This window comes from Sorex fumeus, unplaced genomic scaffold, assembly GCF_029834395.1.
Source record: "Sorex fumeus unplaced genomic scaffold, SorFum_2.1 ptg000128l, whole genome shotgun sequence".
NCBI classification, from domain to species: Eukaryota; Metazoa; Chordata; class Mammalia; order Eulipotyphla; family Soricidae; genus Sorex; species Sorex fumeus.
The window spans coordinates 34493208-34549501 of NW_026606185.1; the positions used below are offsets into that span (position 1 = coordinate 34493208).

General features: G+C 36.0%; 1 protein-coding gene across 1 annotated transcript; it reads left to right on the plus strand.

Annotated features, from left to right (window-relative positions):
• Positions 1 to 17004: 17004 nt before the first annotated feature.
• On the plus strand, positions 17005 to 48365 carry DSG4 (desmoglein 4). The gene is given in 15 exon segments (XM_056138447.1): positions 17005 to 17079; positions 17720 to 17851; positions 19164 to 19319; positions 19654 to 19798; positions 21060 to 21226; positions 21493 to 21627; positions 22890 to 23075; positions 30140 to 30411; positions 32077 to 32216; positions 35749 to 35967; positions 38299 to 38586; positions 41756 to 41895; positions 42042 to 42105; positions 43606 to 43817; positions 47622 to 48365. Coding segments are annotated over 15 exon segments (3075 nt in total).
• The last annotated feature ends 7929 nt before the right edge of the window (positions 48366 to 56294 follow it).

Below are 56294 nucleotides of genomic sequence, written 5' to 3' on the forward strand. Positions count from 1 at the left end.
CTTTAATCTCCATGATTTCTAACACCCACTAAATTACTGGGTTGCCGGCACCCTGGTTAGCATACATAAATAGGCTTTAATGAGGAGATGGGTTGTTTGTCTTCAGTACCATTATCTCAAGGTGAACACTCAGACATGTACTCACACAACTGCTCTAGGTCAGAACTAAGACAAGCTTTGTTTACCTTTTGTCTTGCCCCTCTCCGCAGACCCATGTTATGAAACACTTCTGTTTGAGTCAACTCATAATTACTTACCTATAGAATTTGACAAACTTAGGAGCATAAACATTTTTCAAATATTCTTACCTCTCACATCTCCTTTCAAGAAATACAACTGTCCATGAATATCTCTGATATATCTATGGATTCAATGTATCCATACTATCCAAGAGCAACACCAAATAAGAATAATTCGAGAGAAAATTTTGCCATAAGATTTCATCTGCCTATATCTTTGCCTGTTTACCTTTTCATTAGATCATGTCTCTGTTTTTATTACATTTCTTTTTTCTCAAAAACAATTTGTATTGGAATATGTAGAATTAGCTGTCCTCTGACATTAAAAATGTGGACTTAAAAATTTTTTTGTAAAGTAGAATTCTTGCTAAGGCACTTGCCTTTGTGTGCAGTGAATGCGGATTTGATCCCAACTGCCACATATGGTCTCTCCAAGCACCACAGGAGTCATATCTGCCCACAGAACCAGCAGTAACCCCTGAGAAGCACCAGGTAAAACCCCAAACCCTTTCAGAAAAGAGAAAAATATACTATGTTAGATGGGTATAAAATGAAGATGCTCCCCTAATTTGAAAGCAGGATAGAAGTATAAGAACAAGAAAACTTCAAGAACAACTCTGATATTCAATGTTGACTATCATGTGATTAAATTAAAAGAATGTGAATGGATTAATATCCAATATAAATAATAAAATAAAATTACATGAAAAAAATTTGTGTATAAAACGAGTCATTAAAGCCTATAGTTTCGAAGTAGATGTGAAATGTCTCAATTTTGTAGCACCAAGTGGACATCAATCATTTTCTGTGAAAATGATTTCACCCCGTTATTGTGGAAGGATTTGGAAACCTTTACCAGCTGAGAGAAGTTTCTTTCTTAGTCATGTTATATTGTAAAGATGAAATATTAGTTATAAGACAGCTAGTTCTCTTAGTCCAGTTACCCATTTTTGTATGTTATTTAAACTACTCTTAGAAAGAAAGTGCCTATAAACACCTTTTTTCAAAAGAATATGTTTGATTAGTACTTACCAATTTCCATGTCCCCCACCACTTCATGTGGTACTGTTTCTTAAAGTAGAAGCTACCATCATATCATGAAATTGTTTTTTCTTTGGTTGGTTGGCTTGTTTGCTTGTTTGGGTGCCAGCTGTGCTCAGGGCTTACTCCTGACTCTGTGCCCAGAGATTACTCCTGACAAATGATGGAGAGCTATATGGAATGCTGGAGATCACACCAGGTCAATCAGATGCAAGGCCTTACCTTCTGTATTATCTCTCTGCCATATATCATGGTATTAATAAAGTCTTGTTATGACCAATTTGCCACATTCAACATAGACCACACTCAATTGTAATTTCTATCTGTGAGTGTACTGAGGGGCTGAAGAGATACTACAGAAGGTAAGATGCTTGTCTTCTGCGCTGCTAAGCCAGGTTCAATCACTGGAATCCTATATGGTCCCCCAAGCCCACCAGGAATGATTCCTGGGTATCACTGGATATAGCCCCAAAACAAAACAAAAAAGTAGAGTCAGCAAATGTTCTTATAAATTTTGCTTTCTTTACTCTAATTACTCTAACAACCTTCTCTAATAAGTTAAAAATCTTTCTTTTGGTAGTTGCTAGATGATTGGGATCAACAAAAATCTCTCAGAACAACAACAACGACAAAAAGTAACTGATTTAACTTGAATAAGTTTTTTTAAGCTATAATAGTTTTCCATGAATCCTTTCTACTTTTCCTTCATATACTAGAGAATATTTAGAATATATTGTACATTGTACAAATTTACTACAAATCAGGAGGTGAAATTCTTTTCCTATCTATAATATTAATAAAATGTACAACTACTATATGTGCTTAGCCGACATCATAGATAGGAAAGAAGAAAGGAAAGGGAGAATGGATTAGATCATCTTTGTGGCATCTTTTAACATGCTCTCTCTGTATGATTGTTGCTGCCCTACAAATTAGAGAAACAAAAATAGTATCTATTTATCTCTCAACCTCAAAAAACCATTTTTTGCTTTGCAAATGTTTTCACAGATTGAAATTCTTTAGGTATTCTATCTTAAGATTATCCCTGTAAATCTGAGTAGTAAGAACAAATAAGTGGACCCTTCTCAGTTATTGCAGAATCTGCTTCATCTTGCACCTGCTTCATTAATTCTCTTGAAAAAATTACATTATCCTAAATTAACATTGACCAAGATACAGCAAAATAAATGTCTATGGTTAGTTTAAGAATGATTAGCCTTCTATATTGTGCAGGCTACTATACAATAATAGTCTTACAGATTGTCTCGAAGTCTGGTTACTGGTTAATGAAATAAAATCATCAGGATAGTTACTGACTTCTCCCTTCATTTCCTTCTTGAACTCTGATTGGCCCATCGTTTACACATAAATCCACTTTAAAAATCCCATCTGGCTTCTCTCATTTTCTTCTGCTGCACAGTGATTTACTGTTGCAACTAAGATCACCCACCATTACTTCTGGACAAGTCCCAGTGCATAGCACTAGAAGCCAAGAAGCTTCTATTTATTTTCTCATCTCCTCTCACATTCCTCTTTTATATTCAGACATCAAAAACAACTTATACCTGTACTATTATAAATTGGTAGGCAAAGATAAGGGATTATTGATATTTTTCAAGCCTAAAATTCCATATTTTTGAGACTCCTAATATATTCTTCTATATTTATGTATTTTAAAAACTAAATAGTATTAAACTTCCAAATACATAAACCATTTCCACAGTTGCTTATGGAGTGTCTATAGAGAAATATACAGTTATCCAAGGACTATCCCCACTCACTGATACAGTGGCAAATTCTTGTCATTTTTATTTCTTAAAAGACAAGTCAGGAACCAGAGAAATAGCTCAAAAAATTGGGTAATTTTTTTTAATACATGCAAAAGACATGGTTAGATCCCCAGCACTGTATGGTCCCCAGAGCACCTGGTCAAAAGTAGCCCTTGAAGCTGGATGTGGCCCAAAAGTCACTCCCCCCCTCACTATAAAAGTCAACACTTCTATACAAAAACGTAAATAAAACTGAAAATTACAGTGGAAAAGGTATACAGCAGCACCATTTGTACTATGCACATATTGAAAAATCATGGGAAATGCTATTGTGTTCCGAACACCCCAAATTCACTAGTACTATAAATAGAGAAATCATCAAATGAGAAAAAAATATTTAATTGTGTATAAACCTACTAGCAGAAAAAAATTGTCACATTTCAAACCTTTAACCCTTAACATAAAATGATTAAATTCTAAGTGATTAAAGCCATGTTCTGCTGGGCTTTATATATTAACTGCTATATAATAATTTTAAATTCTCATTTACCAAGCATAGTTTTCCACAGCTCTTGGCTTAAGTATATACCTAGTCTTCAGTGAAATAATGGGTTAATAAACCACTTGGTGGGAGTGAAGATAACAGATAATGGTTTTTGCCTTGCAAATAGCTAACCCAGGTTCAATCCCCAGCACCACCAGGAATAATCCCTGGGTCAGCAGGTGTGGCCCAAGAACCAAATACAGACCAAAAACACAATAAACAACTCAGTAAATGGATGTGTGTCATCATTTCAGGCAATCTGTTGACTTACCTAAGGATGAATTTTAAAACTTGATCATATAGATGCATACTTTATCCAATTGGTTTTTTTTAATTAAGTAGATATACCCAGTTATACCTCTTGGTTTAGGCAAATATTCACAAATACTGCCTCTCTATAAAAATTTATTTTTTCATTGCTTTTATATGATGTATAGCTTCAACACATAATTCCTATCTCTTCATTTTGGTATACTATGTTAGACCTCTAATTGCCTAGACTATTTTCAATGAGTTCATTAATGCTTAAGTAAGGCTCTCCACAGATCAAGCACTATTTAGACTATATTGCAGTCCTAGAGATAGGGCATTTCTTATTTCTGAGTTGCAGTGATGGAGTAGTGAAGACAAGATTCAGTCTCTGTTTAAAGTTGCCAACCAGCAAGTATTAGCAATTATAAAACACTTAACTATATTTTATCTTTTTGTTTTCTGCTGTTTCAACCAGTCTGAAATTTCTTTATTAGGAAAATAACCCATTTCTAAATATATTTGCAAGATATTTTTTTAAAAAAGAAACACATTTTCAGAAATATCTAGATGCTGCACAGTTCATTTCCCTTAAATTTTCACATTTTCAATTTCAGCATCTTTTTAATACATTTTATGATGGTTTAAAATGTTTCTCACCCATATTAAATGTTTCTTAAATCAATATATGCCAACAAAAATGAGCAAACTGAATTGCGTTTGACTTAAAGCAATGCAATGCCTATTATCTAAGTTTAACTGTACTTTCAGAAAAGTAGCTGCTAAAATGTGGGAATATGTGCATTACTTAAAATCAGTTTCTTTATCTTACTCTCATTTTTAGAACACCTTTACAACCGAGAAATGCAGTTCAAACACAGACTTCTTAAGGAAGGAGGCAGGAATTGTCTGGATTAAAAGATGAGAGTTTCATTATTCTTCTTTTCCCCCATACCGAGCTTAAGATCTGTAACCTTTTCACAATGTCCTCTGCTCAGTCATTATTTAAAGTTCGTTCTGTAGTGGACATGTGTGTGTGTGCTCCCAGTATATGTAATTTTGCTTTTACAATGCTGGCAGTAAGAAGAAGGCTACTAATTTTATTCAGCATGATGATAGGTCCTAGCGTTTTAATTATTTTTCATGTTGTGAGTAATTTATTATTCATTGGGTATCTTCCCTGTAAATCTTGTCCTCACTCTGTAAGATTTTTTCTTTGGTGTCCAACAAAGGGTTTCATTGCAATAAGAATCAAGGTGTGTCTATGTTCTTACCCAGAGCCCAAACAATGCCAGCCTTCCAGACCAGCCCAGGGGTTTGGGGTGGGGAAACAGAGTCATTATAGAACATCTTCATTCCTCTGCCCAGAGAGCACTAGAGTTATCACCCATGCCAACCTAAAGGGCATCTCGAAGCACATCTTACTGCAGAGCTGAATCCAGGACCCAAAGGACTAAGACTAAAATCAAACGTCCCTGGAGTTTGTGTGCAAGAGAAACAAGAAGAAATGGATTGGCTCCCTTTCAGGAACATTTGTCTTCTGATCATTTTAATGGTAAGTAGAATTCAAAGACCTAGAGGGGGAATCTGTTCTTGAGACCTTATCTCTTTTTTCAGCTGTTGGAATTTATAAATGATCTGTTCCATTTTTAAACCCCTTCCCCTACAAAGAGAATTCTGTGTTCAGCCTCTGTTGACTTCACAAAATACTCTATGCCTAAAAAATCAAAAGAAATAAATTAGCAGGGTGAGAATCTAACTCTATTATACTTAAATAGCATCAAGAAATAGTTCAATTTATACTAATTACCAGAAAAATGTATCAAGAAATAGTTTGATTTATACTAAGTACTAAAATTATTTTACTACTTTATTTTATTTAACACTTAAATTATTGCTGTTTTCCAGTGAAAATTGACTTTAAATTTCTTATAAAGTAAAATTGATCACCTCTAATTCTTAAGAACAGTTATTTCCTTGAGTTTGTTTTACAGTGGGATATAGTATTAGCCATGTCAAAATTACATTGCAACTAACAGGTAATTCATATGATCATTTTTCTGACCAGAAATGTCTACAGAGAAATTAAGAAAACTTATTGAATATAAATAATGGAGATCAAGTAAAAGAGATTAGGCAGCCTGAATGTCAGGTCCTTAGAGGTAGAAGGATCAAGTTCAACTCACTCACTGCTGCCAATACAATCAGAAAGTCTATTCAAAGAATCAAGTAAATTGTGTTAGATTAGATTAAATCTGTTGATGGGCAAATGGCAGAACAATTAAAGTGAACATTTTTTTTTAATTTTATTAGTGAAACACCATGAGTACAGTTGTAGACTTACAAATTTTTGTGCTTGGGTTTCAATTGTACAATGATCGAGTAGCCATCCCTCCACCAGTGCCCATTTTCCACCACCACTGATCCCAGTATTCCTCCTACCCCCCACCCCCCTCCCATCCCACCCTGCCTCTGTGGCAGGGCATTCCCCTCTGTTTTCTCTCTCCTTTTGGTTGTTGTGGTTTGCAAAAGAGGCATTGAGTGGCGATCATGTTTGGTCTATAGTCTACCAGTATGCATCTCCCATCCTGGGAGGATCCTCCCAACACCCTTTATTTGGTGCTCCCTTCTCTTTCTGAGCTGCCTTTTCCCCTAGCATGTGCGGCTGACCTCGAAGCCATGGAGTGAACCTCCAGGTACTTATCTCGGCTATTCTTGGGTGTTAGTCTCCTATTTTGTTATAAAGTGAGCATATTTAAGAAGAAAAAGTAACAAGACTAGAGGAGGGAACTCCTGGAAAATTTCCTAGGAAAAGATCATAGAGTTGCTTGCCCCGCAGACTCCCAGGAATATCTGCAATGTGGCTAAGGCCACACTTAGAAATCATTTCTACTCTCAACCCTGATCTTAAATAAGAGGCATTTAAGGGGACTCATCTGAGGAAGTAGAATTTAAATGGATTCATCTGAACATAATTTCTGAGAAGCAGAAGCAACTAACACTGGGAAAGATGGAAGCACAGCTTACCAGTTGGCCTAGCAGGTGCTTTTCGTTTGAAATTCACCTGTCTATGACCTTCAAAAGTGTGCAGGAGCCTGATACTGCCAAAGGCAAAATAGCCCAAGCTTGTGAACAATGGTAGAATAACTATTCTCCAAGATTATAAGAATCATAATTAAACAAAACTATTTAAAAACAAGTTTTTTAAACTGGAAAAACTCCCATGAGAAGTGCCAATTCCCTCTTATAATGATTATTACTTATATATATTACTAAATAAAGAGAAAAGAAACCTATGACACTTTTACAGAAATCAAAAATTATCAACACAGACCACTTGCAACTTCCCCTTTAGGGTATCTCCATGTTTTGACTCAGATAAACTTTATTTTCCAAAGGATGAGTTAGAAAACAACTTCTGGGAACTCAAATTTGCCTCTTATTCCTTCCTGCTCGGGCATGTTTTATGGCAATATTATTTAATTGACAATTTAATTTTTCTTCTCCTTGATCTTGAAAGAGATTCTCAGGGTCTTTTGGGTAGCATTATGATCCTTGGTAACTTTAGTGTTTGGATCCTTAGTATCTCCCCACTCCCTACCAATATCAAAGTAATTTTGTTCTACAATTCATGGTAACTGGGATAGAATTTAGACTTAAGGTGGCTTTTTTGGGGGATTGGAAGGTTTTTTTTCTTTTTTTGATTTCTACTAGTTTCCTTAAAATGACAAATTTGAAATTTAAGTAGTCACAACTGCTTCATTATTGTAACAAAAGCAATAAATGTTGAAGGGAAATTAATATATTATTTTTATATGTTGAAGAAAATAGATGTACCTGTTTTTCTTTCATTTCCTGAGCATGAGCTCTAAAATCAAAGGTTCTCTGTGGCATCATTTCAGTTTACAGTCAAGAGGGTGTGGCAGTTTCTCAGAGACTTATGGGTACTTTGTATCATACACATCCCAACCACAAACAGTACTTTAAACAAGGTTTTGACTTAACCTATAAAAGATACTCAAAACTCTAGGCTACAATGGGTTGTTTCATTCTATCATGTAAATTCTTTGACATTTTCTTCCTAAGAATGTTCATTATGTTCTTATGTAAAATGGATTGGGTTGATGAGGTACAATCAACTCTGAAGTGAGATTCAGAAACTCCTAAGTTCAGTCAAAGCTCCCCACTCAAGGGGGTTGCGTCATGTTCTCCAAGGGACTAAATCTCTCAGGGCCGCATTGTGCCACACGTGAGAAAGTGGGTTAGACATGATGTCACTAGGTTGCTTCCAATGCTGTGATTCTCTAATTATCTCTACTGAAAGTAGTAGTTCATACCTGACTTCAAAATATAATTTTTATAAGTTTTGTTGGAGCATCTAAATATTTGGGTAATGCAATGGATCATACAAGTTTTGCCAGAAAAGAATCACATAAGGCAGAACAATTATTAACCACTAGAAGACTGTATTTTATTCAGTAGATAGATCATTAAAAAATGAACATTTATGAGATCATAAGTTTAATACATATATGGTGATCTTCCATGCTACATAGGAGATGTAAACTCTTCAATTAAATATTCTGATTCTTGGAAAGTAAAGGAGGTTGGAGACCAAACACATAGATAGTACTTCACCATAAGTTAATGACTGACACAAAAATTTAAATTAATAACTAGCAGTCACGTATCAACTTAATTCTCATATAGAACAAAATTGTTTTGACATATGAAACAAAAAAGTGCTTTTTTAATTTCATTTTCAGGCAAATTTCTTGAGGTACTAACTGATGAGTACAAAATAGCTTACGTGATTTGTGTCTTAATTTGTACTAAATAAATTTGTATTCTTAGACAGTATTAAATGATGGGGTTCAGTGCTTCTTGTTACAGAAACCATTAATGTTTTCAGAGAACCAAAGGTAACATAGAAGTTAATCACAAAATATATTCAAAGTGGAAATGCTAATATTTTGCTTTTAAATTCCTGAAATATTCATGGTGAACTGAAAATAATTTATGTCCAAAGAGATATATCAATATCATAGCAACATGTATACATCTAATGGACCTCTCAACAATAAGATAAAAACACTCAAAAATATCTCATGACTTTTAAAGTTCTAAAATGTTTTCCCTTTCTAAAAAATCTAAAAAGATATTCCTCACTTAGAGAACTTTTTGCTCCTGTGTATATACTCTTACAACTCCTATCTAGTTTTTAAATGCCCAGGGAGGAGTATCTTATAAAGCAATGAAACAGTTGTTTGATGTTTCCTTCTCTTTCCCAAATGGTAACCCAGTTGGAAATCTTCCCTCACAAGCAGCAGCTCTGATGACAGGGTTTGGGAAAGGCATGGCTGTAGTGAAACCTTCAGGAATTGCCTGCATGAGAAATGTTTGACCTTCCTTTCTACACAGAAAATTACATGGCTTACAAACGCAAATGCCACTACTTGATATCCCTGCAATTATAAAAAAAAAAGTGGTATAATTAGGTTTGGACTTGGCATCACTAAATATTCCTAAGAAGATGGCAATGGCTCTACTTAATTATTTTTATAAGTATTATTCAGGACAGAACTGCTTATTAATAATTGGTCCTAGGTGTGCAAAGGACTTCGAAGACTGACTTCAAAAAGGTAATTCACGGAGATGAAATATAGACTTGTTCAGTAGCCACTACTCTAAATATAATACATGTCCATGAGAATATTATATATTCTAATACTGCAATAAATCCAGATATCTAATGACTTAATTTCTACAGATCTTATATAAAATCATACTTTTCTAAGAGAAAATATTAATAAGTAAAGAAAATCTGGAACTGGAGTGATAGTACGGTCGTAGGGCATTTGCCTTGCACGTGGCCGACCTCAGTTCAATTCCCAGCATCCTATATGATCCCCAAAGCCCCGCCAGGAGTAATTCCTGAGTGCAGAGCCAGGAATAACCCCTGAGCCTTGCTGGGTGTGACCCAAAAGCAAAAAAAAAAAAATGAAAAGAAAATCTTCAGCACTTCTCCAAAAGGTAAATGGCTATTCTCCCAAGAAAATAGACATTATAGCAGGTCAGAACTTGTCTTACATAATGAGATAATATGCATCTGTCACATGATTTTTTTAGTGGTGTCTCAAATAAAATCCAGAACGTCACACATACAAAACAAATACTCAACCACTGGGCTGTATTTCTGGCCTTGTGCCTGTCACATAATATTTTATCAATGAAAGAGTTTGAATGAATGAATGAATGAATAGATGAATGGTTTGTTTTAATTTATCTTTCTTACCAAATCACTTTCCCATATTTTCCATCTAACTGCTAATAGCTAACTTTAATGTGGTTAGTGAGCATCAAAGTGAGATGATAGAGGGCGGGAGGTATAAAATCAAAAGGAGCTGGTTCTCTGGGATTTATTCTGTCAATGCATTCCCAGTTTATCCACCTTGCTCCAGCAGAACATTTTATAGTTAATTAAGCTATTCATACATTTAAAAAACCTGAAGGGCAAATATTAGTATCTTCATTTCACAGATAAAAACATCTTCAGATAATAAATAGTTCATAAATATATCATAAATAGTACAAGTATTTGAAACCAGTACTACAATTTAACTCTGTTCAGAATTGACTTTTTTCCCCTTTCAGCCTATTTCTGTATTATATGCCTATTTCTTTTATAATGTCTATAGAATTCCAATTTTTTTCTCACTTCTACCTATTTTTCTCTTTCATATTTGAGCCATTTCTGAATACTATTTCATCATATTCTTGGATATTTTGTACAAATACACACTTTAGTTTCTTATATGTGACTAGTAATTATAAAATGAATTTAGTCTATAATACGTCATCTCAAGTTCATTGAAATTATGGAAATTCCAATTAAATATGAATTTTGTTCATATATATGTATTTTAAAGTATGATAAATGCTCAGTACAATCTTAAGAAATATGTAAAACTTAAACATATATTTCACAGGAAAAACCATATAGTTTACTATCTAGAAACAGAGTATAGGAATTCAAAGAGAAAGAGAAATAAAATTTCCAAAGACAAAAATATTCCTGTTTTTTTAGTGCCTGAAATTGGACACTCAAGATTATATTTAGATTCTATATTTATATTCTATATTCTATATTGAATATTAGGTTTGGACTTGGCATCACTAAATATTCCTAAGAAGATGGCAATGGCTCTACTTAATTATTTTTATAAGTATTATTCAGGACAGAACTGCTTATTAATAATTGGTCCTAGGTGTGCATTTAAAAATTGGTCCTAGTGCATTTAAAAATAACAATAAAGGTTTTACTTTTAAAATGTCAACAGTTGAGTATTCTTAAAGTTCATCCTTTATAACTATTTATGCTTACGAAGAATACATTTGAAAGTCAGAAATTTTAAAAGAAGCTGTTAAGCCACATAGTAAAACTACTTAAAGACCTCTATAAAGACAAGAATGAAATCAACATCGATACATTTCCCAGAGACAGGGGTCACAATTTTGTGGTAGCAAAGCTTAAGCAAAATCTAAGAGATTTTGTAAAATAATATCAAGTGATTCAAGCAAAACTATAGGTGTTATTAAATATAAAATGAGCCATATTAAAACTTTAATAATTTATTTGAACAAAAATCTATTTCCATCAGGGTAGTGTCAAGTCAAAGGTGGTTAGAAATGTTCCACCAATGGAAACTGAAGGTAAACTTTTATAGATAAGACAGGAACCAAATTTAGAAATTATTTTTTGGCTACAAATAAAAATTGTCTGTGACTGTTTCTGCAAAGGTTTCAATTTAATGACTTTAAACTATTTATAGGCTTAGGTTTTAGTTTATTTCCCAAATGCTTGGGCATTAGGTTAACTCACTCTAATGTTGAACTAATTCAGCAAAAACAATCAGGGAAATGATGATTTTTGTCCATTCTTGAGTAGGTGATTTAACACTGGAGATATACATTAACCTTGCAGACTTATAAGCAGAAAGAAGCCAGTGAAAATTACTTGCCATGACCCTGATTGAAGCATGAACTCCAGTGAGTTCATGATTGAAGTTCAGTGAGGACTCACTGTCATTACTTTGCAGTTAAAATTAGGTGATAGGGCTTATTACAGTCCTGAGAGTAAGGAGCATCGTGAGGTTACTTTAATTTGTTGTCAGGCCTAGGCCTCAGAAAGGGAAATGAGAACAATTGAAAGAGAATATGAAAGTGGAGGAAAAGTGAGGGAAGAGGGAGAGGAAGAAAGGAGAGACAACTGGAAAGCAAATGGCAAGTGAAAAAAGCTCCTTCTTAACAATGGGCCCACCACTTTCCTCTGCACCCACCAAGGCACTACAAATCAGTGCCAGAGATCACACATCAGAAATTATTGTGTTGTACTAAGCTACAGCAATAGCACAGCGGTAGGGCGTTTGCCTCGCATGCAGCCAACATGACCGACCCGAGTTCGATTCCTCAGCCCCTCTCGGAAAGCCCGGCAAGCTACCGAGAGTATCTCGCCCGCACAGCAGGGCCTGGCAAGCTCCCCGTGACGTATTCGATATGCCAGACACAGCAACAACAAAGTCTCCAATGGAGACATTACTGGGTCCACTTGAGAAAATCGATGATCAACGGGAGGGCCTTTACTTTTACTTTACTAAGCTACAGAACTTATAAACTATTAGTTGTACTATTTTCTCAATGACCTGAGCAGAAGATAGTAATTAAAATTGTACATAAAGCACCATCAAAATGTTTGTTTCCTATATGTTTTCACTGACATGGAAATTTACCATTGAGTACAACAAGAAAATCAATAAAATTAAATGTGAGGGAGACAGTGAGTAAAGAGGCAATATTACATTCTACTGCCAGATTTCTCACTGCATTTTTCCCCTTTCAGGCTTCTCTAAGAGTCAGAATCTTCCCCGCTCCTTGACTCTCTCTCTCTCTCTCTCTCTCTCTCTCTCTCTCTCTCTCTCTCTCTCTTTCTCTCTCCCTCCCTCCCTCCCTCACTCTCCCTCTCTCCCACACAGACACATACACACACACACACACACACACACAAACACACACACACACATCTGAAAACTTAGCTCCACACCCATTCTACCCATCTCATTCTCTCTCTGGTCTCAGTTCCCCAGTTTTTCTCTGCTCACTGGCTCACAAGTGTATCTTATCACCTTCCAAGTTTCCACTCTTCCTTGTTAACAACTTCAAATTCTGGAACAGCCTTTGTAACTTTCCCACTCCGGGTTGCTATATTCCACTAGAGAAAATATTTTTTAAAAATGGTGGCACATCAAATTCTTGATTCCTAATCTATTGGAATCAAACTCTTAATCATCTACAGAATAATGACTTTTTTCTGTTGATTACTTGTTATGTTCAAGTTGCTCTAGGTTAAGATTGCTGGGTAAGTGAATAATTCTTCCTCTGCTACTAGTGTTCAGTTGGCTTCCTGGCTCCTCCCCTTTCCAGAGTCTTCAAGATTCTCGCATTCTCCACTAGCCCCTTTCTATTCATATTCACTCCAGCTTCACAAAGCTATGCAATAGATATGTGCATGGTTTTCCTCCAATTACACTCAACATTATTTTATCTCTTTATTATAATATTTTGATCTCTTGTTGCACGGGGAAAATAGTTTTTCTTATTCTCGGGTCTTTTATTCCTTTAATTTAGGCATTTCTATTTCCTATAAATCATAATTGTGAGTACTTTTTTATTCTTCCACATCCCTTTTATTCTTCTTAGCTTTTTATCACTCTCCTTGACAACCCATTTTCCTCTTATTGTAGACTGTACATTTTGTGAGGGCCTCCAAATCTAAAATATTTGTTTAGATCTAATTTGCTCCTCAAATGGCATCATATTTTTCACATTATATTTATACCCTAATTTGTTGACAACATAATCCACAAACTCCATTTCTACTCTTTCAATCATCCATTTAACGACTGAAATTTGACTTGTGAAACTTACAGACGTTAATATCAACTATCTGCTTTAAGACCCCATGATCTTCTCAGGTTCCATTCCCCTGATTTAGTTAGACACATAAACCATTAAATAGTCCCTTTTGCCTAACTTCTGATTATTGAAATACTCCGTGCACTCTCCTTTTTTGCTGCTTCTACTCTTTGTAAAATCACCCCCTTCTCTTGAACTCATTTTTCTTACAAATCTTCTGTCATAAGCACAAAAGAATCACCATGTCTACCTAACTTGTCTACCTAACTCAGGTCAACAGGTCCGAGTCCCTCCATTGCTGTTCTTTTAGTCTCTGGGAGCCATTTGATTATACATTTCTTCGTTTTCCCCTTTGCATGACTACAAACATTTTCCTTAAGATTATAGTCTCTTCTAGTTTCAGTTATTAAGCAATTTCATAAAATATTCTCATTTCTTTCAAATTTCAGCAGCACTAGTATTGGGGTACCGTACTGTACCATCCTCCCGTTGTTCATAGATTTGCTTGAGCGGGACCAGTAACGTCTTCACTGTGAGACTTATTGTTACTGTGTTTGGCATATTGACTACGTCATGGGTAGCTTTTCAGGCTTTGCCGTGTGAGCGAATACTCTCGGTAGCTTGCCGGGCTCTCCAAGAGGTAAGAAGAATCAAACCTGGGTTGGCCCAGTCGGCAGCGTGTAAGGCAAACGTCCTACTTGCTATGCTATCGCTCCAGCCTGGTATTGGGGTAAATTTTGCTAATTTTTTTTCAAGGTAATGTTGATTTGAAACAATATCATTTAGGCTATAGTTTCACATCTCTTTAAATGCTTGTTACAATACTATTCCCACCACCAATAGCACTCACCACCATCCACTAGTAGACGTACTCTTCTCTTGATCTCCCTTTCCCCTATTCTCTCTAATAACTTTAATTAATGTAGTCAGAATCCAGGGGTTTATTTTGGTTTCACTGTATCTTTATCCATTACTTCTTTGGGTTATATATCTATTCTAAATTCTACAAATATATAAAGTATAAAATTTTTAAAAGCTTAAGTCATCATCTCCCGCAATTATATTCTGTAAGTTTTCTGTTTTCTGTTTAGTACTTCTACTTTGAAAGAAAGCCAAGCTTATACCACCAGAATCATACAATCCTCCTTTCCAGGGAGCTACGGAGTCTATAAACCCTTTAAGTTCTTTGGTAATATCTCATTATCTTTCCAGTGCTGTTTGAGTACCCATGTACAAGTACTAATAGTGTCTCACCTAAGTAATTGCTAATTCCTACATGTTCCAAATTCAAGTGGTCTTCCCAAGTAATCTTCACTCAATACAGAGAGATGTTATTAAAACGTTTCTGTCACTCCCAATCTCTACCAAAAAAATGCCAAATTCCTTAATCTACTATATAAAGCACTTTATAGTTCACCTCAAAACTCAAATTCCAAACTATTCTCCCATATTTTCTCACTACTTGCTCTACCTTCCTGATAATATTAAGGCCATCTCTGCAGCATCCTTGGAAACACAGTGCCTTTTCACCTATATTCATTCCTTTCTCTGGATAAAATTTTCTTCCCCATCATTCCCTCTATAAAAACAGTTTTTTCCTAGGGTCTGGAGTAATAGTACAGTAAATAGGGCATTTGCCTTGCACAAGCCACCCTGGTTCAATACCTAGCATCACGTAAATTTCCCCAGGAGTAAGCTCTGAGCGTGGGTCTGTATGGCCCCAAATTAAAAACAAACACAGCTCCATTCTACAGAAACTCTTCAATTCTCTACCATCCTGTGAGGTTAGGCCTTCCCAAAAGAAACTCGCCATGAGAACTTTATTGAGTTCACTGGTACCTTTTGTTGTAGCACATATCCCAAATTGACTTATGAAGAATTATGTTTGCCTTTTATAAAAGTTTAAAAACCTAGGGAGGATTTTCCCCAGCAATACCACTCCTGGAAATATATCCCAGAGAGGCAAAAAAAGTATAGTCGAAATGACATCTGCACTTCTATGTTCATTGCTGCACTGTTCACAATAGCCAAAATCTGGAAAAAACCCAAGTGCCCGAGAACAGATGACTGGTTAAAGAAACTTTGGTACATCTACACAATGGAGTACTATGAAGTTGTCAGGAGAGATGAAGTCATGAAATTTGCATACAAGTGATTCTACATGGAAAGTATCATGCTAAGTGAAATGAGTCAGAAAGAGAGGGACAGACATAGAAAGATTGCATTCATCTGGGGAATATAGGTAAAGGTAAAGGTAAAGGCCCTCCCGTTGATCGTCGATTTGCTCGAGCGGGCCCAGTAACGTCTCCATTGGAGACTTTGTTGTTACTGTGTCTGGCATATCGAATACTCTCGGTAGCTTGCCAGGCTCTCCGAGAGGGGCGGAGGAATCGAACTCGGGTCCGCCATCTTGGCCGCTTGTAAGGCGAACGCCCTACCGCTGTGCTATCGCTCTAGCCCTGGGGAATATAAAGTAAAAAATAGGAGGCTAACACCCAGGAATAGCCAAGATAAGTACCAGGAGATTCACTCCATGGCTTGAAGGCCAGACACACATGCTGTGGGGAAATGGTAGCTCAGATAGAGAAGGAAGCACCAAGTAAAGGGGGCTGGGGGGATCCACCCAGGATGGGAGATGCATGCTGAAAGTAGACTATAGACCAAACATGATTTCCACTCAATAGCACCACGTAAGTTCCCCCAGATGGCATGCGCAAGGCAAATGCCCTACTTACTGTACTATTGCCACTGTTTTTTGCAAACCACAACACCCAAAAGGAGAGAGAGAAGAAAAGGGAATGCCCTGCCACAGAGGCGGGGTGGGATGGGGGGTGGGAGGGACACTAGGGGTGGTAGTGGGAGAGATACTGGGATCATTAGTGGTGGAAAATGGGCACTGTTGGAGGGATGGGTACTCGATCATTGTATAACTGAAACCCAAGCACAAAAATTTGTAAGTTTTCAACTGTACCTCATGGTGTTTCACTAATTAAAAAAAAGGGGGAAAAAAGAAGTAAAAATAAATAAATAAAAATAAAAAAATAAAAACCCAGGGAGGAGAAAATATCCAGCACTGTTTATTTTCTATTACCCATGTTTATTTTTTATTAACAAAATATATAATGTACACTTAAGAAATGAACTGATATGAGAACACTTGGTATTTTTATAACACTGTTTTCTTTAAATTATGCATAAATATGTGTTAATGCTTTTCTTTTTATAACAGGTGGTGCTGGAAGTAAACAGTGAATTTATTGTTGAGGTAAAGTATAGTAAAACTGTTTTGTCACTTTTAATTGAAAGAAACATTGAATTTTGAAATACACTATGTATCAATTAGAACATATGAAACCAAGATCATCCAAATAAAATGTAGGAAAAGGTGATCTGCTTAAAAGGTGTTTAACCACAACCTAAACCTTGACCCTAACCCAAAACCCTAATCCTAACATTAACCCAAAACTTATCCCTAAACCTACCCTAATGCCAACCCTAAACTTAACCCCAACCGTTACTAAGCCTCAGTCCAAACCTAACTCCAACCCTTATCTTAAACTTCACCTCATACCCTAAAAAAAGAAAAACTCCTCTGCTGAAATGAAACAGCAATATTAAAACCCATAACCCAAACTTCTAAGCTTTTTGGAAAGGATTGTGACAGTTCAGTATCACAGTAACTGTACTCGTAACTTATTCATAAGTCTCTCAAATTGAAGCAAAGCAAAAACATCAAAGTAACACTTTGAAAATAAGAATATTTTCCAATAGTTAATCAGCAATAAGAGTTGTGAACTCATCTGAACATTCTTTGTTTTTAAATTCAGTGTTATTTCTTTTGTGTTTATCTTATTCAAAGAAAATTATTCTAACACAGTTTGTAATATGAACTACTTCTGCTTCAGGTTAAGGAATTAGACATTACAAATGGCACTACAAAATGGCAAACTGTCAGAAGACAAAAGCGGGAGTGGATCAAGTTCGCTGCAGCCTGTAGAGAAGGAGAGGACAACTCCAAGAGGAATCCAATTGCCAGAGTAAGTGATGAAATCAACAGGAGTGACTTGTGGTGATAAGAAATGCTTTCTCAGATTCAAACACCTCAAGGATTTTTAGTCTTCACTCTAGTACACAGTGATTTTGGAAGATAAGTGACAAGAAGTCCTTTGCTCCTGTCGCTTAATGCACTTTTTGAATATCACAGTCTGGGAACTGATACAGAACAGAGAGTGAGTGCTCAAGTGGAGGAAGAGGCTTAGATTTCCAAAACAATGGATTTATCCAAACATGTGTATTATGCTTATCATCATATGGATATTCAACAGAAAATGCAGAATATATGAAGTAATATAAGAAAAATGCTGAATATATGAAGTAACAACAGAAAATGCAGGATATATGAAGTATTCATAAGAATATATGAAGCATTTGACTATGTTTTCCCCCAAAAATCAAAGGTTTACAGCAATAATTTTCTCCAAGAATGTAAAAATTCTGTCAAAAGTCCTCACTAAATTTCTACATCCAGAAATTAAGAATCATATAGTGAATTATAGTTTTAATAATAATAGTTTTAAATAGTAGTTTTAAATCAGGAAGGACAATTATAGGAGAAATTCTTTTAATTAGAATCATGAAGGATAAGGTCCATAAAAGAGCATCTTTGTTAGTATCTTTACAATGGGCCACTATTAAAATCAAGAGTAGTGATCTACCAAAGTACCTCCATAAATTTTTACATTAAAAATATAGTATCACCATTTCTTAGCATCTGTTCCAAAACACAAAAACATTAATTCCAGAGAATATATGCAAACCTATGTTCACTGCAGTACTTAGTAAAATAGCCAAGATAGATACGGAAACAACACAAGTCCCCAGCTACGGATGAATGGACCAAGAAGTTGTGGTACATATATACATAGTGGGATCTATGCTACTCTTAAAAAAGAACAAAACTATGCAACCTTCTTTGAGATGTATGGGACTAGAGGAGATCATGTTGAGTGAAGTCAGCCAAGAGAAAAGGGGTAGATACAGAATAGTCTTGCTTATCTAGGACTTGATAATACATATCAAAATAACAACAAAGAGTCAAAGGCAACACAATTGGAAAACTGATCCACACAACTGAGTTATGGCAGGAACAATGGGGTCTTTGGGAAATAGGATAATAAACCTTCCCAAGTGTAGGTAATAGTCTAAGTTATATAATTATCTACATCATAATGTGGGACTTCAATTCCAGCTCAATTAGATAAAAATCCAATTTCTTCTCTTCTCATCCACTACACTCTGAAGTTCCTACTCTGCTCAAATTAGATCACAATCCTAATTCTTCTCCCACAGATCCGGTCAGACTGTGAAGTGAACCAGAAGATTACATACCGCATCTCAGGAGTAGGAATTGATCGACCACCTTATGGAGTGTTCACCATTAATCCTCGGACAGGCGAGATTAATATTACTTCAGTTGTAGACAGAGAAATAACACCGCTTTTCTTAGTAAGTCACAATACAAAAAAAGTTTTGTATTCATATATACAATTTTTCTACCCTATTATTCTTCCCTCAAACTTATTCCAGGAATAATATTCAGTTTTGATAAACACAATAGACTAAAACCAAATAAGAGCTTGAAGAGATTGGAAATGGTATGAAAATACAGGTTGGTAGTTCATGTAAATTGCATATGCATGTGTTCCAATGTCTTGATAATATTTAAACTACCAGAGTGCAACATACTTTAAATTCACTGAAAGTTGTTTCTCGTCTAATTTCAAGCATGTTACTTAATTTCCTCTTTAAGAAAATGAGAATTTTTCCCAACTTTTCACAGATATATTGTCGAGCTCTGAATTCACGGGGTGAAGATTTAGAAAGGCCACTTGAACTCAGAGTCAAAGTTATGGACATAAATGACAACCCGCCAGTCTTTACACAAAATGTGTATACAGCTACTATTGAAGAAAACAGTGAAGCAAGTAAGTTTAACAGCACTCCTCTCCTGAATTCTACCAATTCTCTTGGTCAAAAGCCTTAGAAGATTGAAAGACGGGTCACTTAAGAATTAGAAAATTTCAAGCTTGTATTTTAAATAACCCCCAAAAAGGCATACTTTGTCTAAAATGCTAAATATCCTGTTGGTTTGGAAGCTAACTAAGAGAATTTTTATACATGTAATTTATCAGGAGTTTAGACCCTCCCTCAGAGGTTATTACTAGATTCATGAGTCACCCCATCCAAATGAGTAAACTGAGAAAGTAACTACAAGTGTGGAAAAGAGCACTATTCTGGACAGTTCCTCAAATTCTTGGACAAACCACATCCCATAGAGAGTAGTGCAATTGTGCTCATCAAATCCTTAATGAAGGATAATTACTGGTCCTCACAACTTACCCAGAAAGTTATATCATGTTCACTTATTTCTTCCTTTTTCAATCCTGCTTAATTCCACTTCTAGCTCTAATACACTTTCCTCTTCCTACCAGTTCCCTATTCCTATCTTTATTTCCCTCTTTCTATTTCCTACTTCACTCTTTCAATCTGTTCTGAATTCTTCCCATTCTATACTTACATTTTCCCTCTTGTCCTCTTCTCTCTCTCTCTCTCTTCGTTTTCTTCCCCATTCCTTGCACAATCTTCTAGTATTCCTCTCACCTTTCACATCAGTCTTTGTCTGTTCTTGTACCTATAAATAAAATTTAGGGAAGGGTAGTATGGGGGAATAGGAAAAAATAAATAAATTTGGGAAGAAAGACAGATTAAAAAGGCAAGATAGAGGTAGTACTAATGGAAAGTGAAAGGAAGAACTGCAGTTCAGGCTAAAAAAAGAAGCTATACAAGAAGTGTTGAAAGAAGAAAGTACATAACAAAGACATACAATTAAGAGACAACATGAGGTTTTGACTAAAGGAACAAAACTGAATCAGAATTTCAACTCCTTGCATTATGGAGATATAGCCATGAAAAAACTAGAACTGTCTGTACAATGGGAAAGGTCTTGCATGCAGTAAATCTAGGTTTGATCACTAGCATTACATATGGCTCCCGGAGCACTGCAGAAGTAATCCCTGAGACGATAGCCAGTAGGTAACCATGAGCACCACCAGGCATGGCCCAAAAACAAACAAGGTGGAAAAAAGGTAGAACGACAGAATTCAACAAAAGACCAACTTCTATATTTGCCTGATGATTTGCTGAATTGAAGTTTCAAACATTTTCCACTTCTATCTTTATTTCTAGACACACTGGTAGTAAAGTTAAGTGCCACGGATGCAGATGAAGACAATCATTTGAATTCTAAAATTGCCTACAAGATCATCTCTCAGGAACCAGCAGGTGCACCAATGTTCATTTTGAATAGGTACACTGGAGAAGTTCGCACGATGTCCAGTTTCCTTGACAGAGAGGTAAAGTCTTCTATGAATGGATAATAAAAAATGAAGCATTCAATTCTGGAAGTTTAGAATAAAATCATTCATATGTTTTCTTCCTCCAAAGTGAAAGGAAGGAAGAAAAATAATTTCTGTCATTAATTTTTAATAAAAGCTATGTGCAGAAAAGTACATTAAAAGATTCTATAAAGTCATAAAGAAAAGTAAAAGTGAAATAATATCAGAATGTGTTGAATTTTATTCACAAAATCAAAATTTTGTTATTTGTCATTTGAATTAAGCAACACAGTATGTATAACCTCCTCGTGAGAGGTTCAGATCGGGATGGAGCTACGGATGGACTGTCTTCTGAATGTGACTGTAGAATCAAGGTTTTAGATGTCAATGATAATTTCCCTACCTTAGAGAAAACTTCAGTAAGTTGTTACTTTTATTATTCTTTTTCCATAAATATCAAAAATTGATGGACTTCCCTGCTAGATTATAAAACAGTTCTGTTAGTGCATGTTTTGGAGATCTTCAGGCATAGTGATATAGTTTACTATTTGGAGATCTTCAGGCATAATGATATAGTTTACTATTAAATTATAGTAATATAGAGGCCAAAGCAACAGTACATCAGGTAAAACACTTGCCTTGGTATGTGGCCAATCCAGGTTCAAACTCAGCATCCATAAAGTTTCCCAATCCCTGCCAGGAGTAATTCCGAGTGCAAACCAGGAGCAAGTCCTGAGCAGCACTGGGTGTGACCCCAAAACCAATATAAGTAATAAATTATATTTAAGGCTATTTTCCCTTGAATCAATATTATGTACAAACTCTTCAGTGAAAATAATAGACAACCTCCCCATAAAGTCTACTCAGAAATAAAATTTATTACAACTCTGGGAAGTAGGAATCAATATTGGTCATATGCCGAGTAATTTCCTGAATTAGTACTAAAGTTCCCAAATTTTTCACATCTATTTTTACTTTTAGGCAAAAACAAGCATAAATTGGAGATATTGAAAATATTCTGATTTTTCTTTTAATTTTGGTTAAGGCTTCCATGAACCACTGTCATACTCCCTCCTTTAACTGTTGTCTATGGCTGCCTTGAGATGAACCTACCAATGACGAGTAGTTTCCACAAAAATTCTATCTTTCATGGTGTCCCCAGTGCTGCTCATGGGCCTGGGGGTAACTCCCAGGATTATCTGGCCCAGTGTTGTTCAAGTCAAGCAATGCTAGTGCCACCAAGACCACCCACGGGCTGTTCAGATCATGTGACACTAGGCTTGAATCCAGGATCTCTGTATTTTATGACGGTTCCAGCCCCTGGAGCTATCTTCCAAGCCTATGGCAGAAACTCAAAAAAGTCTGAAAAATGTCCCATCTAGCCCTCTACAGTAAAAAGCAGGGACTAAATAAAGGAAATTTTAAAAAAAGAAAGAAAAAATTAACCAAATATACACTTTGACCTTCATTTTAGATATGGCATAATAAAATATGGCATAATAAAATAGTTCCCTTCTCATGTAATCATTTTATTCTTATATTTTAATTGCCTATGTTACACTTAATATGGCATAGAATCCTTAACATAGTTTTGTCCGTGTTTTAAATGACAATTACTTATTAGCAAATACCTATTGTCTTGAAAATGTCTTGTTTATAACACTGATTTTAATCATTTCAGTATTCAGCCAGTATTGAAGAGAATTGTTTAAGTTCAGAACTGTTACGATTACAAGCAATTGACCTTGATGAAGAAGGAACCGATAATTGGTTGGCAAATTATTTCATTCTCTCTGGAAATGATGGAAATTGGTTTGATATACAAACAGACCCACATACCAATGAAGGCATTCTGAAAGTTGTCAAGGTATAGTATGAGATCTGCAGCGTTCTCCTAAAAAAAAGGGGTTTTTTTTGAGGAATTTTTTTTAATTTTTGTTTTTTGGGTCACCTCTGGTGATGCACAGGGTTTACTCCTTGCTCTGCACTCAGGAATTATCCCTGGCAGTGCTCAGGGGACCATATGGGATGCTGGGAATTGAACCCGCGTCGGCCGCATGCAAGGCAAACACCCTCCCCGCTGTGTTATTGCTCCATCCCCTAAAAGAAGTTCTAAAATGCTACTAGAGACATATCCTGTATACAAAAAATGCTCCATAACCTTAAATATGCATGTGGGCAAGTCCATAAATTGGCTGACTATGGCACTTTGAGATTTGCAGCTTTAAAATACACTTGTTCTCACAGTGCCCAAGACTTACAAGATAAGACAGAAAAGCACACCCAAATAATATAGTAATAGAAGAATCTAAATAATATAGTAATAGAAGAATCTAAAGCTAGCATCAATTTTAGGTTATTACATAAAATCAAATGATAAATGGGCGAAATTGCTGTAAGAGAGAAAATCCCTATGAGCTCAACTCTGTGAAATTTTTTATGCAAAGAAACCATTTTAATTTCTCATGATTGAGGTTGTTGATGTGGGTAATGAAATGAGCAAATATATGGAACTTAGATGAGCACTCTTGGTGCTGTAGTTAAATGCTCACAGAGGGAAGCAGGGAATGAGATGCAACAATGGAGATGTTGAGTTAGTTGGAGCAGGTCGGCTGAAAATATGAATACCAGATTTTAAACATTTTTATCTATAGATTGATTTTTTTTAAATTATGCTATGTTTTACTTTATGGACCAGAAAACACTCTGTAGCACTCCAGCACTGTCCTCCCGTCGTTCATCGATTTGCTCGAGTGGTCACCAGTAATGTCTCCATTGTGAGACTTGTTACTGTTTTTGGCATATTACATACGCCATGGGGAGCTTGCCAGGCTCTGCCATGTGGGTGGGATACTCTTGGTAGCTTGCCGGGCTCTCTGAAAGGGACAGAGGAATCAAACCCGGGTCGGTTGTGGGTTGCATGCAAGGCAAATGCCCTACCCGCTGTGCTATCACTCTAGCCCAAAAGATACTCTGAAAAAAATACAAATTCAAAACAAAAGCACAAAACAATATTAAAGTTAACGTTATTGTGATTAATTTTATCAAATGAAATTACCACTATCAATAAAAGAACCCAATACAGCTAACAAAACATATACCAAGACACATGGTATACACATTAAGTTTAACATGAAATGTGAATTGTGAATATCAACTGTTATTATTTTTTTCTATTCAGTTACTGTGTAGCTTTTTTCAAAAACTATATTAGGAAGCCAGTTGCCTTTACTAAATTCAGAGATTTTATCTTGTTTGGGTTTGGGTTTTTTTGGTGTTGGGAAAAGGCATACCCAGCTGTGCTCAGGGCTTAGTCCTGGTCCCAAGCTGAGGATCACTCTTGGTATGCTCAGGGGATGATATAAGGTTCTGGGGATCAAAATGAGGTCAGCCACATGATGGTAAGTCCCCTACCCACTGTACTAACACTTTGGCCCCATATTCAGGCAAAATTTTTATTTTTTTCTCTATTTTTTTTTTTTGCAATTCTCTAGAAAAACTTATTATTGCACAACAAAAAGACCAGTACCAAAATCTATAGGTTTACAAATCTATAAGGCACTCACCAATATTTTGGAAGGTAAAGGTAAAGGTAAAGGCCCTCCCGTTGATCATCGATTTGCTCGAGCGGGCCCAGTAACGTCTCCATTGGAGACTTTTCTTGTTACTGTGTCTGGCATCTCGAATACGTCACGGGGAGCTTGCCAGGCTCTGCCGTGCGGGCAATTTCTATATATACATTTTAAGATTTAAATTTCATATATACATTTAAAATGAAAACAAAGTTTCTTAAAAGAACATGAAAGACTCTGGAATGCAGAAATATTTGAAGTTTTCCTGTTGAGATACACTGAATCAGTTACACAGGCCAAATCTGATCACCATTTTTATAAATAAGCTTTTTTTTAATATAGCCATAGTCCTTTATTCATGTATTTCCTTTGACTGTTTCCACACCCCAATGGATAAGTCTAAAATATTTACTACTATCTTTAATCAAAAAAGTTTACTAACCATACTGATAGACCAAGGAAATTTGAAAGATATTTTTGAAATAGCAAGACTCAACTCTGAAAAGGAGCTTTTAAAGAAATTATTATATTACCCAAGTCCTGTGATGCTAAGAAACTGCCCTAAAAAAAAACAGAAATGAAAATGGAAATAAAGGACAGGTATAAGTCAATGTCAAACATATCACAGAGCATACAAATGCTACCTAACACCTAAAAATCTACCTAAAAATCTGATCTCGTATCATCTACTCCTTCCCCAACAATGCCCATGGTCCCCACCCCCATTATTTCCAAATTTATTCAACCTTGCATTTTGATTAAAACTAAAAATCTAGGGCAAAGGAGATAAGTGACAAAGCAAATGCCTAGTATGTTTGATCTCCAGTACCATATGCTTTACCGCCAGTACTTCAGGGTGCCCTTGCAGGCCCCAAAGCATCACTTCATCACCATATCCAAGCACAGAATCATCAGGCCTCCTTATGATAGGTGAAGCATCACTGACAATCCCCTACTTCTACCCCAGTTCTGTAGGGTATGACCCAATAAAAGAATAAAGACCTAGTCTTGTCAGATAATACTTAAATAACTTCCTACCAGGTTAATCATTGACTGCTTATTATCTTGTAATATATAGGTGGTATTTGCTTTTGATCTATCCAGACTACAAGACAATAGTAGGAACTTTGTGTATAAACAACTTGACCTCAAAATCTTATGTTTGTTTGTTTTGGTTTTGGGGCCACACCCAAGCATTACTCAGGGGTCACTGCTATCTCTGTGCTCAGAAATCACTTCTGGCAGTGCCCAGGGAAACCATATGGGATGTCTGAGATCAAACCAGGGTTGGCTGCATGCAAGGGAAGCGCTCTAACTGCTTTACTATCTCTCAGGGCCCTTAACCTCCAAATCTTTCTATCCCCATCACCAGGCACAATGTCCAGTACTGCTGGTGTTTACCTGAAACTTAAGATGTAGCTTTCACCCAAATGAGAGTCATCAGGCTTGGTTATATTATTCACTATTTCTAATAAGATTATAAAAATGAAAAGGAAAGCATTAATAATTAAAACAATATTATGATTTATACAATTTATCTTTTGTGGATTATAAATTTTTAATTCACTTTATTGTCAAAAATGAGGAATTCAAGTTATGAAAAATTAGATATGCAGTGTTAGATATTGAGTAATCACAGCATACATCTGTTCTTCTAGTTGATGACTTCTAAGTACCTTAAAAATAGCAGGAAAAAATGCTTAAGAACTTCAAAATAATATGGAAATTCCAATTAAACAAGAAACTTAAAATATGTATATTAGGATACAGTCAAAAGAAACATGTATTTTATAAACTGTATATGTGAGGATTTAGCATTTGGCATGTGGTCTTATGTCTCCCAGCACCCTCTCCATTTTCACTCATCACAGCTTAACTTTGGGGAAATTGGCCCCTTACTAATGAACTTTTAACTAAGCTCTTTAAAACCCTTAGTCTAAGAACATTACAAATGATTCAATTCAACAAAAATGTATTGGAGAGGTTAAAAGACTAGTACAGCAGGTAAGGTGCTTGCCTTGCGTGCAGTCAATCCGGTTTCTATTTCTGGCACCATTTATAGGCCCATAAGCAAGTCCAGAAGTGATCCTTGAGTATAGAACCAGGGGTAAGCCTTGTGTACAGCTGGGTATACCCCCAAAAAATGTATTAGACATTTGTTAGGCTTATGATGGTGAATGCAACATGATCTCTGCTCTAAAGGACTTCAAGTTAATGAGATCATCTTTTAAAAAAAAAAAAAACTAAGAAAATCCAAAATCTTTTCTCTCTGGCATAATTAAAAAGTATGTTTTCATATATGTTCACTTCAACACCAAGGAGAAAAGTAAAATTCCACAAAAGAATATTGGTTCTCTGTTTTTGTAATTACTCTAACATTCATCAAGCAATTGCCAAACACCAGCTATAGATATTGTTGCATGTTATGTTTCTCTCATATCATCTCATTTAATTATCTCAATCCTAGAGAGAAAACTTTGGGGTTTCTCTTTTCTGGAAAGTGAAGCAAATCAAAGACAAAAACTTGTCTAAATTCACCCAGGTGTCAAATGACAAAGCAAGATTCAATCTGATCTTCCTGAGTTTAAAGTCAAATTAAATTCTCACCTCTCTAGTTTTCCATGGAGCCTGGGCTTAACAAAGCACATTTTATTCATTTATTTATTTATTTATTTATTTATCAATTTATTTTTGCTTTTTGGGTCACACCTGGCGATGCACAGGAGTTACTCCTGGCTCATGTACTCAGGAATTACTCCTGGTGGTGCTAGGGGGACCATATGGGATGCTGGGAATAAAACCTGGGTCGGCCACTTGCAAGGCAAATGCCCTACCCGCTGTGCTATCACTCCAGCCCCCAACAAAGCACGTTTTAGAGAGAAAGAAAGGGCTTGCTCTTTTTTTTTCCCATCTGGATCTACTTTCCCAATTCTGTGTGCACTACTTGCCTCTTTCAGATATATTTTTCCAGAAAAATGACAGCTCTGAAAAAGCAGAACATACTCTAGCAGATATTTGTTTCCTTAGTCTTTTGACAAACAAAACCTCCTTTGGAAGACTTCTAACTTTCTCCCTCTTTCCTAAATTCTAGCATGAGTACACATCTCCCTAGAATTAGCTTTTTAATATTAAATTAGAATATTAAACATAGCTGACCTATTTCTGAAAGAAATGCTGCTGCCTTTTCTGGAAGAAATCACAATACCCTCCCTCTAACTTACCCAGGGCTACCAGGATCTGTCTAGCTCCACTTTGGAAAACTCAGGTCTGGACCCTGTTTCTAATTCTGATCTACTGATCCAACTCTTAAATTTTTTAACACACGATTGAAGATCCTTTGCAAGCAAATACTCTTCAATCAATGCTTTGAGTTCAGAGACTGAGTTTTTCCAACCTATCCAGTTTAAAACTAAAGGGACTCAGGGGTAAAAAGTTGTTTTTATTGTCTTTTGAACTACCCAGACCCCCCAAGCACAATCAGAAAACCCTCGACAAAGGGATCCCTCTTGCAAATAGTAATTAAAAGACTATTTGTCTTTTCTCTGTCTACTCTTTCCTTCAAACACCTCAACCAATACTTCCTCTCCCAAGCTCTAAATTTATATAACTGATACAATTTGAGACACAAATTAATCTATTTTCCCCATACTATATTTAATAGAAAGACAACTGACAAACATGAAACACACACACACATATATATACACACTAGAGAATTTCCAAGAGAACTCTTTTAATTAAAATTTCATTTTTTTAAGTGCATAACTCATATTTGATATTAAAAGCAATCAAAATCCTAAACCTCAAGGCTTTAAATTTAACTGAGTCATGATGAGCCAGCCCCAAACATTATTTCTTCTCAATATTTATCTTATAAATTTTGCTGAAGAACTTAACTAAAGCCAAAAAAGCAGAGTCAAAAAATCTCCCTAAGAAACAGAGATTAATCTCATGGTCTTTTCACTGTTGCTGGTAAATGTGTTGCAAGCAAGTGATGCTTACTTTCGCTTGCAAAATACTTCTAAACAAACATTGCTCATGGCTCCCTTTTTACACAAACTGCTATTTCATTTTAATGTCACCACAGCAATCATTCTGCCAGTCTGCATCAGAAGCTTTTATTCATCTTTTATCCAGGTAACCTATTTCCAAGGTGACTTTTCTCTGAACCTGATATTTATGTATTTGAATATTTCCTGTGAAAGAGTCTCCAGGTCTCCAGACTCAGCACAATGAAATTATAGGTTAAGGCTCACTATAATAATCATGAATTATTCTTTAGAAGTTATATGCACCATTTAAAAATATATTTCCTTGTTCAAATTCTCAGATGTGGCTAAGTGGTAAAGTGCATGCCTTACACGTATGAGAACCGAGATTGGATCCCAGCACCACACACACACACACACACACACACACACACACACACACACACAGAGTGTACTAGTTTCATTACATTCTATATATATATACATACACATATTATTCATTACATTACATATATATTTCTTTCTTCTGTTGCTTATACTCTCAAGAGATTCTCAGGTACAAAATCTATAAAGCAAACCTAAATTCTATTTATTCATTTAATAATTGTCAACTTTCACATTTTAATTCTGTTTAACTTTTATTTTATAAACACCTCATTTGGAAAGAAAGATTATTTTTTCTATATGAAGTTTTTTTATAGAACTATAAAATTTGAGTCCAATTGAGTCCAATTTCTTTCAGTTCTGTCTGTATATAGTTTATTTCAGCTTGTGACTACATAACGCTATTAACAGGAGCCAGAGAAATAGTACAGCAAGTAAGGGTGCTTGCTTTGAATGTGGCAGATGTGGGCTCAATCCTGGGCCCCACACACTGTCCCCACAAGACCCTCCAGGAATGATCCTGAGCAGAGAGCAGTAATAAGCACTGAGTGTAGCCAGGTGTGGCCTCCTACAATAAATTAACAATGTAGCACAGTGCTAGGACTTTTGCCTTGCGCAGCCAGCCAAGTGGGGTTCAATTCCTCCGCCCCTCTCGGAGAGTCTGGCAAGCTATAGAGAGTATCTCGCCAGCCTGGAAAAGCCTGACAAGCTATCCAGAATGTATTCCATATGCCAAACACAGTAACAAGTCTCACAGTAGAGATGTAACTGGGCCCCCTCAATCAATGAACAACGGGAGGACAGTTAATAGTGTTAAGTAGTCACAAGCTGAAATAAACTATATACAGACAGAACTGAAAGAAAAGAATAACATCTGAAATAATTGAGCTCCTGTACTTTACTCTTGTGTTATTTGCTTACTTAAGCTTTTTAACTAAAGAAAATGCTCTACATGTTTCAGAATTTTTTACTTCTTCTCATTTCAGACTCTCGATTATGAACAAATGCCTAATATTCATCTCGGTATTGGAGTTAAAAACCAAGCTGAATTTCATCCCTCGGTTGCCTCTCAATTTCGAATGCAGTCAACCCCTGTGATAATTCAGGTTATTAATGTGAGAGAAGGACCCACATTTCAACCAGATTCTATGACTTTCAGTGTGCGAGAGGGACTAAGAGGAGATTCCTTATTGAATTATGTGCTTGGCACATACACAGCTGTAGATTTGGACACAGGACACCCTGCAACAAATGTCAGGTATTGCAAATACTTTTCTCATATTAGAGTGGTAACGCATAGCCGTGGTCACTGTTAATAAGTGTAGTATGTGTCCTGTGTCTGAGTTGAAATACTTGGAAGAAATACTTGGAATTCCGTTTTTCCTGTTCTTTTTTGTTTGTTTTAGAACCCTATGGTAGCATTGCTATTTACTCAGAATTTTAATGGCGTTTTAGAGACTGTAAGGGCTCCAACTGGTTGTAAAAGTAATTATGTTCAAAGAACAATTGTAAGATCAAAGGGCCACCTACAGTTACTCTGTAGGTATCTTTGATCTTTTGTGGTCAGCTGTACCAACCTGGACAGGGCTGACTAAGCCTTAGAGTAAACAACATGGCGCCATAAAAGATGAGTCATTGTTTTTTCCCTTGACGTTTTTAAATCTATGATTTTGGAGCCTTGACTCAACTCTCTACTCAAATTCAGAGTGGGGAGAGGATAATTAGAGAAGCTAAAAACAGGTGTTTCAGAAATTTGATCAGCCTGATAAGAGTCAGAACTTGAGAAAAATCAAGGTAAGGATTGAGGACACAATACACATAAATCAGACCCTAGAAAGTGTTCTTAAAAGATAATATACAGGCTCTTTGGAGCCATTTCTTACTCTTTCGTTCCATATTTTTGGAGTGAACCAAGCCTACTGATCTTTTCACAGCTTTAAATATTTGAATATTTTTGATTACTAAATCAGGTAACAAACTGATAGACACAAAAATAATTAAAGCTTTTGAGTACTGATTAGCCAAAGAGGTTGTGTCGATAAATATTTTGGTCCCTTGACATTTGCAGGCTGTATTTTCTTCTACATAGTCAAGCACTATGTAAAACAAATCTCTCTATATGGCAAATTCATATACACAAGCTGAACAGAGGCTGCCACGCCTCCTTAGAGGCCAACAAGCAGGTGTCTTGAAACCAAAGCTTAAAATTCTAGGAAAAAAAAAAACTTTGCCACTTATGAATATGAATAAAAGATAATCCCCTCAATGTTGCTATGATTTCGTACACAGCCCTGAGACAGATTCTGTTTTATTAACATTTAAATAAGATAATACTCCGCGGAAAAAAATCCTAAGACATAATTAATAGAGGTGGGCACTGAGAAGTGGCCAATGGAAGGAGATGGACAGGGCTGTTGGACAAGAATGAGGGATCTTGTTACACTGCTCAAGGGATTGGTGTAGTGATACTGCAAATATGAAACAATGACTTCAGTACGTTAGTAAATTATGATACCTCAATAAAAAATAAATTTAAAAGAACATTTAAATAAGAGTTAGAAAATTATGAATTGAGAAAATCAAAACTCTGTTATAAACCTACACATTAGGGCTAGAAGTATATTGAAAGACATACTTGTTTGTTTTGGGGTCAGGATCTACTTCTAGCTTGGAGCTCTAAGGCTGCTCCTGGAGGAGGTCAGAGGAAACATGTGATAACCAGTGATCAAATCCAAGCCTCCTACATGCAAAGCAAATGCTCAATCCTTTATGCTATCTCTTCATTCTGACATATGTGCATTTTTGAACTAGGAAACATCATTGTAAATTGTTAAGACAAACATATTGTTAATTTATTACAGCACTTATGAATTTTAAAATTACTTTCACACTGATGTAATGAATTTTTTTTATTTAAAAACAGGTATATCATAGGGCATGATGCAGGCAGCTGGCTAAAAGTTGATTCAAGGACAGGTGAGATAAGATTTTCTAGGGAATTTGATCAGAAGTCAAAATATATTACTAATGGAATATACACAGCAGAGATTCTAGCTATAGAAGGTAAGAAAATTTATTTTCAATACTTTGATAAAATTGTTATTGTTACATTAAGTATAAATATTATTTTGCTGGAGCGATAGCACAGCAGGTAGGGTATTTGCCTTGCACGCGGCCCATGCAACTGACCCAAGTTTGATTCCTCCGCCCCGAGTTTGATTCCTACCGAGAGTATCTCGCCTGCACAGCAAAGCCTAGCAAGCTACCTGTGACGTATTCTATATGCCAAACACAGTAACAAGTCTCACAATGTTACTGGGCCTGCTCGAGCAAATCGATAAACAAGTGACAGTGACAGTGACAGAATTTTTGTATTAGGTTGACTCAAAATGTATCATATCATGGTACCAGAAAGAATCAGAGTTCTAAGTATCATTAATAAATAACTCAGTTCAGTAGACACAATAATAATTTATATTTAAGACATAATCTATTTCATGTACTTCCAAAGAATTAAATGTGACTTATAACATAAAGCCTATAAGACAAAATATATAAATATTCAATTTCTATTTCTGAACTCATAGCTTATAAGGTCATTTCAACTTTCACAGTATGCTAACAATGTTCACTTAAAGTACTACAAAATGTGCACAAAGTTCATGTGTGGGAAAGTTATTGACCCAGTGAGTACAGGTATTTTAGAGCTATTAAAACTGAGCTAAAATGAGAGGCTTGTGTGAGTGTTGCTTGATAAAATATTGTCCAAAATGAGATATGAAGAACAAACGTATTACAAATATAAGAGAAACAGTAAAACACAGATGCACTGGATGGATTTGTAATAACTGAGCTGCTTTTCACTGGAGAAGATTGGAAGTTCTTCTGTGTGTGTAGCAACAGGAATTTGTTTATTTGTTTATTTATCAATGGTTAGTGATTCTCTGGCACAAAGCCTCGGAGACCAACTGCTAAAGAATGCAATAGCAGAAAAAGGTCAGTAACCAGGAAAGAAGGAGAAAAATAATGGTTGCATTATAAGATAGGAAAGGCAGGTTTGTATTTAATTGATGTCTAAGCTTTATCATGATTCAAAAGCATGAAATTCAAAAGGAACCCATGATAATCCCCAAGAATTTATTATCTATGCTATCTGATCTTGAGATGTCAGAGTAGAGTGGGTAAGGCACTTGCCTTGCACATGGCCAACCTGAGCATGACCCCAGCATCCCATGTGCTTCCCTGAGCAATGCCAGGAGTAATTCCTGAGTGGAGAGCCAGAAGTAACTACTGAGTATTGCCATGTGTGGCCCAAAAACCAATAATAAACCTTTAATGATCTTAATCCTATGGTTGTCACTTTAATGACTGGATCATTTGCATAAATATAGTCATATTTATTACCAATATCCTGAAAAACTTTCTTAAAAAGAATTCTATCCATATTGATGACAGCCTATATTTGTATATTCATTTTACATAAAAATTTTCAAACACTATAATAAAACTACAAATCTTAAGTGATTAAAGAGAAAAAAACTAAGATAAACAATATATAGCCACAGAAAACTGGAAACATGTGTCCTTGACTCTTCCTCGAAGTAGTTTATCTTCATAGGGATATATCTATTTGAAGTTCTGAGTTTGACCAGGAATGCCCAGCAACAGTTGAAGTAGGACTCTCTTGTTAGTAAATCAGGGAGCAAAAGTTGTCAGCACTAGATTGGACTTCAGGCTGCACACCAAGATCCCTCCTGGAGATGGGCCAGATCAATGGTACAGCAGATACAGTGCTCGCCTTGCACACAGCGGGCTCAGCATTCCATATGGTTTCCCGAAACCCTCCCAGGAGTAATTTCTGAGTGCTGATCCAGAAATAAGCCTGAGTACAGCTGGGTATATCCCACCAACACACACAATAAAAAGGTCTAGAATGAGAAATACACACACACACACACACACACACACACACACACACACGTCTGTAAAGCCTGATATGTGATCCTAAGTCACATGAAATGTTAAATGAGAAACATACTGTGCAAATCATGTAGAAATGAAAGACCAACTTAGCATTATTCTGCTTCCTAACTGATTCTACCACTTAGGTATGCAAAAAAAATTTTTTAAGTTTATTAACTTCTCAAAATATGACCTACTAAAATACCCTAAAGACAATAATAATGCTTTAGTTTACGTAATTTATATAAGGCTCTTCATAAGTTAAACAACAAAATAATTGGGGCTGGAGCAACAGCACAGCAGGTAGTGCATTTGCCCTGCACACGGCCAACCTGGGTTCGATTCCCAGCATCCTATATGTTCCCCTGAGCACTGCCAGGAATAATTCCTGAGTGAAGGAGCCAAGAGTAACCCCTGTGCATTACCGGGTGTGACCCAAAAATCAAAAAATAATAATAATAACTATTATTATTATTTATTGTATTACAACATGGTCTGGAGTGATAGCACAGCAGTTAGGGCGTTTGCCTTGCAAGTGGCCAACATAGCTGACCCGAGTTCGATTCCTCTGGCCCTCTCGGAGAGCCCAGCAAGCTACCAAGAGTTATCTCACCCACAGGGTCAAGACTGGCAAGTTCTCCATGACATATTCGATATGCCAAATGCAGTAACACAATGTTACAGGGCCCGCTCGAGCAAATCCATGAACAATGGGAGGACAGTGACAGTGACAGTGACAGTGATTACAACATAAGGTAGATAAATAACCTAAAAGTTCAGACTCCTATTTGACGGACCCAAGTTCAATTCATTCGCCCCTCTGGGAGAGCCCGGCAAGCTACTGAGAGTATCAAGCCCACATGGCAAAGCCTGGCAAGCTCCTCATGATGTATTCGATATGCCAAACATAGTAACAATTGTCACAACAGAGACGTTACTGGTGCCCGCGTGAGCAAATCAATGAACAACGGGAGGCCAGTGACAGTGAATAAATTATATTAACCCAAAATTTTGTTTTAAGTGGGTTATGAACAAAATCTGGATTCATATTAATTTTAATTAAAAAATAATAATTTTCAAATATAGATTTTATATTTGTTTACAAAAATGACTTTTCAGAAAGAAATAGCCTTTAGGGGTTAGAATTAAAATAGTGTAGACAAAGAAAAAAGTATATGCACGATTATATACTTTCACTGTGGTTATTCCCACAATATAGGATTTAATAACGCTTTCTGAATGAAAGGCCATAACCAGTTCTGGGATTTCACTGATGAGGACAAGGCAAGAATAGAAAGCAGTGAACTTTCCCTGAGGAAAGACATTTATTGTGGTATCTTATGATATGTAGAAGTTAATAGGAAACAAAAATATTTCAGGAAGAGTGAATAGAAGACACAGAGTCTTGAGTTAGGAATAAACTTGTTTAAGAAACTAAAATGAAGTCAGGGTGGCTGTAAATTAGCTAACAAAGGCAAGAGTGATTCTAGGTCATTAACAAAGACGAAAAGCTCTTGTACTCCATCTTAGGACTCATTCATACTGCTCTTATATGTCATGAGATCACCAGGAGTTAAGAGACCTTTTATCCTGATGCCATTTACTCAACATCTGCAATGGTTTGATGTTTCAGATCGTTCTGGGAAAACAGCTACGGGAACTATATGCATCGAAGTTCCTGATGCTAACGATTACTGTCCAGTAATTTTTTCTGAAAGTGACAATATCTGCATTGGCTCTCCAGCAGTAGTGATCTATGTCAGTGATCATTCTTATGGGTCTCCCTTTACCTTCTGTGTTGCTGATCAGCCACCAGGGACAGCTGATTTATGGGATATTAGATCAATAAATGGTAAGTGGAAGGCGGGCTTATTCAAATTGTATGGTAAAAGGCAAAAACAATTGCCAAATAATTAGTGAAGCCATGCAGTAATACAATTTCTCTTTTTATTATTCTTATTATATTTACATTAAATGAAAATAAACATGTTGCACAGAACATTTAAAAAATTGAATCGAATTGAAATAAAGCTAAAAATGTTTTTTAAGTGACACATTTATAAATTTAGTACATAAATATAAGCCTATCAATTTATGTATGAGCAGTGCTAACCTAATACTTGTTCCATTTGTAACAAAAATTAACTTGCCAAATGTCACCGTTTCCCATTATGAAGTATTTCACATTAGTCACTAAAATGTCACGTAAATTCAGCTATGGAATATCATATATTCAGCTATCCCATAGCTGAATTTGCATACTTTTTACTCATTTTGGAGCACATCAAACCCATCAGGTCATTTTTATAAAGAGATATGAACTTAGACTTATTGGTAAGGGTAAATATTTAAATCAAAAGTGCTCAATGTGAGAAGAAAGCTGTAGTTCATATTTAAGTGTACACTACTTAGCATTAAAATTAGAACAATATGAAGGTTTCGGATACAAAGGAAGGCATACACCAAAGCTCTAAAGTAAAAATCTGATCCCAAAGTAGCATGCATGTGTATATGAACATTGTCAAGGAAGAATTCATGTCTAACATTTTTTTTAAAACTGAGATTAAAATTTATTTTATTTTAAGTAAGATTAAAATAAAATAAATAAAAGGTAACATAAGAGTGTATATACTTGAGTACTTCTGAAATTGTAAATACATAAAGGAAAATAAAATGTTATTAGAGGGCCTCATTTGGGCAAAGATCATTCCCTAACCTGATATTCACTTTGGGGTAGGAAGGACTTTGGGATCGGGCATGGGGGTGGGGTGGGAGGGAATCAGTCTGGAGAGCCAAGGTGAAAGGAACTACTCACCTCTCTGAGTCATCAGTTCCCTCATCCTGGGGCAGCTCTGGCATGATACCAGAAAGAGATCACATTAATCAACGGAAGAAACTAGGTAATCAGTTTTTATCATAAGAACTTTTTGCTCTTTTAGATAAACCACTTTAATTTTTTTAACTAAACAGATTTAAAAGATTTTATTAAAAACAAGAGCAATCTAGGCCCTGAGAGTATACAGGGATAAGGCACTTGATTTGCATTATTTCAATATGGGTTTGAATCCTCGGTCATTTCTGAGCAGAAACCCACAAGTAGGTAATGCCAGGTGTGACCCTAGCACAAAAATAATAAAAAGACCAATCTGAATGTACTTTTCCCTAATATCCCATTTTTTACAACTGTTAAAATGCATTTTTTTTATTTAGATCCTTAGTATGAATAAAAACATAAGATAAAAAACTTGGCAAAGGTGTTCAAATAGTATTATAAATTTGTTAGTTTTAAAAAAAAACTAAAGTAAATGGTCCTTAGAGCTTTGTTTTAAAACTGATGCTAAAGAAACAAATAAACTTTCACCTGCCAAGTTTTCTTAAATTCTCACACTAATAAATGTTCATGTTACATTTTGGTGGACAGAGTTGCTTTATTCTATAGATGAGTTCAAGTGAAAACCCATAATAATTACTGATTTCCATGGTCTGATTAATTACTATTCATTAGCACAGCGGTAGGGCGTTTGCCCTGCACGCAGCCAGCATGGCCAACCTGAGTTCGATTCCTCCGCCCCTCTCAGAGAGCCCCGCAAGCTACCGAGAGTATCTCGCCTGCACGGCAGAGCCTGGCAAGCTCCCCGTGACATATTCGATATGCCAAACACAGTAACAACAAAGTCTCCAATGGAGACGTTACTGGGCCCGCTCGAGCAAATCAATGATCAACAGGAGGGCCTTTACTTTACTTTTTACTTTTATTTAGGTATAATTTCATCAATCTCTAACAATTTACTGGGTTAATAGATTTTTAACCTGCATTTTAACCAATTATTTTTATAAAAGTGATAGGCAACTGATGGTATTTATAAGCTGTACTAAATAGATGACTTTCAGTGTTTACTTTCAACTTTATTTTTTTCACTCACTTGAGAAATATTTTTTGAATGCCAGTTATTGACTAAGAATTTTCACTCAGGAAGTAAGCAGCAGGATATAATATTTCCTTACAAAAAAATTCATGGGGAAATTTAACAATCCATTACAAATGGTTTTTAAAAAATATTAAAGAAAGACTAGTGACGAAGGCTAAATAAAAACAACAGGCCCTAAATTTGGGGGGGGGGGGTTATTAGAAAGAGCTCATCTCAATTTTAACTTATCTTCTTTTCCTTCTCTTTCTTTTCAGCTACCTCAGCAATTCTGGTGCCCGAGCAGCTCTTAATTTCAGGAATTTACCAAATTCCCATCGTAGTTAAGGACAGTTTTAACCGAGCTTGTGAATTGTCACAGGTCATACAGTTACAAGCCTGTGACTGTGACAATAACCATGTGTGCTTGTACTCTAGCACCACAGGCATCTATGGCTCTGCTACCAATGATATATATATCACTGAAGACCAAGTTGGGGGTTCAAATGTTGGTCTCAGCCGAACAGGGATTGGCATGATCGCCCTGGGTGCCTTACTGCTGCTTTGTAAGTACTGGGCGAAATTCTTCTTTTCAGCTATTCTTCAAAGTAAGAATGGAGCCAGGTATTCTGGGATGGCTAGGTTTAGTGAGCATCTGTAGCAGGGAATCTATATCATTTTGGGGGTGGGGAAAGTTAGAAAAGAGCAAACTTATTTGCTGTCAAGAGCATGTACTTGTTCTTATTCAGTAACACTAACTTACAAGGTCTAGGGTTAGTGAGAGTCATAGAAAGAGGAAATACATGCAAATCCCTTAGGGTTATAGAGCAAAGCATTAAAGTAAATCTTATGAAAGTTCAGCAAAGAGCACTAAAAAGAACAGAGAGAAAAACAATTATGTCACAGCGGGAAAGTTGGGGAAATCTTCACAGAGGCAAAGTTTTGAAAGAAGGACGGAAGGGACATTTGGGAAGTAGTGGTAAAAGACAGACTAGGAGTCATCATGCAGAAACGTTCATGACAGGGAAACCTTCTGGATTACCATCTACTGGCAATGTATTCAGTGAAGCTTTATGGACTCTGTTATAGAAGAAATCAGTAAGAAAAGAGCATAAAACAGAGCATTAGCTTTTGAACTCCGATACGTGTCTGTACTAGGACCAACTCCATAAGAATAGTGAGATCGCTCAGATAAACATTCAGAAACAGTCCTTTCTGTATATCATTCTTCTTAGTAGGGATGGGAGGGGTTGGGCAATACTCAGGAGACCAGACAATAGTGGAGATCATATCAGGGTCGGTTACATGCAAGGCAAGTACCTAACTTCTGTACCATCTCTCCAGCCCTCTCTGCATCCTTTTTTTTTTTTTTAAATCTAGATTCTCTGAGGAGAAATGCTTTATTCATTTTAGCTTACCTCCGGTAACACTGAAACTTTGTACAGAGCAGAATTGGATTCTAAAAGTATAAAAGTGACTTAATTCTTCAAAATACAACATTAATATGTTTTAATGGAAAACTAAAACCTAAAGTGTTGTTCTTAGGTATAAAAAATAACTGACTATAGGAAGACTTGCTCTCTTAATCTGAGGTTTCAAGGCAAAAGAAAGGTTGTATATGATTTTTCAAAATAATATTAGCTAGATTTTCCCAGAACGCAAAACTTTTAAGTGGAGATATCTGTTTACCTCTGCGTCAGTGACTCTCAACCCTAGCTGAGCATGTGATCAACATGCAAGTCTAACAATTTCTGATGTCCAAACAGGAGTACTCAAGATGAAATCAAACTCAAAGTTTGTTTAAGACCTCTGTGTAACTGAGTAATTAAAAACTCAAAATCAGGCACACAGAAAACATCATAAGTCTTCTTAATCCAGGTCAAAAAACCATGACAGTTCTTAAACTGTTTGCCGATTGGGGACAGAGAGAGGCAAGCAGGGGATGTGAATACTTTTTTGTGGACAAAGTCACTTGTTCATGGGGATAAACATCCTGTGGGGAAGTCTAGGGTCTGTTATTCAGGGGGAAGAAGGACCCTAGCCCTAATCTATTTGCAAAGGGTATTTAATTAAAGACTTAGGTATACTTCAAATAAGACAATGCACAGAGTAATTGTAGTTGGTCCATGCAAAAAAGCATGCATTTTCTTCATTAGGTAATGCCTTTGTTAGACAAAGTTCATGTTCATTTAAATTCACAGAAACACAAAGAAATGGGGTAAGAATCTTGAGACTACCTACTCTAGTCCTTTTCCAGAAGGTTCTCTGGAAACACTAAACTTGACCCTCCATTTTTCATAGTGCACATAGCAAAAATTCTCAGTCATTTTAATAAAATTCTTGACTCTGCAGCTTTTATATTTTCTTCTATTCTCATGAACCCATTCACAGTAGAATGTAGGATATGTTAGGGATTTGGGAAGGTATAAAAAAAATGACCCAAAGAACTAATTATATTCAAGAATATTAGAAAACTTAATTAGTGTCTGTATTTATCACCTAATAGTATAGAAATAGGCAAGTCTTCCACTATATTTTATTGACAATTTTTGAAATAAATACAATAGGAAGTGGAGAAATACCACATGGATAATGTGCCTGCCTTATCAGAACAGAGTGCCACCATGGGATCAGCCCCCAGTATCACACATGGTCCCTCAAACCCCACCAGGCGTGATCCTTGAGCACAGAGCTAGATGTTAGTCCTGAGATTAGCTGGGTCTGGCCCCAAATAAAATTAATTAGTTAACAAAGCACAACTTAAACTTTGAAAGTGATATTTTCTTGATTTATAGTATAAATAGAAGTATTAAAGAGGTCTTCTCTGTAAACCCTGTAACTAAATCTTGTAGCACAGCGGTAGGGCGTTCGCCTTACAAGCAGCCAACATGGCCGACCCGAGTTCGATTCCTCCGCCCCTCTTGGAGAGCCCGGCAAGCTACCGAGAGTATTCGATATGCCAAACACAGTAACAACAAAGTCTCCAATGGAGACGTTACTGGGCCCGCTCAAGCAAAATCGGCAATCAACGGGAGGGCCTTTACCTTACCTTTACCTTACTAGTATATATTAATTATATTTTAACATAGCTATGTGTATATTTGTATATACACACATATGTTTACATGTGGTATGTTTGGTTACATGGTTTCATACATATTGATCTCTATATGGGTATGCAAATATGCAACTCACAGATAATCTAAATGTGCACACAGATATATCCGAATGCCTGTATATATCCATACTTGCTTATGTAAGTTCATGTTTACTCATCGGTATTCATATATGTAGACTTACAAGTACAAATGCATAGATCATTTCACATATGCACATATAAATGCACTTCTGTATACTAGGAACTAGAAAACTGGATTTAAATATTAGATCTACTTCCAATCAGTTCAGAAATCTTAAACTAAATGAAAGATTACATTTTTTTCTTCTTACATTTTTGTTTCAAAATGTTTCTCTAATCTGCCAATAAAAAGCCCAGATTTTACAATCTCAAACTCCTTCCATTACAATGTTAGCGATCTATGTGATTTGGTGATATTTTATTTACAAATGTAGATATGTACACCCAATCCTTTAGGAGAAAACTGATGGTTGTCTTACATTTCTATATACCCCTCTGGTTCTAAAAATAATAGTACATTCTTTTTGAAGGATCATTTCATAACTTCCTCGATCAAGTAATATGAATTAATTCTTCCTTTTTACTTTCCTGGACAGTGTCACCGCTCTTGCTACTGATTTGTTGTTGCAAACGAAGGAAGCCAGTAGGCCTGGGGACAAGGTTTGCTCCTGTGCCGGAAGGAGGAGAAGGAGTGATTCAGTCTTGGGGAATCGAAGGAGCCCAACCGGAAGACAGGGTGAGTGGGCTTCCACTCGCCAGAGAAGCATGGGTATCAGTGGTATTGAGCATGCTTGATAAATATATTAAACATGAATATCATGTCAATATTCAATGTTTCACATGAATTCTTCATATTTAAAGTCTTCTTTTCTTTTTTTTCAGGATGTGTCAAATATATGTGTGCCAATGACTGCCTCTAATACCCAGGATCGGATAGATTCTTCCGGTCAGTTGATACTAAAATCTGTTTATCCTTTTAAAATTTGCAACGCGATTCAATCTGATAAATCTCACCTATAAGCACTTTATTAGGAAAAAGCATATGTACTGCTGTTCTTGGATACCATTACAGTTCAAAGGAGAGTCACAGGTTTAAAGAGGCCTTTATTCTTTACTTTGTTTAAACAACAGACAATAAAGTGAAATAATTAAATGAGAAACTCTAGAACTAGAATGAATAGGTTTGATTCCCAGCTTGATCATTTAGTAGTAGCGTGATCTAGTTATTACTAGAGCAAGAAACTAACCTCCCTGGTTCTCAATTTCCTTATCTTTAAAATTGAACATATAATTTGAAAGTATTGTGTGAGGAACAAATAAGTATATATAAATATACACACATATTATGTGTGATAAATATATTTTGATATATCTGTGCCTGGAGATAGAAGATAGATTGAGGATGGATAAAACTACAGACATAGACACAGATAGTATAAATATACATTAGAATGGTGTAGGATAAATGCTATGGTAGCCATTGTTTGGAATATAAACATTATAAAAGGAATATAAAAGGAAAAAATATAAAAATAAAATATAAAATATAAAAATATAAAAGGAAAAAAAAAGACAGCAAATAAGGACCAGTGACGATAGTACAGGAGTTAAGGGCTTGCCTTGCATGTGGCAAACCCTGTTTTGATTTCTACCACTGCATATGGCCCCCTGAGAACCACCAGGAATGATTCATCAGCATAGAGTCAGGAGTGAACAAGAAGGAGGAGGAGGAGGAAGAGGTAAGTGAGAAGGGAGTGGAGAAAGAAAAGGAGAAGTGATGGAAGATATACAGAACTGTTCTTAAATTTACATATTTATTTGCCTCACCATTTTATACTCTTCAAATTTACCAGTCCCATGCACAGCTAAGATCCCCCAAAAATACCCAGCTATTGGGCAATAATTGAACAAAGAGGAGAGGTTGGCCAATTCTAGGGCGAGTCTGACATTTCTCTGTGATGGATGGTTCCTTACAATCCCAAATCCCACTAGATGCAAAGAGCCGAAGGTGTCTCCCCTGCTGTGAATGCAAGCTCTCTCACCAGTTCCAGGGGGGATGGAGGACTGTGAGTTTCAGTGTCTCAAACTTATAAATGGACTTGCTCTAGTAGGTTCCTGAGTAGACAATCCCTCCCCAAGGACCAAATGGCAGTGGTGGGGTGCCACCACTTTCTAGACTGTGGAAGGTGCTCAGTGAAGCATCATCTCCTCTGCCCTTGGCAAGTTTTATGTTTTTAAGCATTGGTAGAATTTGTAGAAATGTGAGAAGGCCAAGGGTAACAGCTGGCTCCTTCTGCTAAGCAAGCACAGAGACACAGCTATAATGCAAATCACTGGTTGCCAAACTTTCAGGTACTACCCCTTCTTTGCTGTGAGGGCAAAGTACTCGGCAGACACATGTGTACAACTTCTGCACAGCACGGCTATATAAAATCTCTCCTTTCAGAAATCTACACCAATACCTATGCAGCCGGAGGAACTGTTGAAGGGGGTGTATCAGGAGTAGAACTCAACACAGGAGGCATTGGGGCAGCTGCTGGCTTGGCAGCTGGGGGAGCATCAGGAGCGATACGGAGGAGGAGTTCAACACAAGGGACCCAGTGGGAGTACGCAGACAATGGCCTCAACATGGCTTTCCTGGACAACTATTTCTCAGAGGTACGTTCCCTACACACACACACACACACACACACACACACACACACAATATATACCTGAGACAAATCATCATCATCATCATCATCATCATCATCATCATCATCATATCATCATCATCATCATCATCATCATGGCAATCAGTTCTTCTGAAATTTGATGTCATTGTTAACCCGGTTCCATTTTGAATTTAAACACTTCAGGGTGGGAGAGACAATACAGCAAATATGGCTGTCCAGCATATGGCTGACCTGAGTCAGATCCCCACAAACCTCCAGGATTAATCCCTAAAAGAGCCCATTGTGACCCCAAAACCTTATAATACATATATACAGATATATTACTTATACTAAATGTCAAATATCAATTTTCTGAAGCATTTCATATTCAATTGACATAACACATTTTGTTTAAAAGATTCACAACTCATCATTTTACTTTTTCTATTTTTCTGTCTTCCTTCTGTCATTACACTGTTTACCCTAGCAACCACAACACAGGAGAATCCTGATGCAAAAAGGGGGAGAAGACCATTCATGTTCACTCCTTGATTTCCTTACTGCTTTCTGGATGCCTCCAGAAAATAAAAATAAAAAATAAGACAGAATAGGGAAAGTAAAAGAGTTAGCACTCAGGAACTTCAGAATGACTTGCTTACGCATCAGGGTCTAGAGCCCATGTTGCATTCTCTAACGTCCCATCCACTAAGTGGCCCTCACTAGAAAGGCATCATAACCTTGTGAGTGTTGTAGAGAAACATCCCAGAGCTATTGAGTTAATGTAAAGCATAAGGAATAAATAAATCCTCTGGTGACTTCTTAGCATGTTTATTTCATTTAACCAGCAGTCCATTTTCTCTTCCATTATAATTAATTGGCTTTAAACCCCCTAGAATAGTATATGCGTTTCACCACTAGTCTTAATAGCAACAACAAAATATACTAAGAACACTGTTGTAATTGTCAACTGTATGTTAAAGTTGATGGTTAGATGCCAGAGAGATAGTACTGAGGGTAAGGAGGAACTTGCCTTGCACACAGCTGACTGTTCATTGCTTGGCACCCCAAATGATCTCTTGTAAGTCCTGTAACCAGAAGTAAGTCCTGTCCACTGCTAGGTGTTTGGACCTAGAATAAATGAATAATTTTTTAAATATTCGTCATTGTAAATACCACTGAGATAATATTCAAAGATAGGACCTATTATTTAAATGAGTGATTATAGCACTAAGTACATTCCACAAATGGCACAAATTATGTATATATCACCTAACTATGTCATATGTTATATTTAATGACTCATTAATTTAAATCATGCTAACACTAAGGGAGCTTTACCAGGGATTTCAATTTTTCTTTTGATTACAATTAGACTTGTAAAGTGTTTTTTTCTCTCTATGAGCATCAAAGTCCTATCTCCCCAGATGTTTAAGTCCTACACGTAAAACTTAAGATTTCAGAGGTGGTGAGATAGAGCTTCTCCCATGGCCAGGTGAGTGGAAGAATCTAGGGCTTCTTTTCTATCACTTTTATACTGATGGTTTTCAGCCATCAGTCTGCAGAAGGCTCTTGGTCTGCAGAATTCTCCTGCCAGTCCTTGAAAATTATTACCACTTAATACAGGGTACACATTGATAAATTTTCATTTTATAATATTAGATAAACAAAAGTAATACACAAAATGTTATCACAAATAATGGTTTAATTTATGTCTTAGCAGTATGCAAAATATTTCTCCTATTTTCACCAGCCCACAGATGTAAAAAGATTGAAAGCCACTGCTTTATACCACCAACTCAACAGCTAATTGTGCCCCAGGAAAGCAGGCATTATGATCTTGTCACAGTACCACTTAAACTTTTAAACAGCAAAGTTTAACGGTAATGCCAAACTCAAGAATAATATATTTCAAGACCCAAAGACCTTCATTCTCTAATGGAAGAATTGCAGTTCTGTACTGACTTATGAGAAAGTAGCATAACGCAGAAGTAAAGGGGTAACCAGATTTAAGGTAGCACTCTATAATTCTTTAGGGCTTGGGCATGCCACGCATCTTCTCAGAGCTATAGATTACCTTACTTATAAAGCAAGGTGGTATCAGTCAGTTTTAATGCTGAGAAGGCATCAAGCATCACAGCAGGTGTGGGAATTGGGGATGAAAACCATTTGAGTCTTTGCTCCAACACCACCCTCTTCAAAGAGAAATTAAATTTTTTTCTTAAAAATAAAAACTGTTAGGTTCCTACCTAGAATTTTATTTAAACACTCTCATAAAAAGCAGTTTTAGGTATCAGACTGTACAGAGATTGAGGAACTTGCCTTGCACATGGCCAACCCTGGTTGGGCCCTGGTACACATATCCCTGGTACCAAATACCCACTGGCCCCATGAGCACTGTCAGGCATGATCCTTGAGCAAAGAGCCAGAAATAAGCCTGTGGGCAACACTGGATGTGATAAAAAAAATTAATAATAATAATAATATTTTAAATGATACTAGATAACATCTTAGTGCTTTCCTTCTTAAAACCCAGTTCCAGAAACAATCCAACACTTTATTTCAGGAAACACAAAACTTATTTTCCTTTTTCTCAACCACTTTGAAGTACACGGTTTGTACTATAGCACTGTAGCACTGTCCTCCCATTGTTCATCAATTTGTTCAAGTGGGCACCAGTAACATCTCCATTGTGGGACTTGTTGTTACTGTTTTTGGCATATCAAATATGTCACTGGTAGCTTGCCAGGCTTTGCCGTGCGGACAAAATACTCTTGGTATCTTGTCAGGCTCTCAGAGAGGGACAGAGGAATCGAATACAGGTCAGCCGCATGCAAGGCAAATGCCCTATCCGCCGTGCCATCACTCCAGCCCAAAGTACAAGGTTTACAATACTTTCATCACTTAGCATCCCTCATTCCAATACCGCACTCACTATCAGAGAGCCTGCTTCTCTTCACCAGGGATCCTACAGTCAGCTCAATTCTTATACAAAATCTTCAGTTCCTACTTTAAACATTGGTTATTCCCTTATTCCCTTACTCTGTATTTTTTTTTTAATCTGACATACAGAAGAGATCTTTGTGTGTATGGTGGTATTGACACTTACACACATAGAGATAAATAGAGCTAATGTCCTGAGACCCAACAAAACTGTAAATAAATGATATGTTGAAAAAATAATTGTTTTTTTTTCAAAAACTATGCCATTGTTTTTAGAGGTATATAAATATTGTAAATTATTATTATGAATAAACATTTGCTAATACATTTTAAATTTACATGAATTAGATAAATCCTACACACTAAGAACTTAGTGACTGATAGCCTCACTGATAGCCTTTCTTTAGTAAGAATGGTAGTCTCTAGGCATATATATCTATTTAAGTTTAATTAAAACTGAAATATAATATGTAGTTTCTCAGTCACACTAATAAAATTTCAAATATTTAGTAAAAAATATTTAGAACATACCTAACTATATTCTGTAATTTCTGAGCTACCTCATTAATAATTTTTAAGTATAAAAGATTAAAACAGTCTTTGATTCAAATTTTTAACATACATTAAATTTATTGTCGATAAGCTTTCAATCAAGAAAAATTTCTATAAATGCAAATGCCATATGTCATTAATGCAGACTAACATATTAAAATTCAATTATTTCAAAAAAACAATAAAATACCAGTGTTCTCTTCAGATCACTTTATCAAAAAAAATGGAGATTATATGTTTGTAAGACATTTCTATCATTTTTCTTTCATTGTTTAAAGAAAAAACAAACTTCCAATTTTTTTATCTCTTATTTTAGAAAGCATATGCTTATGCAGATGAAGATGAAGGTCGTCCAGCAAATGACTGCTTGCTCATCTATGATCACGAGGGAGTAGGGTCTCCTGTGGGCTCCATTGGTTGTTGCAGTTGGATTGTGGATGATTTAGATGAAAGCTGCATGGAAACTTTAGATCCGAAATTTAGGACTCTCGCTGAGATCTGCTTAGACACAGAAATTGAACCATTTCCTTCACAGCAGGCCTGTATACCTATCAGTACTGACCTCCCTTTGCTTGGACCTAATTACTTTGTTAATGAATCTTCAGGAATGACTCTCTCAGAGGCTGAATTTCAGGCAGAAATGGCAATGGCTGAACCCCTTATTCATGGGGATATTGTCGTGACTGAAACTTATACTACTGCTGATCAATGTATGCAACCTACAACAATTGTATTTGACCCTCAACTTGCATCCAATGTTGTAGTAACCGAGACAGTCATGGCACCTGTCTATGATGTTCAAGGGAATATTTGTATACCTGCTGAGTTAGCTGACACACACAATGTAATCGTTACTGAGAGAGTGCTCTCCAGTCCCTGTATGCCTGACATGAACAACAGTAGCATGACTGATGGCTGTATTTTGGTAGCGCCAGAAATTCAAGTGACACAGATGATGAGTCCAGACATTCACATAAGTCAAACCATTGATTCTACATCCCCAATGACATCTCGACACAGAGTTACACGGTATAGTAACATACATTATTCTCCACAATAACTGCTCTATGGTCCATCTATGTGAAGATGTTGTACCTTGTAATCAATATATCCATCAAAGATTTTTCAAGTACTATAATTAACTATGTAATTGTAAAAAAATAAGGAAACATTCAAATGTTAATGCCCCTTTTTACTTATATCATTTTGGAGAGTAAATATGACCAAGCACTTTACATAAAACTTTTTAAATTTTTTATAATTTTAAATATAGTGCCAAAAACTTGATAAAAATGAATTACATCCTTTGATACTATCTAATAAATAATTCATGACTTGCAAGGCAAATCTTAGAGATCATGACTGCTGGAGCTGGTTATGTAGGCCAAGATGCCCTTATTATTCAAGGTTGCAAAAAGTTTTCTGTGTATTCAACAGTGCTCTTATTTTTAGAAAAATATTTCTATTAAGAATTATTAAGAAAATGAGTAAACATTTCTGAAAGAAAACTGAAAAGGAAGAAGAAACCTCTATCAATAAAGATCTGGAGTCATTTGTCTCTTCTTCAAAGTATTTCTCAATATGTTCAATATTTAGGGCATATTTACTTTAACAGAAAAGGGGTGCTGCCAGTTAAATGTATCACTGGAAGAAGTTCATTTAAGTGATTTTATGTATGTATAGATATACATTATGCATATATATACATAACTCAATATAAATGAATAGTTTTGCACTTTATTGATTTATATTCATTGTAAGTTAACTTAGAATATAAAAGTTGTGACACTAGAGTAGAATTTGGGAAATATTAATTCCCCCCTTCAGAGAAAAATTTTCCCTACTTTTGAGTATTTATGTAAAAAATATGATACATGATTCTACCGGTTTTACTAATCTGAGTCATTCAGATTTCATTTGGTGACTATATAGTCTCTAATGATAACTCTCAAATTATGCCTATATTCAACAATATTTACTTAAAAGCTATTATCGTTGAATATTTCTCGTGGCTCTATAAACATATAGGTAAGACAGACATTCCTGAATTCATGGAATTTCTCATTTATTTCTAGCCTTAAGATAAAACTCTGAGGATAAAACTTGAGTTATTACCAAGAATAACAAAATATCTGAGCTAATTACCATTTGAGTTCATTACCTAGTACTGTTTCCAATTAATGAAATGGAAATACATGCTTAGATTGCTTATTTTAGTAGACATAGGGCTAGCTTGGGAAGAAAAACTATCAAGAGCATTTAATTCTGTAAAATATGTGAATTTTATAAGTAATAGTGACGTCGTTAGTAAGATGATGTAAATGAGATCAATGTATTCTCAGGGCTTATTCCTTTTGGAAGGAAACAATTAGACTGCTTCTTGCTTAAATGTTGTTTCTTTAGAAATAAAACTATTGTAGAATTTGAGGCATCAAATTTTGGAAAAGGAATCTAGAACTAAGCAGGATATATAATCAGAATCAGCTAATTGTGGAACAAAACCTAAAATCCATTGCTTATGTGCTTTAGACAATGTGTTTCTTTAAATACCAAAATTGCATCAGGCAGATTTATTTTTACACATTATACCATCTTTGTTATCTCCTAATTTGGGGGGAGGGCAGGAGATTATTTCTTTAAAAATAGGTTTTGTGAAGTTTACGCGAAGAATGGCCAAAGCATCAAAATGCAGTGATCTTTTCAAACTTCTTGTGTTACAATTGTTATAGTCATTCCTTAATTTAGTTATCAAAACCAAGATTTTATCACATTTCACTACTTTGTAAATTGAAGAAATCCACAGGGTAGCCAATGAACATTGGTGTCATGGTTCTTTTAACAATCATCTACAAGTCCTATAACTGAATACATGAAACTGAATATATGAGGGGCTAGAGCACGGTAGGGCGTTTGCCTTGCACGCAGCCAACATGGCTGACCCGAATTCGATTCCTCCACCCCTCTTGGAGAGCCCGGCAAGCTACCGAGAGTATCTCGCCTGCATGGCAGAGCCTAGCAAGCTCCCCGTGATGTATTCGATATGCCAAACACAGTAACAACAAAGTCTCCAATGGAGACGTTACTGGACCCACTCGAACAAATCGATGAACAACGGGAGGACAGTGACAGTGACCTTATGGATCTATCTCTCTTGAAGCTGTGCTTTATTAGGGCAATAATTCTAAGAGTTATTCAATGATTAATGAAGTGATTCATATTTTAAAATTTGGAAATTTAAAAAATGATGAATAAAATTATCATGAAAATTCAACTATAGTATAAATTTTAAATTAGATGAAAACACTCATGAGAAAGGTAAAAAAACTATTCTGCCAAGCTATCATTCTATCAGTCACAAATATTTGATATTATTACTCAGAGGAAATCTACTTGTGGTAGATACCTTTTTTCATATAATTTGTGGCAACAAGACCTTAGCCATTTCATCTCTCTCAACATTACAAGTAAACAATCCTTCATTATTCCAAGGTTGTCAATAAGGTTTAGATATGATTCTTGCTTCTGAAATGGGTCTACTTTTAAACAATCTCATGAACAAAATAGGAAGTAATTGCAAGATGTCCCTCCCCTTCCCTGCTTGCATTTAAAGTATTGTTTTATATAGGTAGTAAATATGAGAGCTTAAGCATTTATGTTTGGAAATAGAAGAAAGATCTGTAAATAAATTCAGAAGACTAGGATACTAGATTCAATTAAAATATATATATAATACTATATAGTTTTATTCATATCACCTGACTCATGGCAGTACTTGAGGGAACTGTTTTATTAATTTTTGAATGAGTTTTCCTTTTTGAAAAATGTCATAAGCTTTAGTGAAAAGGAGACATTAAGAATATAGAGATTATTTTTACATTTACTTCAGGAAAAAATAGCATTTTAAAAAACTATATCCTTTGGGCTAGATATTTCTGAAGGCATTGTATCACTAAATGTAATAAATTTTAACAATGTTTTGGATATTTCTTCAATAAAAATATGTGATAAAGGAAAGAAAAAAGACTCATTTATTTTTTGTATGTGGTATTCCACCAAACTAATTTAGAAAATCATTTTCTATTGTGTTGTTAGATTATTGTTACTTTTATTATTATAGCATAAGAGAGCATGGATTTTTATTAACTGAAATTCAGAATATTTTATTTATCAATGATATGATTTCTCAATAGACTGCTATGTACTATGAAATCAGTTGAAAGAACTAAAAATTGCTATGTATATAACATAAATTATACAACCAACATTATATTTTACTGAATTTAAATTTTAAAACTTGGTAGTACTATTTCAACTAGTGGCACCAATTTCTGCTGAAATGAAAAAGGAATAATTTATTTCAAAGAAGGAAATTGAAGAAGGCTTCTCAAAGATGGTGAGATTTGAGTTCAAATAAGTACAATTCTGTCCTACATAGTTCAAGGGTGTGGAAATTAAAACGCTACATATATTTCAAATAAAGTTTTTGGGTTACAACTGAAGGAGCTCAGGACTTACTACTAACTTTTCTCAGGGATCACTCTGGGTGGGCTCAGGACCATGTGAAAGGGTTAAGGATTAAATATGGGCCTATCTATTATGCTATATCTTCAGCCTAAATATTCCAAAATATATTAAGTAATAAAATTAAATGTGACAAAAAAGAATAAAATAGAAATTATTATGTTATTACATAGTGATTCATTTAAAATTTATTGCCTGCTATGCCAATTACTATTAATTCTCGAAACAATATACCTATGTCACTATACCCATTCTATCCATGACTTAGACTCATATCAAAGATAAGGAAAGTAAAATTATGGGAACTCGTTATTTTTAATCCAAACTTCAGTGAGTAGCAGACTTAAAATTCAAACCTAAGGCTAACTCCAAGGATCTTATTCTTACTTGCAAAATTACTTTGAACAAATAACTTATTTTTACTTAATTCTGGAAAGACACACAAGAGACAGATGGCAGAAGATGACAGAAGAAACTGTGTTCCACTTGGCAAAAAAAAAAAAATATTTAACTTGGCAAAAAAAGAAAAGAAAAGAAAAAGAAAAAAAACAATGAAATTTTGTATGCTACGTATTCGATATGCCAAAAACAGTAACAACAAGTCTCACAATTTGTTGTGAGACATTACTGTTGCCCACTTGAGCAAATCGATGAACAATGGGAGGACTGTGGTGCAGTAGATGATTTAACTTCACCTTGTTCAATCTGAGGAAGTTTTCAGCAATCCTCCTGATTGGGTGTTGTTAATCATAATACCAAAATACCCCTTTAACTAGTTCACTGAAGCAAGGAGCCCAAGTTCTTCTGAAAACCAGCATTCCAAATTGTGCTTTCAGGACTCAAAGCCTTGAAACCCTTCTAGATCCCTAAACCCTCTAGATCTCTATGGAGAGTGTGTTCCTGTTGACTTTAACCTTTTTTCATTACTTTAGGTGAAGTGTATTGACCTTTTGGAGTTTATAAAATAAGCCAAACTCTCTCATACATCTGTCTGTCATTTTGCCCTGATCGAGTTTCTTAATCTGGATCCTTCTTTAATCCCGCATATACTTCACTGGCTGGAGCAATAGCACAGTGGTTAAGGCGTTTGCCTTGCACGCGGCCAACATAGCTGACTCGGATTCATTCCTCCGCCCCACTCAGAGAACCTGGAAAGCTACTGAGAGTATTTTGCCCACACGGCAAAGCCTGGCAAGCTCCCCGTGATGTATTCAATATGCCAAACAGTAACAGTAACAGTAACAAGTCTCACAATTTGTTGTGAGACGTTACTGGTGCCCGCTCAAGCAAATCGACGAACAATAGGAGGACAGTGTTGTAGTGCTACGTACTTCACTTGGAACCATTTAATAAATGTCCTAAGCTTTAATATATATATATATATATATATATATATATCCATACATATGTATTTTCACCTCTATTGCACTGGTATTATTAAGTATACTGATAATTCTGATTAATGTCACAGCTTAATTGTCTATAGTATTTTTGATATCTAGTATGTATAATCCCCCATTCAGTCTTTTGTTTTTCATGAACTTCTATTTTCTGATACACTCAACTTAAAAATTAATAAACTTGACATAATTTTATTGGAAGCAGTTAAAATTTAATTGATTCATAAATGTCAAATTTTCAAAAGTAGCATAAATTGGGCGAGCAAGATAGTAGGGAGATTAAGGTTCTTGCATTTTATGCAGCTGTACCAGGTTCAATCCCTGGCACCACCTAAGATCCCCTGAGCATCACCAGGAATGATCCCTGAACATAGAGCTGAGAATAAACTCTGAACACTGCAGAGTATGACCAAACCCCCACCACCACCAAAAAAAAAAAGCATAATCTAGATTTCTGCTCCTTTTTTTGCATGATATATTTTACATGGGACAAATATTTCATAAGTTAAAACATTCTGAAATTGAGAGACTGCTGGTATTATATTACCTTTCACAGAAGCTGGTTGGTAGGTGTATTTTATTTTATTTCAAAGCCACTTCTTATATATCACATTAATAATTTAATAACAACATATACCACACAGTAGAAAGCAAAAGAAAAGTTCCCAATGAAAGGATAAACGTTTTTTACTCTTTGGAGCTGGAAAGAACGCAGTTATGGATAAAGTATTTGCCTAGCATGCAGCCAATCTTTTTGATTCCTAGCACTTTATATGATTCCCCAACCCCACCAGGAGTTATCTCTGAGCACAGCTTTCATCCTAAACTATTTCTCAAGCAATCATGAAAACTAACTAAATGAACACTAAATACAGCATACAAATGATGCATGAAAAAGTCTATCCCCAGACAGTTAACATTTCATTTCCTACAACTAAACATGGACTGGAGTGATAGCACAACAGGTAGGGCGTTTGCCTTGCATGCAGCCGACTCAGGTTCAATTCCTTCATCGCTTTCAGAGAGTACCGCAAGCTACTAAGAGGATCCCGCCCCCACGGCAGAGCCTGGCAAGCTACTGCGGCATATTTGATATGCCAAATACAGTAACAACAGGTCTCACAATGGAGAAGTTACTGGTGCCTGTTTGAGCAAATTGATGAACAATGGACAATAGTGCCACAGTGCTACAACTACACATGGTATAATTTACTGCTTCTTCCTTGAATATGACAATAAGTAGATGACTGTACAATTTTTATAGCATGAACTAAAATAAGGAAGAAAATTTAACTGTTGCACAATTTCTTTACATTTATTTTAATTATATCCAATAACTATAAGACTAGAAACTGAATTCCACAGAAAGTTTGTGCAATATTACAACATTTAGAAAATAAAATTAAGTGCAACTATGTTCATTGCAACTCTTAGACATGGAAACAACACAAATGTCTAGTGACAGATGAATAAATAAGTTGTGGTATATATACACAATGAAATACTATGCTGCTATAAGAAAAATAAAAACTCAGGGACAGAGTGATAGTACAGCGGCATATTTGATATGCCAAATACAGTAACCGAGAAGAGTATCGGCCTTGCAGTTGGTTGATTCAGTTTCAATCCCTGGCACCCCACATGGTCCCCTCCCTGTGCACCATCAAGAGTACTTCCTGAGTGCAGGCCCAGGAGTAAGCCCTGAGCATCGTAGGGTGCGGCCCAATAAAACAGAAAGAAAGGAAAGAAAACGAGAAGGAGAGAGAAACATAAAGAAAAAGAGAAGAAAGAAAAAAGAAAGAGAGAAAGAAAGAAAGAAAGAAAGAGAGAGAGAGAGAGAGAGAGAGAGAGAGAGAGAGAGAAAGAAAGAAAGAAAGAAAGAAAGAAAGAAAGAAAGAAAGAAAGAAGAGAGAAGGGAAAGAAAGATGGAGAGAGAGAAAGGAAAGATAAAAATTAAGGAGGGATAAAGGAAGAAAGGAAGAAAAGAAGAAAAAGAAAGAAAGAAAGAAAGAGAGAGAGAGGAAGGAAGGAAGGAAGGAAGGAAGGAAGGAAGGAAGGAAGGGAGGGGAGGGAGGAAAGAAGGAAGGAAGGAGAGAAAGAAGGAAGAAGGAAGGAAGGAAGGAAGGAAGGAAGGAAGGAAGGAAGGAAGGAAGGAAGGAAGGAAGGAAGGAAGGGGAGGGAGGAAAGAAGGAAGGAGAGAAAGAGAGAAAGAAGGAAGGAAAGAAAGAAAGAAAGAAAGAAAGAAAGAAAGAAAGAAAAAAAGAGAGAGAAGAAAGAAAGAAAGAAAGAAAGAAAGAAAGAAAGAAAGAAAGAAAGAAAGAAAGAAAGAAAGAGAGAAAGAGAGAAAGAGGGAGGGAGGGAGGGAGGGAGGGAGGGAGGGAGGGAGGGAGGGAGGGAGCTTACAAACAAAAAAGAGAAAGTTACAGTTTGCTGCAACTTGGCTGGCATTGGAGGGTATCAAATTGAATGAAATAACTAGGAAGGGAAGAAGACAAACACCATAAAATTTCACTCATCTATAGTACACAAAGACAAAATAAGGAAATTGAAAATATCAAACTTTGATAAATCTTTGATAAATTAGCAACATGTTACCAAGCAGTAGAGCAAGGGGATAAGGATGGAAGAGGCAGACTAGAAGTGACCCAAGGAGAAAAGTAGAGGGGTCTTGAGCCCTTTGGTGTGGTGAGGTAAAATAATCATGTACATCAAACCATAAATGTTAACACAATTGTCTTTGGCTGGCTGATTTCTGGCCCATACTTGACTGTGCTCAAGGCTTATTCCTCATTCCATGCCCAGGGATTATTCTTTTTTTTTTTTTTTTTTTTTTTTTTGCTTTTTGCATCACAACCTGCAATGCTCAGGGATCACTCCTGGCTCTGCACTCAGGAACCACTCCTAGCAGTGCTCAGGGGACCATATGGGATGTTGGGATTCGAACCTGCATTGGCCGCTTGCAAAGCAAATGCCCTACCTGCTGTGCTATCACTCCAGCCCCCAGGGATTACTCTTGACAGTGTGCATTGACACATATGTGGTGCTGTGTATAGAACCAGGTTGGCTGA